Source organism: Scyliorhinus torazame, chromosome 20 (genome assembly GCF_047496885.1).
Source record: "Scyliorhinus torazame isolate Kashiwa2021f chromosome 20, sScyTor2.1, whole genome shotgun sequence".
NCBI lineage: Eukaryota > Metazoa > Chordata > Chondrichthyes > Carcharhiniformes > Scyliorhinidae > Scyliorhinus > Scyliorhinus torazame.
The window spans coordinates 31,447,059-31,508,671 of NC_092726.1; the positions used below are offsets into that span (position 1 = coordinate 31,447,059).

Below are 61,613 nucleotides of genomic sequence, written 5' to 3' on the forward strand. Positions count from 1 at the left end.
ATCCTTTTATGCCGGACTGTATGACCTGAAGCCAACAGATAGCACTGTTTCCCAGACCTTCCTGTCGACTATCACGGAGGTCATAGGCGACAGCGAGCTGGAAAACCTGGACAAACCACTAACTCTGGACGAGCTGACAAAGGCCGCCAAGTCCTTCGAGACGAGTAAAACTCCCGGAAGCGACGGCTTACCGGTTGAGTTGTATTCTGCTCTGTGGGACTGGATGGGCCCAGACCTGCTGGAAGTGTACGAGAGTATGCTTCTGGAAGGCAGCATGTCAGAGTCCATGAGGAAAGGCATCATCACCCTCATCTACAAACAGAAGGGGGAAAGGGAAGAAATTCGAAATTGGCGACCCATTTCACTGTTGAATGTGGACTACAAAATTCTAGCAAAGGTCATCGCCAATCGGGTCAGGTCTGCTCTTGGGTCGGTGATCCACCCTGACCAGACCTGTGCTGTACCCGGTAGGAAGATCTCTGATAGCCTCGCGCTACTCAGGGATACGATCGCCTACGTGCAGGACAGGGGGGTGGACACTTGCCTCATCAGCCTTGACCAGGAGAAGGCTTTTGACAGAATATCGCACACCTACATGATGGATGTGCTCTCCAAAATGGGGTTTGGGGAGGGAATTCGCAATTGGATCAAACTGCTCTACACAAACATCTATAGCGCAGTCTCAATCAATGGGTGGGAATCAGAAAAGTTCCAGATCAGATCTGGAGTCAGGCAGGGCTGCCCTCTCTCCTCTGCCCTTTTTGTGTGCTGCATAGAACCTTTTGCCGAGTCCATCAGGAGGGATCCGGGTATAAGAGGAGTGACGATCCCAGGCAGTGGAGGCATGCAAGTCAAGGCCTCCCTGTACATGGACGACGTTGCCGTCTTCTGCTCGGATCCTGCGTCTGTACGCAGGCTCTTAACCACCTGCGACCAGTTTGAACTGGCCTCTGGAGCCAAGGTAAACCGGGGCAAGAGCGAGGCCATGTTCTTTGGGAACTGGGCCGACCGGTCCTTTGTCCCCTTCACTGTCAGGTCAGATTACCTGAAGGGGCTGGGGATATGGTTCGGAGCTGCTGGGGCGTGCACCAAAAACTGGGAGGAGCGCATAGGAAAGGTAAGACAGAAACTGGGCTGGTGGGAGCAACGCTCCCTCTCCATTGCGGGCAAAACCCTGGTCATCAGGTGTGAGGTACTCTCTGTGCTACTGTACGTGGCGCAGGTCTGGCCCATAACCCGACCCTACGCCACAGCAGTCACCCGGGCCATCTTCAAATTTATCTGGCGATCCAAGATGGACCGTGTCCGAAGGGACACCATGTACCAACCTCTGGAGAAGGGAGGGCGGAACGTACCCAACGCCTCCCTCATCCTGTTGGCCACCTTTGTGTCCAGCTGCATCAAGCTGTGCGTGGACCCCCAGTATGCAAACACCAAGTGTCACTACATACTGAGGTTCTACCTGTCCCCGGTGTTGCGAAGGATGGGCCTGGCCTCATTGCCGCGGAACGCTCCAAGTAGTTGGACCGTACCGTACCACCTGTCCTTTGTGGAAAAGTTTTTGAAGGAAAACACCTTTGACCACAAGGAAATGAAGTAGTGGTCAGCACGTAATGTCCTCGAGGCCCTCAGGGAAAAGGAGACCGTGGAGGACGTTGGATGGTTCCCTGAGCAGACTGCCAGAGTCATCTGGCAGAACGCCTCATCACCAGAACTTTCAAACAAGCACCAAGACCTAGCTTGGCTGGTGGTGAGAAGGGCCCTCCCTGTCAGATTCTTCATGCACACCCGAAGGCTCTGCACCAATGCACGCTGCCCTCGGAGTGGCTGTGGGGGAAATGAGACGGTCACACACCTCCTTGTGGAATGTGCCTTTGCAAAGAAGGTCTGGAGAGAGATGCAGTGGTATTTGTCAAGGTTTATCCCAAACAGATCTGTGACACAGGACTCTGTGCTCTACGGACTGTTTCCAGGGACACACACCGAGACAAATGTCAACTGCTGCTGGAAGGTCATCAACTCGGTAAAAGACGCTCTTTGGTCTACCCGAAACTTGCTGATCTTCCAGTGCAAAGAATTGTCCTCGACCGAGTGTTGCAGACTGGCACATTCCAAGGTCCAGGACTACGTGCTGAGGGACGCACTCAAGCTTGGGACAGCTGCCGCCAAGGCGCAATGGGGAAAGACCACTGTGTAAAGTCTTTCCAGCAAATGTACACCGAGGGGCGCGTAACAGTGTAAAGCCCCTCGGTCTGGGCAACCAACACTCCAAAGTACAAAAAAAACTGGCACTGTAAATATTTAAGAAGGAATTGTAATGTAAAGAGTGATATGTGTATGACAATATCAAAATTGAATGAAAGAAAGTCAAGGCAACATGTAACCCTGCCGGAAATGTACAGTCAAGACAATTTGAAATGTTTCTGTAATGCTCATGATAAATTTTTATGAATAAAGTATATTTTTTTGAAAAAAAAAAAAAAAAAAAAATCTGTTCTTATCAGTTTAATATCTGATATGTCCTCAATCTGGGGACCGAATATTAAATTGATTTTTAGGACTCGGAGATGGTTCAGGGGCTTGCTCCTTCCGCTCCACGCATCAACCTGGGCTTGCAGTGCTTCCAGGAATGGTGCCCTCTCCCCGCTTTGGGGCGCTAAAAGCATAAAATGCCGCAAAACGTGGCTTCCGTTTGTCTCTCTTGTCCAGTTGTCTCATCCTGACCAATTTAAGGCCTTTCAGGCTCCAAAGCATTGCTAGCTTTTCTGCTGGCGGGAGCTTCGTGCACGAATGTTGCGAGCCGATGGACTCGCGGACTTGCGGCAGCCAGGCTCCGTTTTCAGCTGATATGCCACACAGATTTCCTGCTGCTTTTTACAGGCCACTCACCTTCACACTCGGATGCCGACTTGCCTTCTCCTCACTTCAGTTACCACATCCCTTCATCCTGCACAACGGGGAAGTGTGGCGACAGACTGAACGGCATCCTGTTTGGATGTAGGTACACCTTCACGGCGTCTCTTTTCGTTCTCCTGACTCCATGACCAACACGCCAGGGTGGAGCTCAGGGAGACTAGACATTGCCCTCTGTTGGATTCCGCCAGTACTTGCTGCTTGCACGGATTGCCCTTTGTTCGGCAAAGGTGGAGATTACTTCGACTCCCTCCGTTGGGTGTCACTGGGACTTCGCAGCGTCTCCATTTCATCTGGTGACGACAGGGGACGGCTTGCCAGACGATGTCTTCGTGTTGTGTTTACTGGTTCTGCATGCACAGACTCCACCGTGCTCGGCCAAGCTGGATGTCTCTTGACCAACAGTGAGCGTAGACTAAAAGTTCCAAAGCACAGTCGAGCGCAGCAAGGTGCACCTGAATGTCGGTGGACGAGGAGGACAAGAGCCATTGCCGGAAAATATGGGCTATCGCTTCTCGGCCTTTTGGTTCAGATCAAGTGTAGTATTTGTTCTTATCAGTTTAATATCTGATATGTCCTCAATCTGGGGACCGAGTATTAAATTGATTTTTACCACTCGGCGATGGTTCAGGGGCTTGCTCCTTCCGCTCCACGCATCAACCTGGTCTTGCAGTGCTTCCAGGAATGATGCCCTCTCCCAGCTTTCGGGCGCAAAATGTATAAAAGCAGACAATGCCGCAAAACCTGGCTTCCCCTTTTCTCTCTTGTCCAGTTGTCTCATCCTGACCAATTTAAGGCCTTTCAGGCTCCAAAGCATTGCTAGCTTTTCTGCTGGCGGGAGCTTCGTGCACGAATGTTGCGAGCCGATGGACTCGCGGACTTGCGGCAGCCAGGCTCCGTTTTCAGCTGAAATGCCACTCAGATTTCCTGCTGCTTTTTACAGGCCACTCACCTTCACACTCGGATGCCGACTTGCCTACTCCTCACTTCAGTTACCACATCCCTTCATCCTGCACAACGGGGAAGTGTGGCGACAGACTGAACGGCATCCTGTTTGGATGTAGGTATACCTTCACGGCGTCTCTTTTAGTTCTCCTGACTCCACGACCAACACGCCAGGGTGGAGCTCAGGGAGACTAGACATTGCCCTCTGTTGGATTCCGCCAGTAGTTTCTGTTTGCACGGATTGCCCTTTGTTCGGCAAAGGTGGAGATGACTTCGACTCCCTCTGGTGGGTGTCACTGGGCCTTCACAGCGTCTCCATTTCATCTGGTGACGACAGGGGACGGCTTGCCAGATGATGTCTTCGTGTTGTGTTTTACTGGTTCTGCATGCACAGACTCCACCATGCTCGGCCAAGCTGGAGGTTTCTTGACCAACAGTGAGCATAGACTAAAAGTTCCAAAGCACAGTCGAGCGCAGCAAGGTGCACCTGAATGTCGGTGGAAGAGGAGGACAAGAGCCATTGCCGGAAAATATGGGCTATCGCTTCTCGGCCTTTTGGCTAAGATCAAGTGTAGTCTCATTTGATCGAGGGAAGCTGAGGATTTCGATGACGATCGTGGATTGGAGAACTCGGAGGGATTGAAGTCGCCAAAGAAAAAACGTTTGGAGCTTGGCTGCTATTGGTGGATCTACATGCTGGCCTAAACCTCGGGTTTAGGCCTAACGCCGATACAGTTTCACACCCAACGTACGAGCTATGGATGCAGCTGCATCCCGACCACCAGGCTGGGGCGTGCGAAACACTGTCCGAGTCACAGTGAAGAAAACGGATGGAGAGTCACCTTTGGACCGGAAACACTTCGTGAAGAAGGTGCTGCTCGAGTGCTGTGGGTTTAAAGCAACAGAGATCTTCTGCTTGCAAAACTTCCCCAAGAATGGTTTCTTTGATGTCACCTTCAAGAGCGTCGCAGCGTGCATCAAATTCTTGAACGTCTTCAAGGAAAAAGGTAACCAGAGTCCCTTGTCGATCCTGACTGCGGAACCTCTGTTTACGCTACCGGCACAGCGAAATCGGGTTGTTACACTGCACACGTACAACCCCCACGTCCCTGTATCTGATGTGCTCACGTTCCTCGCCAGGTACGCTGAGCTGAAAAGTGACAGCGTGCAAGTGAAAGACACCTTCGGCATCTGGACAAGTGAGCACCAGGTCAAGGTGACCCTAAGAACGGACAGCAACGGAGCCATCCTGCATCCCCCCTCCAATTTCGCTATTGGAGTAAATCGTGGCTACCTCTACTACGTGGGACAGCCACGAGTATGCCACACCTGTGGCAAAACGGGGCATGTTGCCGCAAACTGCAGTGTGACCTTCTGCAAGAACTGCAGGCAGGAGGGACACATGACTAAGGACTGCAAAGAAGACAAGTGCTGCAACCTGTGTGGGGAGGCCGGCCATCTTTACAGGGCCTGCCCGAAACGCGGGGCGACATACGCTGAAATCATCAGCAGCGGAGTCAAAAAGGCGACCAGAGAGGAGGTGCATACACCCTCCACCGAAAAAGACACCATGGTTCAGAATGAGGAAAAGCAACAGAAGGGCCCCCAACAAAAAGAGGAGGCCCCAGCACCTCCTGACAACCCAACCCCAGCCCCATCTGATGAGGAACACTCAATGGAAGAGGAAGAGGATGGGACAAAGAATAAAGAGCCCTGGGAAACCGTGAACAGGGACAAACGTAAGAGGAAACAAAAAAACAAACTGAAGAACCCCCTGAGGGGTAGTGGCAAAAAGCGACACCTCTCAGCCGGCGCACTTAGTGCCGACACCTCATCCGATGAGGGAAAACAGGACAAGAATCGGCCTCAAATAAAGAGGCAAAGCACCGACGTGGAACGGAAGGCACAGACCCCCCAGACCACCGACCGGGAAGAAAACAAGGTCACAGACCAACCCCCGATAGCAACGAGCAGCAATAACCCAGGTGAAGACCGGCCTGCAACCCCAACACCTACTGACTGCCACGACGAACCCCAGGGCTACACCACGCCCCCCAATGCATCTGCATCAAAATCACGGGGCCAGTACGGACCAGAACAGTTTTCTCAGCCCTGCAACTGTGCTAAAGTTTGCGAGCACCACCGGCATGCTGGGGAACATTCAACAGCTGGAACAGCCAACTGTATAGACTCTGGACTCTTGAGATTGGTAAATCTATCTTTTCATAATGGGTTTAAAAATTGCATCCATAAATGTGCGAAGCATCAAAGATACTTCGCGGTGTGTAGCCACACTCAACTATTTGGCAAATGTAAAAGCTGACCTACTGTTCCTGCAGGAGTGCGGAATTCCGCACCTCAGCAACTACAGGCGCTGGTCGAGCTGGTGGTCCCACGGGCCATCCATCTGGTCAGGAGGAAACGACTGCCGCTCCTCCGGCCTGGGTATTCTGCTGCGGGGAGGCAACTTCACCATCTCCGACGTTAAGGAGGTGGTGGGCGGGCGCCTCCTCGTAGCAGACGTGAAATACAAAAACACCCCTCTCAGACTTATTAATGTGTACGCCCCGGCCGTAAAAAGTGAGCGGCTGGCAGTTCTTCAGCAACTCCCACTGCTGTTGGCCACCTCCAAGCCGGTCATCCTGGGTGGTGACTTCAACTGCATCATCGATGCGGCTGGACGATCCAGCAAAGCCGACAGCAAACTAGACGCTACGTCCAGACTCCTGATGGAAACGGTAAAAGACGCCAAGCTGCTCGACGTCTGCAGCAACCCTGCAGACGGCGCGCAGCGTAGATATACATGGTCACGGCCGGATGGGTCCGTCCGCTCCAGGATAGACTTCTTTTTTGTGTCCCGAGCTTTCACGGTCAGGTCCACCGACGTAACGCCGGTGTTCTTCTCTGACCACTGCCTCCTACTGGCCGACTGCCACCTGCAGGAAGACCAGGGGGTAGGCAGGGGGACGTGGAAGCTAAATGTAAAACTGCTGACCCCTGAGAACATCGAGGAACTCAGGAGGGATTACAAAGGTTGGAGAACCGTGAAACCCCTCTTTGAGGCCCCACATCTCTGGTGGGAAGCAATCAAGGGGAATATCAAGAGGTTTTTCATCCTCAAGGGCGTTCAAAAGGTGAGAGAGAGACGAGGGGTCATGTCCAGGCTCCAGAAAAGTATGCAAAATTTGCTCCAGCTGCAGTCGATGGGGGTGGATGTCAAGGAGGATCTCCAAGAGGTGAAGAGCCAGCAAGCCTCGCTCTACACCTCGGAGGCCTCCAAGGTTATCTTCCGTTCCAGAGTCCGCTCTGTGGAGCAGGACGAAAAGTGCTCACGCTTCTTCTTCCAAAAGGTGCACAGAGAGACCTCTGTGATCAGCAGCCTGAAGGAAGAAGATGGCTCTGAAAAGTCATCGCAATCTGACATCCTGAGGATCAGCCAATCCTTTTATGCCGGACTGTATGACCTGAAGCCAACAGATAGCACTGTTTCCCAGACCTTCCTGTCGACTATCACGGAGGTCAGAGGCGACAGCGAGCTGGAAAACCTGGACAAACCACTAACTCTGGACGAGCTGACAAAGGCCGCCAAGTCCTTCGAGACGAGTAAAACTCCCGGAAGCGACGGCTTACCGGTTGAGTTGTATTCGGCTCTGTGGGACTGGATGGGCCCAGACCTGCTGGAAGTGTACGAGAGTATGCTTCTGGAAGGCAGCATGTCAGAGTCCATGAGGAAAGGCATCATCACCCTCATCTACAAGCAGAAGGGGGAAAGGGAAGAAATTCGAAATTGGCGACCCATTTCACTGTTGAATGTGGACTACAAAATTCTAGCCAAGGTCATCGCCAATCGGGTCAGGTCTGCTCTGGAGTCGGTGATCCACCCTGACCAGACCTGTGCTGTACCCGGCAGGAAGATCTCTGATAGCCTCGCGCTACTCAGGGATACGATCGCCTACGTGCAGGACAGGGGGGTGGACATTTGCCTCATCAGCCTTGACCAGGAGAAGGCTTTTGACAGAATATCGCACACCTACATGATGGATGTGCTCTCCAAAATGGGGTTTGGGGAGGGAATTCGCAATTGAATCAAACTGCTCTACACAAACATCTATAGCGCAGTCTCAATCAATGGGTGGGAATCAGAAAAGTTCCAGATCAGATCTGGAGTCAGGCAGGGCTGCCCTCTCTCCTCTGCCCTTTTTGTGTGCTGCATAGAACCTTTTGCCGAGTCCATCAGGAGGGATCCGGGTATAAGAGGAGTGACGATCCCAGGCAGTGGAGGCATGCAAGTCAAGGCCTCCCTGTACATGGACGATGTTGCCGTCTTCTGCTCGGATCCTGCGTCTGTACGCAGGCTCTTGACCACCTGCGACCAGTTTGAACTGGCCTCTGGAGCCAAGGTAAACCGGGGCAAGAGCGAGGCCATGTTCTTTGGGAACTGGGCCGACCGGTCCTTTGTCCCCTTCACTGTCAGGTCAGATTACCTGAAGGTGCTGGGGATATGGTTCGGAGCTGCTGGGGCGTGCACCAAAAACTGGGAGGAGCGCATAGGAAAGGTAAGACAGAAACTGGGCTGGTGGGAGCAACGCTCCCTCTCCATTGCGGGCAAAACCCTGGTCATCAGGTGTGAGGTACTCTCGGTGCTACTGTACGTGGCGCAGGTCTGGCCCATAACCCGACCCTACGCCACAGCAGTCACCCAGGCCATCTTCAAATTTATCTGGCGATCCAAGATGGACCGTGTCCGAAGGGACACCATGTACAAACCTCTGGAGAAGGGAGGGCGGAACGTACCCAACGCCTCCCTCATCCTGTTGGCCACCTTTGTGTCCAGCTGCATCAAGCTGAGCGTGGACCCCCAGTACGCAAACACCAAGTGTCACTACATACTGAGGTTCTACCTGTCCCCGGTGTTGCGAAGGATGGGCGTGGCCTCATTGCCGCGGAACGCTCCAAGTAGTTGGACCGTACCGTACCACCTGTCCTTTGTGGAAAAGTTTTTGAAGGAAAACACCTTTGACCACAAGGCAATGAAGCAGTGGTCAGCACGTCATGTCCTCGAGGCCCTCAGGGAAAAAGACCGTGGAGGACGTTGGATGGTTCCCTGAGCAGACTGCCAGAGTCATCTGGCAGAACGCCTCATCACCAGAACTTTCAAACAAGCACCAAGACCTAGCTTGGCTGGTGGTGAGAAGGGCCCTCCCTGTCAGATTCTTCATGCACACCCGAAGGCTCTGTGCCAATGCACGCTGCTCTCGGAGTGGCTGTGGGGGAAATGAGACGGTCACACACCTCCTTGTGGAATGTGCCTTTGCAAAGAAGGTCTGGAGAGAGATGCAGTGGTATTTGTCAAGGTTTATCCCAAACAGATCTGTGACACAGGACTCTGTGCTCTACGGACTGTTTCCAGGGACACACACCGAGACAAATATCAACTGCTGCTGGAAGGTCATCAACTCGGTAAAAGACGCTCTTTGGTCTGCCCGAAACTTGCTGATCTTCCAGTGCAAAGAATTGTCCTCGACCGAGTGTTGCAGACTGGCACATTCCAAGGTCCAGGACTACGTGCTGAGGGACGCACTCAAGCTTGGGGCAGCTGCCGCCAAGGCGCAATGGGGAAACACCACTGTGTAAAGTCTTTCCAGCAAATGTATACCGAGGGGCGGGTAACAGTGTAAAGCCCCCTCGGTCTGGGCAACCAACACTCCAATGTATAAAATCAACATGCCACTGTAAATATTTCAGAAGGAATTGTAATGTAAAGAGTGATATGTGTACGACAATATCAAAAGTGAATGAAAGAAAGTCAAGGCAGCATGTAACCCTGCCGGAAATGTACAGTCAAGACAATTTGAAATGTTTCTGTAATGCTCATGATAAATTTTTATGAATAAAGTATATTTTTTGAAAAAAAAAAAAAAAATCTGTTCTTATCAGTTTAATATCTGATATGTCCTCAATATGGAGACCGAATATTAAATTGATTTTTAGGACTCGGAGATGGTTCAGGGGCTTGCTCCTTCCGCTCCACGCATCAACCTGGGCTTGCAGTGCTTCCAGGAATGGTGCCTTCACCCCGCTTTGGGGCGGAAATATATAAAAGCAGAAAATGCCGCAAAACCTGCCTACCCCTTTTCTCTGTTGTCCAGTTGCTTCATCTTGACCAATTTAAGGCATTTCAAGCTCCAAAGCATTGCTAGCTTTTCTGCTGGCGGGAGCTTCGTGCACTAATGTTGCGAGTCGATGGACTCGAGGACTTTCGGCAGCCAGGCTCCGTTTTCAGCTGATATGCCGCACAGATTTCCTGCTGCTTTTTACAGGCCACTCACCCTCACCCTCGGATGCCGACTTGCCTTCTCCTCACTTCAGTTACCACATCCCTTCATCCTGCACAACGGGATACTGTTGCGACAGACTGAACGGTATCCTGTTTGGATGTAGGTATACCTTCACGGCGTCTCTTTTCGTTCTCCTGACTCCACGACCAACACGCCAGGGTGGAGCTCAGGGAGACTAGACATTGCCCTCTGTTGGATTCCGCCAGTACTTGCTGTTTGCACGGATTGCCCTTTGTTCGGCAAAGGTGGAGATGACTTCGACTCCCTCTGTTGGGTGTCACTGGGCCTTCACAGCGTCTCCATTTCATCTGGTGACGACAGGGGACGGCTTGCCAGACGATGTCTTCCTGTTGTGTTTTACTGGTTCTGCATGCTCAGACTCCACCGTGCTCGGCCAAGCTGGATGTCTCTTGTCCAAGAGTGAGCGTAGACTAAAAGTTCCAAAGCACAGTCGAGCGCAGCAAGGTGCACCTGAATGTCGGTGGACGAGGAGGACAAGAGCCATTGCCGGAAAATATGGGCCATCGCTTCTCGGCCTTTTGGCTCAGATCAAGTGTAATATCTGTTCTTATCAGTTTAATATCTGATATGTCCTCCATCTGGGGACCGAATATTAAATTGATTTTTAGGACTCGGAGATGGTTCAGGGGCTTGCTCCTTTCGCTCCACGCATCAACCTGGTCTTGCAGTGCTTCCAGGAATGGTGCCCTCTCCCCGCTTTGGGGCGCAAAATATATAAAAGCAGAAAATGCCGCAAAACCTGGCTTCCCCTTTTCTCTCTTGTCCAGTTGTCTCATCCTGACCAATTTAAGGCCTTTCAGGCTCCAAAGCATTGCTAGCTTTTCTGCTGGCGGGAGCTTCGTGCACGAATGTTGCGAGCCGATGGACTCGCGGACTTGCGGCAGCCAGGCTCCGTTTTCAGCTGATATGCCACACAGATTTCCTGCTGCTTTTTACAGGCCACTCACCTTCACACTCGGATGCCGACTTGCCTTCTCCTCACTTCAGTTACCACATCCCTTCATCCTGCACAACGGGGAAGTGTGGCGACAGACTGAACGACATCCTGTTTGGATGTAGGTACACCTTCACGGCGTCTCTTTTCGTTCTCCTGACTCCACGACCAACACGCCAGGGTGGAGCTCAGGGAGACTAGACATTGCCCTCTGTTGGATTCCGCCAGTACTTGCTGCTTGCACGGATTGCCCTTTGTTCGGCAAAGGTGGAGATTACTTCGACTCCCTCCGTTGGGTGTCACTGGGCCTTCACAGCGTCTCCATTTCATCTGGTGACGACAGGGGACGGCTTGCCAGACGATGTCTTCGTGTTGTGTTTACTGGTTCTGCATGCACAGACTCCACCGTGCTCGGCGAAGCTGGATGTATCTTGACCAACAGTGAGCGTAGACTAAAAGTTCCAAAGCACAGTCGAGCGCAGCAAGGTGCACCTGAATGTTGGTGGACGAGGAGGACAAGAGCCATTGCCGGAAAATATGGGCTATCGCTTCTCGGCCTTTTGGCTCAGATCAAGTGTAGTATCTGTTCTTATCAGTTTAATATCTGATATGTCCTCAATCTGGGGACCAAATATTAAATTGATTTTTAGGACTCGGAGATGGTTCAGGGGCTTGCTCCTTCCGCTCCACGCATCAACCTGGTCTTGCAGTGCTTCCAGGAATGGTGCCCTCTCCCAGCTTTCGGGCGCAAAATGTATAAAAGCAGAAAATGCCGCAAAAACCTGGCTTCCCCTTTTCTCTCTTGTCCAGTTGTCTCATCCTGACCAATTTAAGGCCTTTCAGGCTCCAAAGCATTGCTAGCTTTTCTGCTGGCGGGAGCTTCGTGCACGAATGTTGCGAGCCGATGGACTCGTGGACTTGCGGCAGCCAGGCTCCGTTTTCAGCTGATATGCCACACAGATTTCCGGCTGCTTTTTACAGGCCACTCACCTTCACACTCGGATGCCGACTTGCCTACTCCTCACTTCAGTTACCACATCCCTTCATCCTGCACAACGGGGAAGTGTGGCGACAGACTGAACGGCATCCTGTTTGGATGTAGGTATACCTTCACGGCGTCTCTTTTAGTTCTCCTGACTCCACGACCAACACGCCAGGGTGGAGCTCAGGGAGACTAGACATTGCCCTCTGTTGGATTCCGCCAGTAGTTGCTGTTTGCACGGATTGCCCTTTGTTCGGCAAAGGTGGAGATGACTTCGACTCCCTCTGTTGGGTTTCACTGGGCCTTCACAGCGTCTCCATTTCATCTGGTGACGACAGGGGACGGCTTGCCAGATGATGTCTTCGTGTTGTGTTTTACTGGTTCTGCATGCACAGACTCCACCGTGCTCGGCCAAGCTGGAGGTTTCTTGACCAACAGTGAGCGTAGACTAAAAGTTCCAAAGCACAGTCGAGCGCAGCAAGGTGCACCTGAATGTCGGTGGAACAGGAGGACAAGAGCCATTGCCGGAAAATATGGGCTATCGCTTCTCGGCCTTTTGGCTCAGATCAAGTGTAGTATCTGTTCTTATCAGTTTAATATCTGATATGTCCTCAATCTGAGGACCGAATATTAAATTGATTTTTAGGACTCGGAGATGGTTCAGGGGCTTGCTCCTTCCGCTCCACGCATCAACCTGGTCTTGCAGTGCTTCCAGGAATGGTGCCCTCTCCCCCCTTTGGGGCGCCAAATGTATAAAAGCAGAAAATGCCGCAAAACCTGGCTTACCCATTTCTCTCTTGTCCAGTTGTCTCATCCTGACCAATTTAAGGCCTTTCAGGCTCCAAAGCATTGCTAGCTTTTCTGCTGTCGGGAGCTCCGTGCACGAATGTTGTGAGCCGATGGACTCGCGGACTTGCGGCAGCCAGGCTCCGTTTTCAGCTGATATGCCACACAGATTTCCTGCTGCTCTTTACAGGCCACTCACCTTCACACTCGGATGCCGACTTGCCTTCTCCTCACTTCAGTTACCACATCCCTTCATCCTGCACAACGGGGAAGTGTGGCGACAGACTGAACGGCATTCTCTTTGGATGTAGGTATACCTTCACGGCGTCTCTTTTCGTTCTCCTGACTCCGCGACCAACACGCTAGGGTGGAGCTCAGGGAGACTAGACATTGCCCCCTGTTGGATACCGCCAGTACTTGCTGCTTGCACGGATTGTCCCTTTTTCGGCAAAGGTGGAGATTTCTTCCACTTCCTCCGTTGGGTGTCACTGGCCTTCACAGCGTCTCCATTTCATCTGGTGACGACAGGGGACGGCTTGCCAGACGATGTCTTCGTGTTGTGTTTTACTGGTTCTGCATGCACAGACTCCACCGTGCTCGGCCAAGCTGGAGGTTTCTTGACCAACAGTGAGCGTAGACTAAAATTTCCAAAGCACAGTCGAGCGCAGCAAGGTGCACCTGAATGTCGGTGGACGAGGAGGACAAGAGCCATTGCCGGAAAATATGGGCTATCGCTTCTCGGCCTTTTGGTTCAGATCAAGTGTAGTATCTGTTCTTATCAGTTTAATATCTGATATGTCCTCAATATGGAGACCGAATATTAAATTGATTTTTAGGACTCGGAGATGGTTCAGGGGCTTGCTCCTTCCGCTCCACGCATCAACCTGGTCTTGCAGTGCTTCCAGGTATCGTGCCTTCAGCCCGCTTTGGGGCGGAAATGTATAAAAGCAGAAAATGCCGCAAAACCTGCCTACCCCTTTTCTCTGTTGTCCAGTTGCCTCATCTTGACCAATTTAAGGCATTTCAAGCTCCAAAGCATTGCTAGCTTTTTTGCTGGCGGGAGCTTCGTGCACTAATGTTGCGAGCCGATGGACTCGCGGACTTGCGGCAGCCAGGCTCCGTTTTCAGCTGATATGCCGCACAGATTTCCTGCTGCTTTTTACAGGCCACTCACCCTCACCCTCGGATGCCGACTTGCCTTCTCCTCACTTCAGTTACCACATCCCGTCATCCTGCACAACGGGGAAGTGTGGCGACAGACTGAACGGCATTCTCTTTGGATGTAGGTATACCTTCACGGCGTCTCTTTTCGTTCTCCTGACTCCACGACCAACACGCTAGGGTGGAGCTCAGGGAGACTAGACATTGCCCCCTGTTGGATACCGCCAGTACTTGCTGCTTGCACGGATTGTCCTTTGTTCGGCAAAGGTGGAGATTTCTTCGACTCTCTCCGTTGGGTGTAACTGGGCCTTCACAGCGTCTCGATTTCATCTGGTGACGACAGGTGACGGCTTGCCAGACGATGTCTTCCTGTTGTGTTTTACTGTTTCTGCATGCTCAGACTCCACCGTGCTCGGCCAAGCTGGATGTCTCTTGACCAACAGTGAGCGTAGACTAAAAGTTCCAAAGCACAGTCGAGCGCAGCAAGGTGCACATGAATGTCGGTGGACGAGGAGGACAAGAGCCATTGCCGGAAAATATGGGCTATCGCTTCTCGGCCTTTTGGCTAAGATCAAGTGTAGTCTCATTTGATCGAGGGAAGCTGAGGATTTCGATGACGATCGTGGATTGGAGAACTCGGAGGGATTGAACTCGCCAAAGAAGAAACGTTTGGAGCTTGGCTGCTATTGGTGGATCTACATGCTGGCCTAAACCTCGGGTTTAGGCCTAACGCCGATACAGTTTCACACCCAACGTACGAGCTATGGATGCAGCTGCATCCCGACCACCAGGCTGGGGCGTGCGAAACACTGTCCGAGTCACAGTGAAGAAAACGGATGGAGAGTCACCTTTGGACCGGAAACACTTCGTGAAGAAGGTGCTGCTCGAGTGCTGTGGGTTTAAAGCAACAGAGATCTTCTGCTTGCAAAACTTCCCCAAGAATGGTTTCTTTGATGTCACCTTCAAGAGCGTCGCAGCGTGCATCAAATTCTTGAACGTCTTCAAGGAAAAAGGTAACCAGAGTCCCTTGTCGATCCTGACTGCGGAACCTCTGTTTACGCTACCGGCACAGCGAAATCGGGTTGTTACACTGCACACGTACAACCCCCACGTCCCTGTATCTGATGTGCTCACGTTCCTCGCCAGGTACGCTGAGCTGAAAAGTGACAGCGTGCAAGTGAAAGACACCTTCGGCATCTGGACAAGTGAGCACCAGGTCAAGGTGACCCTAAGAACGGACAGCAACGGAGCCATCCTGCATCCCCCCTCCAATTTCGCTATTGGAGTAAATCGTGGCTACCTCTACTACGTGGGACAGCCACGAGTATGCCACACCTGTGGCAAAACGGGGCACGTTGCCGCAAACTGCAGTGTGACCTTCTGCAAGAACTGCAGGCAGGAGGGACACATGACTAAGGACTGCAAAGAAGACAAGTGCTGCAACCTGTGTGGGGAGGCCGGCCATCTTTACAGGGCCTGCCCGAAACGCGGGGCAACATACGCTGAAATCATCAGCAGCGGAGTTAAAAAGGCGACCAGAGAGGAGGTGCATACACCCTCCACCGAAAAAGACACCACGGCTCAGAATGAGAAAAAGCAACAAAAGGGCCCCCAACAAAAAGAAGAGGCCCCAGCACCTCCTGACAACCCAACCCCAGCCCCATCTGATGAGGAACACTCAATGGAAGAGGAAGAGGATGGGACAAAGAATAAAGAGCCCTGGGAAACAGTGAACAGGGACAAACGAAAGCGGAAACAAAAAAACAAACTGAAGAACCCCCCGAGGTTGTAGTGGCAAAAAGCGACACCTCTCAGCCGGCGCACTTAGCGCCGACACCTCATCCGATGAGGGAAAACAGGACAAGAATCGGCCTCAAATAAAGAGGCAAAGCACCAACGTAGAACGGAAGGCACAGACCCCCCCAGACCACCGACCGGGAAGGAAACAAGGTCACAGACCAACCCCCGATAGTAACGAGCAGCAACAACCCAGGTGAAGACCGGCCTGCAACCCCAACACCTACTGACTGCCATGACGAACGCCAGGGCTACATCACCCCCCCAATGCATCTGCATCAAAATCACGGGGCCAGTACGGACCAGAACAGCTTTCTCAGCCCTGCAACTGTGCTAAAGTTTGCGAGCACCACCGGCATGCTGGGGAACATCGAACAGCTGGAACAGCCAACTGTATAGACTCTAGACTCTTGAGACTGGTAAATCTACCTTTTTTATAATGGGTTTAAAAATTGCATCCATAAATGTGCGAAGCATCAAAGATACTTCGCGGTGTGTAGCCACACTCAACTATTTGGCAAATGTAAAAGCTGACCTACTGTTCCTGCAGGAGTGCGGAATTCCGCACCTCAGCAACTACAGGCGCTGGTCGAGCTGGTGGTCCCACGGGCCATCCATCTGGTCAGGAGGAAACGACTGCCGTTCCTCCGGCCTGGGTATTCTGCTGCGGGGAGGCAACTTCACCATCTCCGACGTTAAGGAGGTGGTGGGCGGGCGCCTCCTCGTAGCAGACGTGAAATACAAAAACACCCCTCTCAGACTTATTAATGTGTACGCCCCGGCCGTAAAAAGTGAGCGGCTGGCAGTCCTTCAGCAACTCCCACTGCTGTTGGCCACCTCCAAGCCGGTCATCCTGGGTGGTGACTTCAACTGCATCATCGATGCGGCTGGACGATCCAGCAAAGCCGATAGCAAACTAGACGCTACGTCCAGACTCCTGATGGAAACGGTAAAAGACGCCAAGCTGCTCGACGTCTGCAGCAACCCTGCAGACGGCGCGCAGCGTAGATACACATGGTCACGGCCAGACGGGTCCGTCCGCTCCAGGATAGACTTCTTTTTTGTGTCCCGAGCTTTCACGGTCAGGTCCACCGACGTAACGCCGGTGTTCTTCTCTGACCACTGCCTCCTACTGGCCGACTGCCACCTGCAGGAAGACCAGGGGGTAGGCAGGGGGACGTGGAAGCTAAATGTAAAACTGCTGACCCCTGAGAACATCGAGGAACTCAGGAGGGATTACAAAGGTTGGAGAACCGTGAAACCCCTCTTTGAGGCCCCACATCTCTGGTGGGAAGCAATCAAGGGGAATATCAAGAGGTTTTTCATCCTCAAGGGCGTTCAAAAGGTGAGAGAGAGACGAGGGGTCATGTCCAGGCTCCAGAAAAGTATGCAAAATTTGCTCCAGCTGCAGTCGATGGGGGTGGATGTCAAGGAGGATCTCCAAGAGGTGAAGAGCCAGCAAGCCTCGCTCTACACCTCGGAGGCCTCCAAGGTTATCTTCCGTTCCGGAGTCCGCTCCGTGGAGCAGGACGAAAAGTGCTCACGCTTCTTCTTCCAAAAGGTGCACAGAGACACCTCTGTAATCAGCAGCCTGAAGGAAGAAGATGGCTCTGAAAAGTCATCGCAGTCTGACATCCTGAGGATCAGCCAATCCTTTTATGCCGGACTGTATGACCTGAAGCCAACAGATAGCACTGTTTCCCAGACCTTCCTGTCGACTATCACGGAGGTCATAGGCGACAGCGAGCTGGAAAACCTGGACAAACCACTAACTCTGGACGAGCTGACAAAGGCCGCCAAGTCCTTCGAGACGAGTAGAACTCCCGGAAGCGACGGCTTACCGGTTGAGTTGTATTCGGCTCTGTGGGACTGGATGGGCCCAGACCTGCTGGAAGTGTACGAGAGTATGCTTCTGGAAGGCAGCATGTCAGAGTCCATGAGGAAAGGCATCATCACCCTAATCTACAAGCAGAAGGGGGAAAGGGAAGAAATTCGAAATTGGCGACCCATTTCACTGTTGAATGTGGACTACAAAATTCTAGCAAAGGTCATCGCCAATCGGGTCAGGTCTGCTCTGGAGTCGGTGATCCACCCTGACCAGACCTGTGCTGTACCCGGCAGGAAGCTCTCTGATAGCCTCGCGCTACTCAGGGATACGATCGCCTACGTGCAGGACAGCGGGGTGGACACTTGCCTCATCAGCCTTGACCAGGAGAAGGCTTTTGACAGAATATCGCACACCTACATGATGGATGTGCTCTCCAAAATGGTGTTTGGGGAGGGAATTCGCAATTGGATCAAACTGCTCTACACAAACATCTATAGCGCAGTCTCAATCAATGGGTGGGAATCAGAAAAGTTCCAGATCAGATCTGGAGTCAGGCAGGGCTGCCCTCTCTCCTCTGCCCTTTTTGTGTGCTGCATAGAACCTTTTGCCGAGTCCATCAGGAGGGATCCGGGCATAAGAGGAGTGACGATCCCAGGCAGTGGAGGCATGCAAGTCAAGGCCTCCCTGTACATGGACGACGTTGCCGTCTTCTGCTCGGATCCTGCGTCTGTACGCAGGCTCTTGACCACCTGCGACCAGTTTGAACTGGCCTCTGGAGCCAAGGTAAACCGGGGCAAGAGCGAGGCCATGTTCTTTGGGAACTGGGCCGACCGGTCCTTTGTCCCCTTCACTGTCAGGTCAGATTACCTGAAGGTGCTGGGGATATGGTTCGGAGCTGCTGGGGCGTGCACCAAAAACTGGGAGGAGCGCATAGGAAAGGTAAGACAGAAACTGGGCTGGTGGGAGCAACGCTCCCTCTCCATTGCGGGCAAAACCCTGGTCATCAGGTGTGAGGTACTCTCGGTGCTACTGTACGTGGCGCAGGTCTGGCCCATAACCCGACCCTACGCCACAGCAGTCACCCGGGCCATCTTCAAATTTATCTGGCAATCCAAGATGGACCGTGTCCGAAGGGACACCATGTACAAACCTCTGGAGAAGGGAGCGCGGAACGTACCCAACGCCTCCCTCATCCTGTTGGCCACCTTTGTGTCCAGCTGCATCAAGCTGTGCGTGGACCCCCAGTATGCAAACACCAAGTGTCACTACATACTGAGGTTCTACCTGTCCCCGGTGTTGCGAAGGATGGGCCTGGCCTCATTGCCGCGGAACGCTCCAAGTAGTTGGACCGTACCGTACCACCTGTCCTTTGTGGAAAAGTTTTTGAAGGAAAACACCTTTGACCACAAGGCAATGAAGCAGTGGTCAGCACGTAATGTCCTCGAGGCCCTCAGGGAAAAGGAGACCGTGGAGGACGTTGGATGGTTCCCTGAGCAGACTGCCAGAGTCATCTGGCAGAACGCCTCATCACCAGAACTTTCAAACAAGCACCAAGACCTAGCTTGGCTGGTGGTGAGAAGGGCCCTCCCTGTCAGATTCTTCATGCACACCCGAAGGCTCTGCACCAATGCACGCTGCCCTCGGAGTGGCTGTGGGGGAAATGAGACGGTCACACACCTCCTTGTGGAATGTGCCTTTGCAAAGAAGGTCTGGAGAGAGATGCAGTGGTATTTGTCAAGATTTATCCCAAACAGATCTGTGACACAGGACTCTGTGCTCTACGGACTGTTTCCAGGGACACACACCGAGACAAATATCAACTGCTGCTGGAAGGTCATCAACTCGGTAAAAGACGCTCTTTGGTCTGCCCGAAACTTGCTGATCTTCCAGTGCAAAGAATTGTCCTCGACCGAGTGTTGCAGACTGGCACATTCCAAGGTCCAGGACTACGTGCTGAGGGAAGCACTCAAGCTTGGGGCAGCTGCCGCCAAGGCGCAATGGGGAAAGACCACTGTGTAAAGTCTTTCCAGCAAATGTACACCGAGGGGCGCGTAACAGTGTAAAGCCCCTCGGTCTGGGCAACCAACACTCCAATGTATAAAACAAACATGACAATGTAAATATTTAAGAAGGAATTGTAATGTAAAGAGTGATATGTGTATGACAATATCAAAATTGAATGAAAGAAAGTCAAGGCAACATGTAACCCTGCCGGAAATGTACAGTCAAGACAATTTGAAAGGTTTCTGTAATGCTCATGATAAATTTTTATGAATAAAGTATATTTTTTTGAATAAAAAAAAAAAAAAATCTGTTCTTATCAGTTTAATATCTGATATGTCCTCAATCTGGGGACCGAATGTTAAATTGATTTTTAGGAATCGGAGATGGTTCAGGGGCATGCTCCATCCGCTCCACGCATCAACCTGGTCTTGCCGTGCTTCCAGGAATGGTGCCCTCTCCCCGCTTTGGGGCGCAAAATGTATAAAAGCAGGAAATGCCGCAAAACCTGGCTTCCCCTTTTCTCTCTTGTCCAGTTGTCTCATCCTGACCAATTTAAGGCCTTTCAGGCTCCAAAGCATTGCTAGCTTTTCTGCTGGCGGGAGCTTCGTGCACGAATGTTGCGAGCCGATGGACTCGCGGACTTGCGGCAGCCAGGCTCCGTTTTCAGCTGATATGCCACGCAGATTTCCTGCTGCTTTTTACAGGCCACTCACCTTCACACTCGGATGCCGACTTGCCTTCTCCTCACTTCAGTTACCACTTCCCTTCATCCTGCACAACGGGGAAGTGTGGCGACAGACTGAACGGCATCCTGTTTGGATGTAGGTACACCTTCACGGCGTCTCTTTTCGTTCTCCTGACTCCACGACCAACACGCCAGGGTGGAGCTCAGGGAGACTAGACATTGCCCTCTGTTGGATTCCGCCAGTACTTGCTGTTTGCACGGATTGCCCTTTGTTCGGCAAAGGTGGAGATGACTTCGACTCCCTCTGTTGGGTGTCACTGGGCCTTCACAGCGTCTCCATTTCATCTGGTGACGACAGGGGACGGCTTGCCAGACGATGTCTTCCTGTTGTGTTTTACTGGTTCTGCATGCTCAGACTCCACCGTGCTCGGCCAAGCTGGATGTCTCTTGTCCAACAGTGAGCGTAGACTAAAAGTTCCAAAGCACAGTCGAGCGCAGCAAGGTGCACCTGAATGTCGGTGGACGAGGAGGACAAGAGCCATTGCCGGAAAATATGGGCTATCGCTTCTCGGCCTTTTGGCTCAGATGAAGTGTAGTATCTGTTCTTATCAGTTTAATATCTGATATGTCCTCAATCTGGGGACCGAATATTAAATTGATTTTTAGGACTCGGAGATGGTTCAGGGGCTTGCTCTTTCCGCTCCACGCATCAACCTGGTCTTGCAGTGCTTCCAGGAATGGTGCCCTCTCCCAGCTTTCGGCCGCAAAATGTATAAAAGCAGCAAATACCGCAAAACCTGGCTTCCCCTTTTCTCTCTTGTCCAGTTGTCTCATCCTGACCAATTTAAGGCCTTTCAGGCTCCAAAGCATTGCTAGCTTTTCTGCTGGCGGGAGCTTCGTGCACGAATGTTGTGAGCCGATGGACTCGCGGACTTGCGGCAGCCAGGCTCCGTTTTCAGCTGATATGCCACACAGATTTCCTGCTGCTTTTTACAGGCCACTCACCTTCACACTCGGATGCCGACTTGCCTTCTCCTCACTTCAGTTACCACATCCCTTCATCCTGCACAACGGGATACTGTTGCGACAGACTGAACGGCATCCTGTTTGGATGTAGGTATACCTTCACGGCGACTCTTTTAGTACTCCTGACTCCACGACCAACACGCCAGGGTGGAGCTCAGGGAGACTAGACATTGCCCTCTGTTGGATTCCGCCAGTACTTGCTGTTTGCACGGATTGCCCTTTGTTCGGCAAAGGTGGAGATGACTTCGACTCCCTCTGTTGGGTGTCACTGGGCCTTCACAGCGTCTCCATTTCATCTGGTGACGACAGGGGACGGCTTGCCAGACGATGTCTTCCTGTTGTGTTTTACTGGTTCTGCATGCTCAGACTCCACCGTGCTCGGCCAAGCTGGATGTCTCTTGTCCAACAGTGAGCGTAGACTAAAAGTTCCAAAGCACAGTCGAGCGCAGCAAGGTGCACCTGAATGTCGGTGGACGAGGAGGACAAGAGCCATTGCCGGAAAATATGGGCTATCGCTTTTCGGCCTTTTGGCTCAGATCAAGTGTAGTATCTGTTCTTATCAGTTTAATATCTGATATGTCCTCAATCTGGGGACCGAATATTAAATTGATTTTTAGGACTCGGAGATGGTTCAGGGGCTTGCTCCTTCCGCTCCACGCATCAACCTGGTCTTGCAGTGCTTCCAGGAATGGTGCCCTCTCCCCGCTTTGGGGCGCCAAATGTATAAAAGCAGAAAATGCCGCAAAACCTGGCTTACCCTTTTCTCTCTTGTCCAGTTGTCTCATCCTGACCAATTTAAGGCTTTTCAGGCTCCAAAGCATTGCTAGCTTTTCTGCTGTCGGGAGCTCCGTGCACGAATGTTGTGAGCCGATGGACTCGCGGACTTGCGGCAGCCAGGCTCCGTTTTCAGCTGATATGCCACACAGATTTCCTGCTGCTCTTTACAGGCCACTCACCTTCACACTCGGATGCCGACTTGCCTTCTCCTCACTTCAGTTACCACATCCCTTCATCCTGCACAACGGGGAAGTGTGGCGACAGACTGAACGGCATTCTCTTTGGATGTAGGTATACCTTCACGGCGTCTCTTTTCGTTCTCCTGACTCCACGACCAACACGCTAGGGTGGAGCTCAGGGAGACTAGACATTGCCCCCTGTTGGATACCGCCAGTACTTGCTGCTTGCACGGATTGTCCTTTTTTCGGCAAAGGTGGAGATTTCTTCCACTCCCTCCGTTGGGTGTCACTGGCCTTCACAGCGTCTCCATTTCATCTGGTGACGACAGGGGACGGCTTGCCAGACGATGTCTTCGTGTTGTGTTTTACTGGTTCTGCATGCACAGACTCCACCGTGCTCGGCCAAGCTGGAGGTTTCTTGACCAACAGTGAGCGTAGACTAAAAGTTCCAAAGCACAGTCGAGCGCAGCAAGGTGCACCTGAATGTCGGTGGATGAGGAGGACAAGAGCCATTGCCGGAAAATATGGGCTATCGCTTCTCGGCCTTTTGGCTCAGATCAAGTGTAGTATCTGTTCTTATCAGTTTAATATCTGATATGTTCTCAATATGGAGACCGAATATTAAATTGATTTTTAGGACTCGGAGATGGTTCAGGGCCTTGCTCCTTCCGCTCCACGCATCAACCTGGTCTTGCAGTGCTTCCAGGAATGGTGCCTTCACCCCGCTTTGGGGCGCTAAAAGCATAAAATGCCGCAAAACGTGGCTTCCGTTTTTCTCTCTTGTCCAGTTGTTTCATCCTGACCAAATTAAGGCCTTTCAGGCTCCAAAGCATTGCTAGCTTTTCTGCTGGCGGGAGCTTCGTGCACGAATGTTGCGAGTCGAAGGACTCGAGGACTTTCGGCAGCCAGGCTCCGTTTTCAGCTGATATGCCGCACAGATTTCCTGCTGCTTTTTACAGGCCACTCACCCTCACCCTCGGATGCCGACTTGCCTTCTCCTCACTTCAGTTACCACATCCCTTCATCCTGCACAACGGGATACTGTTGCGACAGACTGAACGGCATCCTGTTTGGATGTAGGTATACCTTCACGGCGTCTCTTTTCGTTCTCCTGACTCCACGACCAACACGCCAGGGTGGAGCTCAGGGAGACTAGACATTGCCCTCTGTTGGATTCCGCCAGTACTTGCTGTTTGCACGGATTGCCCTTTGTTCGGCAAAGGTGGAGATGACTTCGACTCCCTCTGTTGGGTGTCACTGGGCCTTCACAGCGTCTCCATTCCATCTGGTGACGACAGGGGACGGCTTGCCAGACGATGTCTTCGTGTTGTGTTTACTGGTTCTGCATGCACAGACTCCACCGTGCTCGGCCAAGCTGGATGTCTCTTGACCAACAGTGAGCGTAGACTAAAAGTTCCAAAGCACAGTCGAGCGCAGCAAGGTGCACCTGAATGTCGGTGGATGAGGAGGACACGAGCCATTGCCGGAAAATATGGGTTATCGCTTCTCGGCCTTTTGGCTCAGATCAAGTGTAGTATCTGTTCTTATCAGTTTAATATCTGATATGTCCTCAATCTGGGGACCGAATGTTAAATTGATTTTTAGGACTCGGAGATGGTTCAGGGGCTTGTTCCATCCGCTCCACGCATCAACCTGGTCTTGCTGTGCTTCCAGGAATGGTGCCCTCTCCCCGCTTTGGGGCGCTAAAAGCATAAAATGCCGCAAAACGTGGCTTCCGTTTTTCTCCCTTGTCCAGATGTTTCATCCTGACCAATTTAAGGCCTTTCAGGCTCCAAAGCAGTGCTAGCTTTTCTGCTGGCGGGAGCTTCGTGCACGAATGTTGCGAGCCGATGGACTCGCGGACTTGCGGCAGCCAGGCTCCGTTTTCAGCTGATATGCCACACAGATTTCCTGCTGCTTTTTACAGGCCATTCACCCTCACCCTCGGATGCCGACTTGCCTTCTCCTCACTTCAGTTACCACATCCCTTCATCCTGCACAACGGGGAAGTGTGGCGACAGACTGAACGGCATCCTGTTTGGATGTAGGTACACCTTCACGGCGTCTCTTTTCGTTCTCCTGACTCCACGACCAACACGCCAGGGTGGAGCTCAGGGAGACTAGACATTGCCCTCTGTTGGATTCCGCCAGTACTTGCTGCTTGCACGGATTGCCCTTTGTTCGGCAAAGGTGGAGATGACTTCGACTCCCTCCGTTGGGTGTCACTGGGCCTTCACAGCGTCTCCATTTCATCTGGTGACGACAGGGGACGGCTTGCCAGACGATGTCTTCGTGTTGTGTTTACTGGTTCTGCATGCACAGACTCCACCGTGCTCGGCCAAGCTGGATGTCTCTTGACCAACAGTGAGCGTAGACTAAAAGTTCCAAAGCACAGTCGAGCGCAGTAAGGTGCACCTGAATGTCGGTGGATGAGGAGGACAAGAGCCATTGCCGGAAAATATGGGTTATCGCTTCACGGCCTTTTGGCTCAGATCAAGTGTAGTATCTGTTCTTATCAGTTTAATATCTGTTATGTCCTCAATCTGGGGACCGAATATTAAATTGATTTTTAGGATTCGGAGATGGTTCAGGGGCTTGCTCCTTCCGCTCCACGCATCAACCTGGTCTTGCAGTGCTTCCAGGAATGGTGCTCTCTCCCCGCTTTGGGGCGCAAAATGTATAAAAGCAGAAAATGCCGCAAAATCTGGCTTCCCCTTTTCTCTCTTGTCCAGTTGTCTCATCCTGACCAATTTAAGGCCTTTCAGGCTCCAAAGCATTGCTAGCTTTTCTGCTGGCGGGAGCTTCGTGCACGAATGTTGCGAGCCGATGGACTCGCGGACTTGCGGCAGCCAGGCTCCGTTTTCAGCTGATATGCCACACAGATTTCCTGCTGCTTTTTACAGGCCACTCACCTTCACACTCGGATGCCGACTTGCCTACTCCTCACTTCAGTTACCACATCCCTTCATCCTGCACAACGGGGAAGTGTGGCGACAGACTGAACGGCATCCTGTTTGGATGTAGGTATATCTTCACGGCGTCTCTTTTCGTTCTCCTGACTCCACGACCAACACGCTAGGGTGGAGCTCAGGGAGACTAGACATTGCCCCCTGTTGGATACCGCCAGTACTTGCTGCTTGCACGGATTGTCCTTTGTTCGGCAAAGGTGGAGATTTCTTCCACTCCCTCCGTTGGGTGTCACTGGCCTTCACAGCGTCTCCATTTCATCTGGTGACGACAGGGGACGGCTTGCCAGATGATGTCTTCGTGTTGTGTTTTACTGGTTCTGCATGCACAGACTCCACCGTGCTCGGCCAAGCTGGAGGTTTCTTGACCAACAGTGAGCGTAGACTAAAAGTTCCAAAGCACAGTCGAGCGCAGCAAGGTGCACCTGAATGTCGGTGGATGAGGAGGACAAGAGCCATTGCCGGAAAATATGGGCTATCGCTTCTCGGCCTTTTGGCTCAGATCAAGTGTAGTATCTGCTCTTATCAGTTTAATATCTGATATGTCCTCAATATGGAGACCGAATATTAAATTGATTTTTAGGACTCGGAGATGGTTCAGGGGCTTGCTCCTTCCGCTCCACGCATCAACCTGGGGTTGCAGTGCTTCCAGGAATGGTGCCTTCACCCCGCTTTGGGGCGGAAATGTATAAAAGCAGAAAATGCCGCAAAACCTGCCTACCCCTTTTCTCTGTTGTCCAGTTGCCTCATCTTGACCAATTTAAGGCATTTCAAGCTCCAAAGCATTGCTAGCTTTTCTGCTGGCTGGAGCTTCGTGCACTAATGTTGCGAGTCGATGGACTCGAGGACTTTCGGCAGCCAGGCTCCGCTTTCAGCTGATATGCCGCACAGATTTCCTGCTGCTTTTTACAGGCCACTCACCCTCACCCTCGGATGCCGACTTGCCTTCTCCTCACTTCAGTTACCACATCCCTTCATCCTGCACAACGGGATACTGTTGCGACAGACTGAACGGCATCCTGTTTGGATGTAGGTATACCTTCACGGCGACTCTTTTAGTTCTCCTGACTCCACGACCAACACGCCAGGGTGGAGCTCAGGGAGACTAGACATTGCCCTCTGTTGCATTCCGCCAGTACTTGCTGTTTGCACGGATTGCCCTTTATTCGGCAAAGGTGGAGATGACTTCGACTCCCTCTGTTGGGTGTCACTGGGCCTTCACAGCGTCTCCATTTCATCTGGTGACGACAGGGGACGGCCTGCCAGACGATGTCTTCCTGTTGTGTTTTACTGGTTCTGCATGCTCAGACTCCACCGTGCTCGGCCAAGCTGGATGTCTCTTGTCCAACAGTGAGCGTAGACTAAAAGTTCCAAAGCACAGTCGAGCGCAGCAAGGTGCACCTGAATGTCGGTGGACGAGGAGGACAAGAGCCATTGCCGGAAAATATGGGCTATCGCTTCTCGGCCTTTTGGCTCAGATCAAGTGTAGTATCTGTTCTTATCAGTTTAATATCTGATATGTTCTCAATCTGGGGACCGAATATTAAACTGATTTTTAGGACTCGGAGATGGTTCAGGGGCTTGCTCCTTCCGCTCCACGCATCAACCTGGTCTTGCAGTGCTTCCAGGAATGGTGCCCTCTCCCCGCTTTGGGGCGCCAAATGTATAAAACCAGAAAATGCCGCAAAACCTGGCTTACCCTTTTCTCTCTTGTCCAGTTGTCTCATCCTGACCAATTTATGGCCTTTCAGGCTCCAAAGCATTGCTAGCTTTTCTGCTGTCGGGAGCTCCGTGCACGAATGTTGTGAGCCGATGGACTCGCGGACTTGCGGCAGCCAGGCTCCGTTTTCAGCTGATATGCCACACAGATTTCCTGCTGCTCTTTACAGGCCACTCACCTTCACACTCGGATGCCGACTTGCCTTCTCCTCACTTCAGTTACCACATCCCTTCATCCTGCACAACGGGGAAGTGTGGCGACAGACTGAACGGCATTCTCTTTGGATGTAGGTATACCTTCACGGCGTCTCTTTTCGTTCTCCTGACTCCACGACCAACACGCTAGGATGGAGCTCAGGGAGACTAGATATTGCCCCCTGTTGGATACCGCCAGTACTTGCTGCTTGCACGGATTGTCCTTTTTTCGGCAAAGGTGGAGATTTCTTCCACTCCCTCCGTTGGGTGTCACTGGCCTTCACAGCGTCTCCATTTCATCTGCTGACGACAGGGGACGGCTTGCCAGACGATGTCTTCGTGTTGTGTTTTACTGGTTCTGCATGCACAGACTCCAGCGTGCTCGGCCAAGCTGGAGGTTTCTTGACCAACAGTGAGCGTAGACTAAAAGTTCCAAAGCACAGTCGAGCGCAGCAAGGTGCACCTGAATGTCGGTGGATGAGGAGGACAAGAGCCATTGCCGGAAAATATGGGGTATTGCTTCTCGGCCTTTTGGCTCAGATCAAGTGTAGTATCTGTTCTTATCAGTTTAATATCTGATATTTCCTCAATATGGAGACCGAATATTAAATTGATTTTTAGGACTCGGAGATGGTTCAGGGGCTTGCTCCTTCCGCTCCACGCATCAACCTGGGCTTGCAGTGCTTCCAGGAATGGTGCCTTCACCCCGCTTTGGGGCGGAAATGTATAAAAGCAGAAAATGCCGCAAAACCTGCCTACCCCTTTTCTCTGTTGTCCAGTTGCCTCATCTTGACCAATTTAAAGCATTTCAAGCTCCAAAGCATTGCTAGCTTTTTTGCTGGCGGGAGCTTCGTGCACTAATGTTGCGAGTCGATGGACTCGAGGACTTTCGGCAGCCAGGCTCCGTTTTCAGCTGATATGCCGCACAGATTTCCTGCTGCTTTTTACAGGCCACTCACCCTCACCCTCGGATGCCGACTTGCCTTCTCCTCACTTCAGTTACCACATCCCTTCATCCTGCACAACGGGATACTGTTGCGACAGACTGAACGGCATCCTGTTTGGATGTAGGTATACCTTCACGGCGTCTCTTTTAGTTCTCCTGACTCCACGACCAACACGCCAGGGTGGAGCTCAGGGAGACTAGACATTGCCCTCTGTTGGATTCCGCCAGTACTTGCTGTTTGCACGGATTGCCCTTTGTTCGGCAAAGGTGGAGATGACTTCGACTCCCTCTGTTGGGTGTCACTGGGCCTTCACAGTGTCTCCATTTCATCTGGTGACGACAGGGGACGGCTTGCCAGACGATGTCTTCCTGTTGTGTTTTACTGGTTCTGCATGCTCAGACTCCACCGTGCTCGGCCAAGCTGGATGTCTCTTGTCCAAGAGTGAGCGTAGACTAAAAGTTCCAAAGCACAGTCGAGCGCAGCAAGGTGCACCTGAATGTCGGTGGACGAGGAGGACAAGAGCCATTGCCGGAAAATATGGGCTATCGCTTCTCGGCCTTATGGCTCAGATCAAGTGTAGTATCTGTTCTTATCAGTTTAATATCTGATATGCCCTCAATCTGGGGACCGAATATTAAATTGATTTTTAGGACTCGGAGATGGTTCAGGGGCTTGCTCCTTCCGCTCCACGCATCAACCTGGTCTTGCAGTGCTTCCAGGAATGGTGCCCTCTCCCCGCTTTGGGGTGCAAAACGTATAAAAGCAGAAAATGCCGCAAAACCTGGCTTCCCCTTTTCTCTCTTGTCCAGTTGTCTCATCCTGACCAATTTAAGGCCTTTCAGGCTCCTAAGCATTGCTAGCTTTTCTGCTGGCGGTAGCTTCGTGCACGAATGTTGCGAGCCGATGGACTCGCGGACTTGCGGCAGCCAGGCTCCGTTTTCAGCTGATATGCCACACAGATTTCCTGCTGCTTTTTACAGGCCACTCACCCACACCCTCGGATGCCGACTTGCCTTCTCCTCACTTCAGTTACCACATCCCTTCATCCTGCACAACGGGGAAGTGTGGCGACAGACTGAACGGCATCCTGTTTGGATGTAGGTACACCTTCACGGCGTCTCTTTTCGTTCTCCTGACTCCACGACCAACACGCCAGGGTGGAGCTCAGGGAGACTAGACTTTGCCCTCTGTTGGATTCCGCCAGTACTTGCTGCTTGCACGGATTGCCCTTTGTTCGGCAAAGTTGGAGATTACTTCGACTTCCTCCGTTGGGTGTCAGTGGGCCTTCACAGCGTCTCCATTTCATCTGGTGACGACAGGGGACGGCTTGCCAGACGATGTCTTCGTGTTGTGTTTACTGGTTCTGCATGCACAGACTCCACCGTGCTCGGCCAAGCTGGATGTCTCTTGACCAACAGTGAGCGTAGACTAAAAGTTCCAAAGCACAGTCGAGCGCAGCAAGGTGCACCTGAATGTCGGTGGACGAGGAGGACAAGAGCCATTGCCGGAAAATATGGGCTATCGCTTCTCGGCCTTTTGACTCAGATCAAGTGTAGTATCTGTTCTTATCAGTTTAATATCTGATATGTCCTCAATCTGGGGACCGAATATTAAATTGATTTTTAGGACTCGGAGATGGTTCAGGGGCTTGCTCTTTCCGCTCCACGCATCAACCTGGTCTTGCAGTGCTTCCAGGAATGGTGCCCTCTCCCAGCTTTCGGGCGCAAAATGTATAAAAGCAGAAAATGCCGCAAAAACTGGCTTCCCTTTTTCTCTCTTGTCCAGTTGTCTCATCCTGACCAATTTAAGGCCTTTCAGGCTCCAAAGCATTGCTAGCTTTTCTGCTGGCGGGAGCTTCGTGCACGAATGTTGTGAGCCGATGGACTCGCGGACTTGCGGCAGCCAGGCTCCGTTTTCAGCTGATATGCCACACAGATTTCCTGCTGCTCTTTACAGGCCACTCACCTTCACACTCGGATGCCGACTTGCCTTCTCCTCACTTCAGTTACCACATCCCTTCATCCTGCACAACGGGGAAGTGTGGCGACAGACTGAACGGCATTCTCTTTGGATGTAGGTATACCTTCACGGCGTCTCTTTTCGTTCTCCTGACTCCACGACCAACACGCTAGGGTGGAGCTCAGGGAGACTAGACATTGCCCCCTGTTGGATACCGCCAGTACTTGCTGCTTGCACGGATTGTCCTTTTTTCGGCAAAGGTGGAGATTTCTTCCACTCCCTCCGTTGGGTGTCACTGGCCTTCACAGCGTCTCCATTTCATCTGGTGACGACAGGGGACGGCTTGCCAGACGATGTCTTCGTGTTGTGTTTTACTGGTTCTGCATGCACAGACTCCACCGTGCTCGGCCAAGCTGGAGGTTTCTTGACCAACAGTGAGCGTAGACTAAAATTTCCAAAGCACAGTCGAGCGCAGCAAGGTGCACCTGAATGTCGGTGGATGAGGAGGACAAGAGCCATTGCCGGAAAATATGGGCTATCGCTTCTCGGCCTTTTGGCTCAGATCAAGTGTAGTATCTGTTTTTATCAGTTTAATATCTGATATGTCCTCAATATGGAGACCGAATATTAAATTGATTTTTAGGACTCGGAGATGGTTCAGGGGCTTGCTCCTTCCGCTCCACGCATCAACCTGGGCTTGCAGTGCTTCCAGGAATGGTGCCTTCACCCCGCTTTGGGGCGGAAATGTATAAAAGCAGAAAATGCCTACCCCTTTTCTCTGTTGTCCAGTTGCCTCATCTTGACCAATATAAGGCATTTCAAGCTCCAAAGCATTGCTAGCTTTTTTGCTGGCGTGAGCTTCGTGCAGTAATGTTGCGAGTCGATGGACTCGAGGACTTTCGGCAGCCAGGCTCCGTTTTCAGCTGATATGCCGCACAGATTTCCTGCTGCTTTTTACAGGCCACTCACCCTCACCCTCGGATGCCGACTTGCCTTCTCCTCACTTCAGTTACCACATCCCTTCATCCTGCACAACGGGATACTGTTGCGACAGACTGAACGGCATCCTGTTTGGATGTAGGTATACCTTCACAGCGTCTCTTTTAGTTCTCCTGACTCCACGACCAACACGCCAGGGTGGAGCTCAGGGAGACTAGACATTGCCCTCTGTTGGATTCCGCCAGTACTTGCTGTTTGCACGGATTGCGCTTTGTTCGGCAAAGGTGGAGATGACTTCGACTCCCTCTGTTGGGTGTCACTGGGCCTTCACAGCGTCTCCATTTCATCTGGTGACGACAGGGGACGGCTTGCCAGACGATGTCTTCCTGTTGTGTTTACTGGTTCTGCATGCACAGACTCCACCGTGCTCGGCCAAGCTGGATGTCTCTTGACCAACAGTGAGCGTAGACTAAAAGTTCCAAAGCACAGTCGAGCGCAGCAAGGTGCACCTGAATGTCGGTGGATGAGGAGGACAAGAGCCATTGCCGGAAAATATGGGTTATCGCTTCTCGGCCTTTTGGCTCAGATCAAGTGTAGTGTCTGTTCTTATCAGTTTAATATCTGATGTGTCCTCAATCTGGGGACCGAATATTAAATTGATTTTTAGGACTTGGAGATGGTTCAGGGGCTTGCTCTTCCCGCTCCACGCATCAACCTGGTCTTGCAGTGATTCCAGGGATGGTGCCCTCACCCCGCTTTGGGGCGCAAAGTGTATAAAAGCAGAAAATGCCGCAAAACCTGGCTTCCCCTTTTCTCTCTTGTCCAGTTGTCTCATCCTGACCAATTTAAGGCCTTTCAGGCTCCAAAGCATTGCTAGCTTTTCTGCTGGCGGGAGCTTCGTGCACGAATGTTGCGAGCCGATGGACTCGCGGACTTGCGGCAGCCAGGTTCCGTTTTCAGCTGATATGCCACGCAGATTTCCTGCTGCTTTTTACAGGCCACTCACCTTCACACTCGGATGCCGACTTGCCTTCTCCTCACTTCAGTTACCACATCCCTTCATCCTGCACAACGGGGAAGTGTGGCGACAGACTGAACGGCATCCTGTTTGGATGTAGGTACACCTTCACGGCGTCTCTTTTCGTTCTCCTGACTCCACGACCAACACGCCAGGGTGGAGCTCAGGGAGACTAGACATTGCCCTCTGTTGGATTCCGCCTGTACTTGCTGCTTGCACGGATTGCCCTTTGTTCGACAAAGGTGGAGATTACTTCGACTCCCTCCGTTGGGTGTCACTGGGCCTTCACAGCGTCTCCATTTCATCTGGTGACGACAGGGGACGGCTTGCCAGACGATGTCTTTGTGTTGTGTTTACTGGTTCTGCATGCACAGACTCCACCGTGCTCGGCCAAGCTGGATGTCTCTTGACCAACAGTGAGCGTAGACTAAAAGTTTCAAAGCACAGTCGAGCGCAGCAAGGTGCACCTGAATGTCGGTGGAAGAGGAGGACAAGAGCCATTGCCGGAAAATATGGGCTATCGCTTCTCGGCCTTTTGACTCAGATCAAGTGTAGTATCTGTTCTTATCAGTTTAATATCTGATATGTCCTCAATCTGGGGACCGAATATTAAATTGATTTTTAGGACTCGGAGATGGTTCAGGGGCTTGCTCCTTCCGCTCCACGCATGAACCTGGTCTTGCAGTGCATCCAGGAATGGTGCCCTCTCCCCGCTTTGGGGCGCAAAATGTATAAAAGCAGAAAATGCCGCAAAACCTGGCTTACCCTTTCCTCTCTTGTCCAGTTGTCTCATCCTGACCAATTTAAGGCCTTTCAGGCTCCAAAGCATTGCTAGCTTTTCTGCTGGCGGGGGCTTCGTGCACGAATGTTGTGAGCCGATGGACTCGCGGACTTGCGGCAGCCAGGCTCCGTTTTCAGCTGATATGCCACACAGATTTCCTGCTGCTCTTTACAGGCCACTCACCTTCACACTCGGATGCCGACTTGCCTTCTCCTCACTTCAGTTACCACATCCCTTCATCCTGCACAACGGGGAAGTGTGGCGACAGACTGAACGGCATTCTCTTTGGATGTAGGTATACCTTCACGGCGTCTCTTTTCGTTCTCCTGACTCCACGACCAACACGCTAGGGTGGAGCTCAGGGAGACTAGACATTGCCCCCTGTTGGATACCGCCAGTACTTGCTGCTTGCACGGATTGTCCTTTGTTCGGCAAAGGTGGAGATTTCTTCCACTCCCTCCGTTGGGTGTCACTGGGCCTTCACAGCGTCTCCATTTCATCTGGTGACGACAGGGGACGGCTTGCCAGACGATGTCTTCGTGTTGTGTTTTACTGGTTCTGCATGCACAGACTCCACCGTGCTCGGCCAAGCTGGAGGTTTCTTGACCAACAGTGAGCGTAGACTAAAAGTTCCAAAGCACAGTCGAGCGCAGCAAGGTGCACCTGAATATCGGTGGATGAGGAGGACAAGAGCCATTGCCGGAAAATATGGGCTATCGCTTCTCGGCCTTTTAGCTCAGATCAAGTGTAGTATCTGTTCTTATCAGTTTAATATCTGATATTTCCTCAATATGGAGACCGAATATTAAATTGATTTTTAGGACTCGGAGATGGTTCAGGGGCTTGCTCCTTCCGCTCCACGCATCAACCTGGGCTTGCAGTGCTTCCAGGAATGGTGCCTTCACCCCGCTTTGGGGCGGAAATGTATAAAAGCAGAAAATGCCGCAAAACCTGCCTACCCCTTTTCTCTGTTGTCCAGTTGCCTCATCTTGACCAATTTAAGGCATTTCAAGCTCCAAAGCATTGCTAGCTTTTCTGCTGGCGGGAGCTTCGTGCACTAATGTTGCGAGTCGATGGACTCGAGGACCTTCGGCAGCCAGGCTCCGTTTTCAGCTGATATGCCGCACAGATTTCCTGCTGCTTTTTACAGGCCACTCACCCTCACCCTCGGATGCCGACTTGCCTTCTCCTCACTTCAGTTACCACATCCCTTCATCCTGCACAACGGGATACTGTTGCGACAGACTGAACGGCATCCTGTTTGGATGTAGGTATACCTTCACGGCGTCTCTTTTAGTTCTCCTGACTCCACGACCAACACGCCAGGGTGGAGCTCAGGGAGACTAGACATTGCCCTCTGTTGGATTCCGCCAGTACTTGCTGCTTGCACGGATTGACCTTTGTTCGGCAAAGGTGGAGATGACTTCGACTCCCTCCGTTGGGTGTCACTGGGCCTTCACAGCGTCTCCATTTCATCTGGTTACGACAGGGGATGGCTTGCCAGACGATGTCTTCGTGTTGTGTTTACTGGTTCTGCATGCACAGACTCCACCGTGCTCGGCCAAGCTGGATGTCTCTTGACCAACAGTGAGCGTAGACTAAAAGTTCCAAAGCACAGTCGAGCGCAGCAAGGTGCACCTGAATGTCGGTGGATGAGGAGGACAAGAGCCATTGCCGGAAAATATGGGTTATCGCTTCTCGGCCTTTTGACTCAGATCAAGTGTAGTCTCATTTGATCGAGAGAAGCTGAGGATTTCGTTGTGGATTGGAGAACTCGGAGGGATTGAAGTCCTCAAAGAGGAAACGTTTGGAGCTTGGCTGCTATTGGTGGATCTACATGCTGGCCTAAACGTCGGGTTTAGGCCTAACACCGATACAGTTTCACACCCAACGTACGAGCTATGGATGCAGCTGCATCCCGACCACCAGGCTGGGGAATGCGAAACACTGTCCGAGTCACAGTAAAGAAAACGGAGGGAGAGTCACCTTTGGACCGGAAACACTTCGTGAAGAGGGTGCTGCTCGAGTGTTGTGGGTTTAAAGCAACAGATATCTTCTGCTTGCAAAACTTCCCCAAGAATGGTTTCTTTGATGTCACCTTCAAGAGCGTCGCAGCGTGCATCAAATTCTTGAATGTCTTCAAGGAAAAAGGTAACCAGAGTCCCCTGTCGATCCTGACTGCGGAGCCTCTGTTTACGCTACCGGCAGAGCGAAATCGGGTTGTTACACTGCACACGTACAAACCCCACGTCCCTGTGTCTGATGTGCTCACGTTCCTCGCCAGGTACGCTGAGCTGAAAAGTGACAGCGTGCAAGTGAAAGACACCTTCGGCATCTGGACAAGTGAGCACCAGGTCAAGGTGACCCTAAGAACGGACAGCAACGGAGCCATCCTGCATCCCCCCTCCAATTTCGCTATTGGAGTAAATCGTGGCTACCTCTACTACGTGGGACAGCCACGAGTATGCCACATCTGTGGCAAAACGGGGCATGTTGCCGCAAACTGCAGTGTGACCTTCTGCAGGAACTGCAGGCAGGAGGGACACATGACTAAGGACTGCAAGGAAGACAAGTGCTGCAACCTGTGTGGGGAGGCCGGCCATCTTTACAGGGCCTGCCCGAAACGCGGGGCGACATATGCACAGATCATCAGCAGCGGAGTCAAAAAGGCGACCAGAGAGGAGGTGCATACACCCTCCACCGAAAAAGACACCACGGTTCAGAATGAGGAAAAGCAAAAGAAGGGCCCCCAACAAAAAGAGGAGGCCCCAGCACCTCCTGACAACCCAACCCCAGCCCCATCTGATGAGGAACACTCAATGGAAGAGGAAGAGGATGGGACAAAGAATAAAGAGCCCTGGGAAACCGTGAACAGGGACAAACGAAAGAGAAAACAAAAAAACAAACTGAAGAACCCCCTGAGGGGTAGTGGCAAAAAGCGACACCTCTCAGCCGGCGCACTTAGTGCCGACACCTCATCCGATGAGGGAAAACAGGACAAGAATCGACCTCAGATAAAGAGGCAAAGCACCAACGTGGAACGGGAGGCACAGACCCCCCAGACCACCGACCGGGAAGAAAACAAGGTCACAGACCAACCCCCGATAGCAACGAGCAGAAACAACCCAGGTGAAGACCGGCCTGCAACCCCAACACCTACTGACTGCCACGACGAACCCCAGGGCTACACCCCCCCCCCCCCAATGCATCTGCATCAAAATCACGGGGCCAGTACGGACCAGAACAGTTTTCTCAGCCCTGCAACTGTGCTAAAGTTTGCGAGCACCACCGGCATGCTGGGGAACATTCAACAGCTGGAACAGCCAACTGTATAGACTCTGGACTCTTGAGACTGGTAAATCTATCTTTTTATAATGGGTTTAAAAATTGCATCCATAAATGTGCGAAGCATCAAAGATACTTCGCGGTGTGTAGCCACACTCAACTATTTGGCAAATGTAAAAGCTGACCTACTGTTCCTGCAGGAGTGCGGAATTCCGCACCTCAGCAACTACAGACGCTGGTCGAGCTGGTGGTCCCACGGGCCATCCATCTGGTCAGGAGGAAACGACTGCCGCTCCTCCGGCCTGGGTATTCTGCGGCGGGGAGGCAACTTCACCATCTCCGACGTTAAGGAGGAGGTGGGCGGGCGCCTCCTCGTAGCAGACGTGAAATACAAAAACACCCCTCTCAGACTTATTAATGTGTACGCCCCGGCCGTAAAAAGTGAGCGGCTGGCAGTTCTTCAGCAACTCCTACTGCTGTTGGCCACCTCCAAGCCGGTCATCCTGGGTGGTGACTTCAACTGCATCATCGATGCGGCTGGACGATCCAGCAAAGCCGACAGCAAACTAGACGCTACGTCCAGACTCCTGATGGAAACGGTAAAAGACGCCAAGCTGCTCGACGTCTGCAGCAACCCTGCAGACGGCGCGCAGCGTAGATACACATGGTCACGGCCAGACGGGTCCGTCCGCTCCAGGATAGACTTCTTTTTTGTGTCCCGAGCTTTCACGGTCAGGTCCACCGACGTAACGCCGGTGTTCTTCTCTGACCACTGTCTCCTACTGGCCGACTGCCACCTGCAGGAAGACCAGGGGGTAGGCAGGGGGACGTGGAAGCTAAATGTAAAACTGCTGACCCCTGAGAACATCGAGGAACTCAGGAGGGATTACAAAGGTTGGAGAACCGTGAAACCCCTCTTTGAGGCCCCACATCTCTGGTGGGAAGCAATCAAGGGGAATATCAAGAGGTTTTTCATCCTCAAAGGCGTTCAAAAGGTGAGAGAGAGACGAGGGGTCATGTCCAGGCTCCAGAAAAGTATGCAAAATTTGCTCCAGCTGCAGTCGATGGGGGTGGATGTCAAGGAGGATCTCCAAGAGGTGAAGAGCCAGCAAGCCTCGCTCTACACCTCGGAGGCCTCCAAGGTTATCTTCCGTTCCAGAGTCCGCTCCGTGGAGCAGGACAAAAAGTGCTCACGCTTCTTCTTCCAAAAGGTGCACAGAGAGACCTCTGTGATCAGCAGCCTGAAGGAAGAAGATGGCTCTGAAAAGTCATCGCAGTCTGACATCCTGAGGATCAGCCAATCCTTTTATGCCGGACTGTATGACCTGAAGCCAACAGATAGCACTGTTTCCCAGACCTTCCTGTCGACTATCACGGTGGTCATAGGCGACAGCGAGCTGGAAAACCTGGACAAACCACTAACTCTGGACGAGCTGACAAAGGCCGCCAAGTCCTTCGAGACGAGTAAAACTCCCGGAAGCGACGGCTTACCGGTTGAGTTGTATTCTGCTCTGTGGGACTGGATGGGCCCAGACCTGCTGGAAGTGTACGAGAGTATGCTTCTGGAAGGCAGCATGTCAGAGTCCATGAGGAAAGGCATCATCACCCTCATCTACAAGCAGAAGGGGGAAAGGGAAGAAATTCGAAATTGGCGACCCATTTCACTGTTGAATGTGGACTACAAAATTCTAGCAAAGGTCATCGCCAATCGGGTCAGGTCTGCTCTGGAGTCGGTGATCCACCCTGACCAGACCTGTGCTGTACACGGCAGGAAGATCTCTGATAGCCTCGCGCTACTCAGGGATACGATCGCCTACGTGCAGGACAGGGGGGTGGACACTTGCCTCATCAGCCTTGACCAGGAGAAGGCTTTTGACAGAATATCGCACACCTACATGATGGATGTGCTCTCCAAAATGGGGTTTGGGGAGGGAATTCGCAATTGGATCAAACTGCTCTACACAAACATCTATAGCGCAGTCTCAATCAATGGGTGGGAATCAGAAAAGTTCCAGATCAGATCTGGAGTCAGGCAGGGCTGCCCTCTCTCCTCTGCCCTTTTTGTGTGCTGCATAGAACCTTTTGCCGAGTCCATCAGGAGGGATCCGGGTATAAGAGGAGTGACGATCCCAGGCAGTGGAGGCATGCAAGTCAAGGCCTCCCTGTACATGGACGACGTTGCCGTCTTCTGCTCGGATCCTGCGTCTGTACGCAGGCTCTTGACCACCTGCGACCAGTTTGAACTGGCCTCTGGAGCCAAGGTAAACCGGGGCAAGAGCGAGGCCATGTTCTTTGGGAACTGGGCCGACCGGTCCTTTGTCCCCTTCACTGTCAGGTCCGATTACCTGAAGGTGCTGGGGATATGGTTCGGAGCTGCTGGGGCGTGCACCAAAAACTGGGAGGAGCGCATAGGAAAGGTAAGACAGAAACTGGGCTGGTGGGAGCAACGCTCCCTCTCCATTGCGGGCAAAACCCTGGTCATCAGGTGTGAGGTACTCTCGGTGCTACTGTACGTCGCGCAGGTCTGGCCCATAACCCGACCCTACGCCACAGCAGTCACCCGGGCCATCTTCAAATTTATCTGGCGATCCAAGATGGACCGTGTCCGAAGGGACACCATGTACAAACCTCTGGAGAAGGGAGGGCGGAACGTACCCAACGCCTCCCTCATCCTGTTGGCCACCTTTGTGTCCAGCTGCATCAAGCTGAGCGTGGACCCCCAGTACGCAAACACCAAGTGTCACTACATACTGAGGTTCTACCTGTTCCCGGTGTTGCGAAGGATGGGCCTGGCCTCATTGCCGCGGAACGCTCCAAGTAGTTGGACCGTACCGTACCACCTGTCCTTTGTGGAAAAGTTTTTGAAGGAAAACACCTTTGACCACAAGGCAATGAAGCAGTGGTCAGCACGTAATGTCCTCGAGGCCCTCAGGGAAAAAGAGACCGTGGAGGACGTTGGATGGTTCCCTGAGCAGACTGCCAGAGTCATCTGGCAGAACGCCTCATCACCAGAACATTCAAACAAGCACCAAGACCTAGCTTGGCTGGTGGTGAGAAGGGCCCTCCCTGTCAGATTCTTCATGCACACCCGAAGGCTCTGCACCAATGCACGCTGCCCTCGGAGTGGCTGTGGGGGAAATGAGACGGTCACACACCTCCTTGTGGAATGTGCCTTTGCAAAGAAGGTCTGGAGAGAGATGCAGTGGTATTTGTCAAGGTTTATCCCAAACAGATCTGTGACACAGGACTCTGTGCTCTACGGACTGTTTCCAGGGACACACACCGAGACAAATATCAACTGCTGCTGGAAGGTCATCAACTCGGTAAAAGACGCTCTTTGGTCTGCCCGAAACTTGCTGATCTTCCAGTGCAAAGAATTGTCCTCGACCGAGTGTTGCAGACTGGCACATTCCAAGGTCCAGGACTACGTGCTGAGGGACGCACTCAAGCTTGGGGCAGCTGCCGCCAAGGCGCAATGGGGAAAGACCACTGTGTAAAGTCTTTCCAGCAAATGTACACCGAGGGGCGCGTAACAGTGTAAAGCCCGTCGGTCTGGGCAACCAACACTCCAATGTATAAAACAAACATGCCACTGTAAATATTTAAGAAGGAATTGTAATGTAAAGAGTGATATGTGTACGACAATATCAAAATTGAATGAACGAAAGTCAAGGCAACATGTAACCCTGCCGGAAATGTACAGTCAAGACAATTTGAAATGTTTCTGTAATACTCATGATAAATTTTTATGAATAAAGTATATTTTTTTTTGATAAAAAAAAAAAAAAAAAAAATCTGTTCTTATCAGTTTACATCAACTGGGTAAAAGACGCTCTTCGGTCTGCCCGAAACTTGCTGATCTTCCAGTGCAAAAAATTGTCCTCGACCGAGTGTTGCAGACTGGCACATTCCAAGGTCCAGGACTACGTGCTGAGGGACGCACTCAAGCTTGGGGCAGCTGCCGCCAAGGCGCAATGGGGAAAGACCACTGTGTAAAGTCTTTCCAGCAAATGTACACCGAGGGGCGGGTAACAGTGTAAAGCCCCTCGGTCGGGGCAACCAACACTCCAATGTATAAAACAAACATGCCACTGTAAATATTTCAGAAGGAATTGTAATGTAAAGAGTGATATGTGTACGACAATATCAAAAGTGAATGAAAGAAAGTCAAGGCAACATGTAACCCTGCCGGAAATGTACAGTCAAGACAATTTGAAATGTTTCTGTAATGCTCATGATAAATTTTTATGAATAAAGTATATTTTTTTGAAAAAAAAAAAAAAAAATTTGTTCTTATCAGTTTAATATCTGATATGTCCTCAATCTGGGGACCGAATATTAAATTGATTTTTAGGACTCGGAGATGGTTCAGGGGCTTGCTCCTTCCGCTCCACGCGTCAACCTGGTCTTGCAGTGCTTCCAGGAATGGTGCCCTCTCCCCGCTTTGGGGCGCAAAATGTATAAAAGCAGAAAATGCCGCAAAACCTTGCTTCCCCTTTTCTCTCTTGTCCAGTTGTCTCATCCTGACCAATTTAAGGCCTTTCAGGCTCCAAAGCATTGCTAGCTTTTCTGCTGGCGGGAGCTTCGTGCACGAATGTTGCGAGCCGATGGACTCGCGGACTTGCGGCAGCCAGGCTCCGTTTTCAGCTGATATGCCACACAGATTTCCTGCTGCTTTTTACAGGCCACTCACCTTCACACTCGGATGCCGACTTGCCTTCTCCTCACTTCAGTTACCACATCCCTTCATCCTGCACAACGGGGAAGTGTGGCGACAGACTGAACGGCATCCTGTTTGGATGTAGGTACACCTTCACGGCGTCTCTTTTCGTTCTCCTGACTCCACGACCAACACGCCAGGGTGGAGCTCAGGGAGACTAGACATTGCCCTCTGTTGGATTCCGCTAGTACTTGCTGCTTGCACGGATTGCCCTTTGTTCGGCAAAGGTGGAGATTACTTCGACTCCCTCCGTTGGGTGTCACTGGGCCTTCACAGCGTCTCCATTTCATCTGGTGACGACAGGGGACGGCTTGCCAGACGATGTCTTCGTGTTGTGTTTACTGGTTCTGCATGCACAGACTCCACCGTGCTCGGCCAAGCTGGATGTCTCTTGACCAACAGTGAGCGTAGACTAAAAGTTCCAAAGCACAGTCGAGCGCAGCAAGGTGCACCTGAATGTCGGTGGATGAGGAGGACAAGAGCCATTGCCGGAAAATATGGGCTATCGCTTCTCGGCCTTTTGGCTCAGATCAAGTGTAGTATCTGTTCTTATCAGTTTAATATATGATATGTCCTCAATCTGGGGACCGAATATTAAATTGATTTTTAGGACTCGGAGATGGTTCAGGGGCTTGCTCCTTCCGCTCCACTCATCAACCTGGTCTTGCAGTGCTTCCAGGAATGGTGCTCTCTCTCTCCGCTTTGGGGTGCAAAATGTATAAAAGCAGAAAATGCCGCAAAACCTGGCTTACCCTTTTCTCTCTTGTCTAGTTGTCTCATCCTGACCAATTTAAGGCCTTTCAGGCTCCAAAGCATTGCTAGCTTTTCTGCTGGCGGGAGCTTCGTGCACGAATGTTGCGAGCCGATGGACTCGCGGACTTGCGGCAGCCAGGCTCCGTTTTCAGCTGATATGCCACACCGATTTCCTGCTGCTTTTTACAGGCCACTCACCTTCACACTCGGATGCCGACTTGCCTACTCCTCACCTCAGTAACCACATCCCTTCATCCTGCACAACGGGGAAGTGTGGCGACAGACTGAACGGCATCCTGTTTGGATGTAGGTATACATTCACGGCGTCTCTTTTAGTTCACCTGACTCCACGACCAACACGCCAGCGTGGAGCTCAGGGAGACTAGACATTGCCCTCTGTTGGATTCCGCCAGTAGTTGCTGTTTGCACGGATTGCCCTTTGTTCGGCAAAGGTGGAGATGACTTCGACTCCCTCTGTTGGGTGTCACTGGGCCTTCACAGCGTCTCCATTTCATCTGGTGACGTCAGGGGACGGCTTGCCAGATGATGTCTTCGTGTTGTGTTTTACTGGTTCTGCATGCACAGACTCCACCGTGCTCGGCCAAGCTGGAGGTTTCTTGACCAACAGTGAGCGTAGACTAAAAGTTCCAAAGCACAGTCGAGCGCAGCAAGGTGCACCTGAATGTCGGTGGAAGAGGAGGACAAGAGCCATTGCCGGAAAATATGGGCGATCGCTTCTCGGCTTTTTGGCTCAGATCAAGGGTAGTATCTGTTCTTATCAGTTTAATATCTGATGGGTCCTCAATCTGGGGACCGAATATTAAATTGATTTTTAGGACTCGGAGATGGTTCAGGGGTTTGCTCCTTCCGCTCCACGCATCAACCTGATCTTGCAGTGCTTTCAGGAATGGTGCCCTCTCCCAGCTTTGGGGCGCAACATGTATAAAAGCAGAAAATGCCGCAAAACCTGGCTTCCCCTTTTCGCTCTTGTCCAGTTGTCTCATCCTGACCAATTTAAGGCTTTTCAGGCTCCAAAGCATTGCTAGCTTTTCTGCTGGCGGGAGCTTCGTGCACGAATGTTGCGAGCCGATGGAGTCGCGGACTTGCGGCAGCCAGGCTCCGTTTTCAGCTGATATGCCACACAGTTTTCCTGCTGCTTTTTACAGGCCACTCACCTTCACACTTGGATGCCGACTTGCCTACTCCGCACTTCAGTTACCACATCCCTTCATCCTGCACAACGGGGAAGTGTGGCGACAGACTGAACGGCATCCTGTTTGGATGTAGGTACACCTTCACGGCGTCTCTTTTCGTTCTCCTGACTCCACGACCAACACGCCAGGGTGGAGTTCAGGGAGACTAGACATTGCCCTCTGTTGGATTCCGCCAGTACTTGCTGCTTGCACGGATTGCCCTTTGTTCGGCAAAGGTGGAGATTACTTCGACTCCCTCCGTTGGGTGTCACTGTGCCTACACAGCGTCTCCATTTCATCTGGTGACGACAGGGGGCGGCTTGCCAGACGATGTCTTCGTGTTGTGTTTTACTGTTTCTGCATGCACAGACTCCACCGTGCTCGGCCAAGCTGGAGGTTTCTTGACCAACAGTGAGCGTAGACTAAAAGTTCCAAAGCACAGTCGAGCGCAGCAAGGTGCACCTGAATGTCGGTGGATGAGGAGGACAAGAGCCATTTCCGGAAAATATGGGCTATCGCTTCTCGGCCTTTTGGCTCAGATCAAGTGTAGTATCTGTTCTTATCAGTTTAATATCTGATATGTCCTCAATCTGGGGACCGAATATTAAATTGATTTTTAGAACTCGGAGATGGTTCAGGGGCTTGCTCCTTCCGCTCCACGCATCAACCTGGTCTTGCAGTGCTTCCAGGAATGGTGCCTTCACCCCGCTTTGGGGCGAAAATGTATAAAAGCTGAAAATGCCGCAAAACCTTCCTATCCCTTTTCTCTGTTGTCCAGTTGCCTCATCCTGACCAATTTAAGGCATTTCAAGCTCCAAAGCATTGCTAGCTTTTCTGCTGGCGGGAGCTTCGTGCACTAATGTTGCGAGCCGATGGACTCGAGGACTTTCGGCAGCCAGGCTCCGTTTTAAGCTGATATGCCGCACAGATTTCCTGCTGCTTTTTACAGGCCACTCACCCTCACCCTCGGATGCCGACTTGCCTTCTCCGCACTTCAGTTACCACATCCCTTCATCCTGCACAACGGGGAAGTATGGCGACAGACTGAACGGCATCCTCTTTGGATGTAGGTATACCTTCACGGCGTCTCTTTTCGTTCTCCTGAGTCCACGACCAACACGCTAGGGTGGAGCTCAGGGAGACTAGACATTGCCCCCTGTTGGATACCGCCAGTACTTGCTGCTTGCACGGATTGCCCTTTGTTCGGCAAAGGTGGAGATTTCTTCGACTCCCTCCGTTGGGTGTCACTGGCCTTCACAGCGTCTCCATTTCATCTGGTGGCGACAGGGGACGGCTTGCCAGACGATGTCTTCCTGTTGTGTTTTACTTGGTTCTGCACGCTCAGACTCCACCGTGCTCGGCCAAGCTGGATGTCTCTTGACCAACAGTGAGCGTAGACTGAAAGTTCCAAAGCACAGTCGAGCGCAGCAATAGCGCACAACAGTCCATCAATTGTATTTAAACAGTGCCCTCGAGTCAATTAAATGCATTTCAACAGTGCCCGATTGTGAATCAAGTGCATTTAAACAGTGCCCTAAGTTAAATCAAATGCATTCAAACAATGCCCTACAGTAAACCAAACGTTTTTGAACAGTGCTTTCTAGTAAATCAAATGTATTTAAATAGTGCCGTACAGTAAATGAAATGCATTTAAACAGTGACACAGTAAATCAAATGTATTTAAACAGGCGCTGCAATAAATCAAATGCGTTTAAACAGTGCCCTACCGGAAACTAAATGCATTTAAAAAGTGCCATGAAGTAAATCAAATGCATTCAAACAGTGCCCTCCAGTGAGCCAAATATATTAAATCGTGATTTATAGTAAATTAATTGCATTTAAACAGTGCCTGACAGTAAATCAAAAGTATTTAAATTTGCGCCTTGGAATAAATTAAATGCGTTTACACAGTGTCCGACACGAAATCAAACGCATTGAAACAATGCCCTCCAGTAAGTCAAGTGCATTTAAACAGTGCCCGGCAGCAAACTAAAGGCATTTAAACAGTGCCCTGCAGTAAATCAAATGCATTTAAACTGCCCGACAGTAAATCAAATGTATTTAAACAGTGCCCCAGAATACATCCAAAGTATTTAAACAGTGTACTGCAGTGAATAAAATATAATTAAATAGCGCACAACAGTCCATCAAATGTATTTAAACAGTGCCCCAGAATAAATCCTAAGCATTTAAACAGTGTACTGCAGTAAATCAAATATAATTAAAAAGCGCACAACAGTCCATCAAATGCATTTAAACATTGCCCTCGAGTCAATTAAATGCATTTAAACAGTGCCCTACAGTAAATCAAATGCATTTGAACAGTGGCCTAAAATAAATCAATTATATCTAAACGGTGCCAAATGTATTTAAACAGTTCTTTATAGTAAATTAAATGCATTTAAACAGTGCCGACAATGAATCAAATGTATTTAAACAGTGCCCCGACAGTCAATCAAATGCGTTTAAACACTGCGCAAGAGTAAAACAAATACTTTTAAACAGTGCACCACAGTAAATCAAATGCATTTAAACAGTGCCCTACAGTAAATCAAATGCATTTAAACAGTGCCCTACAGTAAATCAAATGCATTTAAACAGTGCCCAACAGTAAATCAAATGCATTTTGTTCCCTACAGTAAACTAATTGCATTTAAATAGTGCCCGATACTCAAATGCATTTAAACATTGCCCTCCTGTGAATCAAAAGCATTTAAACATTGTTCTACGTTAAATCAAATGCATTTATACAGTGCCCTACAGTAAACCAAATGCATTGAAACAGTGCCCTATAGTCAATCAAATGTATTTAAACAGTGCCCTACAGTCAAACGGACCTTATTTAAACAGAGCCTTACAGTAACACACCAATTAAAAGTGCCCTACTGTAATCGGACTTAAAATGTGCCCGATAATAAATCATGTTTTTAAACATTAAACATGTTTATGTAAAGCGAATTGCTTTGGAGACCTAAAACACACCTTTCCCGAGGCCAGTATATGCCCTTCCAGAAACTGAACGGGATCCAGCCAAAATAATACTGTTCCATATTTCTATCCAGCATATTAATTCTGCTCCATTTTAATATGCAGCCATATTAAAACGGCTCCATATTAATACTGTTCCATATTAATACTCTTCCACATTAATACTGTTCCATATTAATACTGTTCCATATTCGTGCTGCTTCATTTTAAGACCATTGCAAATGAGTACTGTTATATATTTATGTCCAGCATATAAACATTGTTCCATTTTAATACTCGCTCATATTATAACTTTTCAATATTAGTAGTGTTCCATATTAATACTGTTCTATATGATTACTGTTCCATATTAATATCCAGCCATGTTAACACTGTTCCATATTAGTACTGTTCCATATTAATATCTGGCCATTTTAAAAGCCGGCTATATTAACACTGTTCCACAGTAATACAGTTCCATATTAACATCCAGCCACATTCCATATTAATAATAATTATCTTTGTCACAAGTAGTCTTACATTAACACAACAACGAAGTTACTGTGAAAAGCCCTTCGTCGCCACATTCTGGCGCCTGTTCGGGTACACAGAGGGAGAATTCAGAATGTCCAATTCACCTAACAAGCACGTCTTTCGCGCCTTGTGGGAGGAAACCGGAGCACCCGCAGGAAATGCACGCAGACACCGGGAGAACATGCAGGCTCCGCAAAGAGAGTGACCCAAGCTCGGAATCAAATCTGGGACCCTGGAGCTGTGAAGATATGGTTCCATATTAATACTGTTCCATAATAGTGCTGTTCCATATTGATATTCAGCCATATTAATACTATTCCATATTAATACGGTTCCAAGTTAATATGCAGCCATATTAATACTGCTCCATATGAATAATGTTCCATATTAATATCCAGCCACATTAATGCTGTTCCATATCAATATGGTTCCATATTAATATGCAGCCAGATTAATACGTTTTTGCTCAATGCCTGCTACCCCGCCCCCCACATGGAGGTTGGACATGGCCCGACATGCCCATAAGGCTTTGTGCAAGAAAATATCACAGGCCACAGATGACTATATTGTTAATAACTAGAATGGGGAAGTCCCGCCCTTCACGCACTGGGAGGCCACGAAGGCTGTGATCAGGGGTGATATCATGGCCAAGAACGCACGTAGAGACAAGGTAGAGAGGGCGGCTAGGCGACAGTTGTGGACTCCATACTGGAGGTAGACAGGCGATACTCTGAGATCCCGACAAAGGAACTCCTGGCGGAGGGGAAAAAGCTACAAATGGTCTTTGATCTGCTCTCCACGAGGGAAGCATTGCAGCAACTCCGCCAGGTACGGGAGACCCTTTACGAACACGGAGATAAAGCCAACCACTGCTGGTTCGCCAGCTGAGAAAGCAGGCAGCCACGGGGGTAATAGCTCAGATTAGAAGCAGCAGACCGAACCCAGTGGCAGAGCCAAAAAGTGTCTACGAGGCATTTGAGACCTTCTACCGGGGGCTATTTACCTACAAGCCCTCAGCTTAGGGATGAAACAGTTCATCGATGGACGGGACACGCCAGTTGTGAGACAGGCTGAAAATGGGACTGGAAGCACCAGTAAAACTGGGAGAAGGATAGCGCAGTGGTGAGCCCTCGTTCCCCATGGTCCCGCCCGCCCCACACATCGCTGTGACGATGGATGTGGCTGTCCTGCAACCCAGTTGTGTGTAGAAGCTGGGATTCGTCTTTCTGGAGCGCAGGAGGTTATGGGGAATTTAAACAAGTCTTCAACGTCATAAAGATTTTTTTTTAATGATAGAAATGGATAGATCCTCTGCCCCCAATTGCTCGACTGCATAAATCCCACCTTAGTTAGTGTCCCGATCCACCGGACTTTCCACAATACCATATCCAGCAAGACTCAGGAAGAATAATTGTTTTCCTATCCAGCAGACTGTCCTATATTGAAGAAGCTGGTGAACTTTAGAAGGACAATTCTGCCTTCCTATCCACACTGGTAATTAGGAGAGCAAAAACGGTACATGAAAGCATACAGGCAGGTAAAATGAACGAACGTCCTAATTAATTTTACCAGCTCATTAAGGGTAAAAGGATAACTAGGGAAATAGCCGGAAAACATGGGCTATCGCTTCTCGGCCTTTTGGTTCAGATCAAGTGTAGTATCTGTTCTTATCAGTTTAATATCTGGTATGTCCCTTATCGGGGGACCGAATATTAAATTGATTTTTGGGACACGGAGATGGTTCAGGGGCTTTCTTGCTCCGCTCCAGGCATCAACCTGGTCTTGCAATGTTTCCAGCAATGGTGCCTTCACCCCGCTTTGGGTACAAATAGTGCAAAAGCAGAAAATGGCGCAAAACCTGGCTTCCCCTCTTCTCTCTTGTCCAGTTGTCTCATCCTACCCCTGGTCTTCCTGCAGGTGGCAGTCGGCCAGTAGGAGGCAGTGGTCAGAGAAGAACACCGGCGTTACGTCGGTGGACCTGACCGTGAAAGCTCGGGACACAAAAAAGAAGTCTATCCTGGAGCGGACGGACCCGTCTGGCCGTGACCATGTGTATCTACGCTGCGCGCCGTCTGCAGGGTTGCTGCAGACGTCGAGCAGCTTGGCGTCTTTTACCGTTTCCATCAGGAGTCTGGACGTAGCGTCTAGTTTGCTGTCGGCTTTGCTGGATCGTCCAGCCGCATCGATGATGCAGTTGAAGTCAGCACCCAGGATGACCGGCTTGGAGGTGGCCAACAGCAGTGGGAGTTGCTGAAGAACTGCCAGCCGCTCACTTTTTACGGCCGGGGCGTACACATTAATAAGTCTGAGAGGGGTGTTTTTGTATTTCACGTCTGCTACGAGGAGGCGCCCGCCCACCACCTCCTTAACGTCGGAGATGGTGAAGTTGCCTCCCCGCAGCAGAATACCCAGGCCGGAGGAGCGGCAGTCGTTTCCTCCTGACCAGACGGATGGCCCGTGGGACCACCAGCTCGACCAGCGTCTGTAGTTGCTGAGGTGCGGAATTCCGCACTCCTGCAGGAACAGTAGGTCAGCTTTTACATTTGCCAAATAGTTGAGTGTGGCTACACACCGCGAAGTATCTTTGATGCTTCGCACATTTATGGATGCAATTTTTAAACCCATTATAAAAAGATAGATTTACCCGTCTCAAGAGTCCAGAGTCTATACAGTTGGCTGTTCCAGCTGTTAAATGTTCCCCAGCATGCCGGTGGTGCTCGCAAACTTTAGCACAGTTGCAGGGCTGAGAAAACTGTTCTGGTCCGTACTGGCCGCGTGATTTTGATGCAGATGCATTGGGGACGGGGGGGTGGTGTAGCCCTGGGGTTCGTCGTGGCAGTCAGTAGGTGTTGGGGTTGCAGGCCGGTCTTCACCTGGGTTGTTGCTGCTCGTTACTATCGGGGGTTGGTCTGTGACCTTGTTTTCTTCCCGGTCGGTGGTCTGGGGGGTCTGTGCCTTCCGTTCCACGTTGGTGCTTTGCCTCTTTATCTAAGGCCGATTCTTGTCCTGTTTTCCCTCATCGGATGAGGTGTCGGCACGAAGTGCGCCGGCTGAGAGGTGTCGCTTTTTGCCACTACCCCTCAGGGGGTTCTTCAGTTTGTTTTTTTGTTTCCTCTTACGTTTGTCCCTGTTCACGGTTTCCCAGGGCTCTTTATTCTTTGTCCCATCCTCTTCCTCTTCCATTGAGTGTTCCTCATCAGATGGGGCTGGGGTTGGGTTGTCAGGAGGTGCTGGGGCCTCCTCTTTTTGTTGGGGGCCCTTCTGTTGCTTTTCCTCATTCTGAACCGTGGTGTCTTTTTCGGTGGAGGGTGTATGCACCTCCTCTCTGGTCGCCTTTTTGACTCCGCTGCTGATGATCTGTGCATATGTCGCCCCGCGTTTCGGGCAGGCCCTGTAAAGATGGCCGGCCTCCCCACACAGGTTGCAGCACTTGTCTTCCTTGCAGTCCTTAGTCATGTGTCCCTCCTGCCTGCAGTTCTTGCAGAAGGTCACACTGCAGTTTGCGGCAACATGCCCCGTTTTGCCACAGGCGTGGCATACTCGTGGCTGTCCCACGTAGTAGAGGTAGCCACGATTTACTCCAATGGCGAAATTTGAGGGGGGATGCAGGATGGCTCCGTTGCTGTCCGTTCTTAGGGTCACCTTGACCTGGTGCTCACTTGTCCAGATGCCGAAGGTGTCTTTCACTTGCACGCTGTCACTTTCAGTTCAGCGTACCTGGCGAGGAACGTGAGCACATCAGACACAGGGACGTGGGGTTTGTACGTGTGCAGTGTAACAACCCGATTTCGCTGTGCCGGTAGCGTAAACAGAGGCTCCGCAGTCAGGATCGACAGGGGACTCTGGTTACCTTTTTCCTAGAAGACGTTCAAGAATTTGATGCACGCTGCGACGCTCTTGAAGGTGACATCAAAGAAACCATTCTTGGGGAAGTTTTGCAAGCAGAATATTTCTGTTGCTTTAAACCCACAACACTCGAGCAGCACCCGCTTCACGAAGAGTATCCGATCCAAAGGTGACTCTCCTTCCGTTTTCTACACTGTGACTCGGACAGTGTTTCGCACTCCCCAGCCTGGTGGTCGGGATGCAGCTGCATCCATAGCTCGTACGTTGGGTCTGAACTGTTTCGGCGTAGATCCACCAATAGCAGCCGGGCTCCAAACGTTTCCTCTTTGACGACTTCAATTCCTCCGAGTTCTCCAATCCACGATCGTCATCGAGATCCTCAGCTTCCAACGATTAAATGAGACTACACTTGATCTCAGGCAAAAGGCCGAGAAGCGATCGCCAATATTTTCCGGCTATGGCTCTTGTCCACCGACTTTCAGGAGCACCTTGCTGCGCTCGACTGTGCTTTGGAACTTTTAGTCTACGGTCACTGTTGGTCAAGAGACCTCCAGCTTGGCCGAGCACGGTGCAGTCTGTGCATGCAGAACCAGTAAAACACAACAGGAAGACATCGTCTGGCAAGCCGCCCCCTGTCGTCACCAGATTAAATGGAGACGCTGTGAAGTCCCAGTGACACCCAACGGAGGGAGTCGAAGAAATCTCCACCTTTGCCGAACAAAGGGCAATCCGTGCAAGCAGCGAGTACTGGCGGAATCCAACAGGGGGCAATGTCTAGTCTCCCTGAGCTCCACCCTGGCGTGTTGGTCGTGGAGTCACGAGAACGAAAAGAGACGCCGTGAAGGTATACCTACATCCAAATCAGGATGCCGCTCAGTCTGTCGCCACACTTCCCCGTTGTGCAGGATGAAGGGATGTGGTAACTGAAGTGAGGAGAAGGCAAGTCGGCATCCGAGGGTGAGGGTGAGTGGCCTGTAAAAAGCAGCAGGATATCTGTTTGGCATATCAGCTGAAAACGGAGCCTGGCTGCCGCAAGTCCGCGAGCCCTTAGGCTCACGACATTAGTGCGCGAAGCACCCGCCAGCAGAAAAGCTAGCAATGCTCTGGAGCCTGAAATTTTTTTAATTGGTCAGGATGAGACAACTGGACAAGACAGAAGAGGGGAAGCCAGGTTTTGCGCCATTTTCTGCTTTTGCACTATTTGTGCCCAGAGCGGGGTGAAGGCACCATTCCTGGAAACATTGCAAGACCAGGTTGATGCCTGGAGCGGAGCAAGAAAGCCCCTGAACCATCTCCGTGTCCCAAAAATCAATTTAATATTCGGTCCCCCGAAGGGGACATACCAGATATTAAACTGATAAGAACAGATACTACACTTGATCTGAACCAAAAGGCCGAGAAGCGATAGCCCATGTTTTCCGGCTATTTCCCGAGTTATCCTTTTACCCTTAATGAGCTGGTAAAATTACTTAGGACGTTCGTTCATTTTACCTGCCTGTATACTTTCATGTACCGTTTTTGCTCTCCTAATTTCCTGAAGTTCCCAGTCCACATTGCGACCCCGGCCCCGGGTCACTGGCCGCGTGGAGTTTGCACATTCTCCCCGGTTCTGCGTGAGTCTCACCCCACAACTCAAAGATGTGAGAGGTAGGTGGATTAGCCACCATAAATTGGAAAAATTATTGACTACTCTAAATTTTAAGAACTGTGTATTTCATTGTAAAACAAAAAAGAGGCTGTCAGAGACCCCAGAGATTGTTCTACACGGTGAATCTGTGCAGTGCAGAGTCCAGGAGGCTGCAATCCGGTGTCACAGTAGTTTGCACGCTTGCCTCAGCGCGCCAGCAACCCAGGTTCAATTCCAGCCTCGGATGTCTGTCCATGTGGAGTTTGCACTTTCTCTGACACGGTTTCCTCTGGGTTCTCTGTTTTCCTCCCACAGTCCAAATATGTGCTTGGTTTACTGCAGGGCATTGTTTAAATACATTTGATTTAACTTAGGGCACTGATTAAATGCATTTGATTTACAGTCGGGCACTGTTGAAATGCATTTAATTGACTCGAGGGCACTGTTTAAATACAATTGATGGACTGTTGTGCGCTATTTAATTATATTTGATTTACTGCAGTGCACTGTTTAAATACTTTGGATTTATTCTGGGCACTGTTTCTGTACATTTGATTTACTGTAGGGCACTGATTAAATGCCTTTAGTTTGCTGTAGGAAAAAGAAAGGGAGAAAGAAAGAGATAGAGAGGAATAAGAAAGGGAGAGAGACGGAAATGAATGAGAGAGAGAGAAGAAATAGAAAAAGCGAGAGAATAAAGTAGAAAAGGAAGAATAGCCCCAGCAGAACAAAGAGAAAGGGAGATACAGATCAGGGGGAAAAATAAAGAGAGAGAGTTTGAACTTCAGAAAAGAGCCATGAAACATGACAGTCAGTTAAAATTGGTAGACGCAAAGGGAAACGTACAGTTGGATGATAGTGATGAGGATAGTGAGAAAGAGCGTCAAAGTTGAAGGCTTGGTGGAATAGTTTTTTAATATGTCCAAGCATTGCCAAGGTTTGACGAGAAGGAGGTAGAAGCCTTTTTCATTTAATTTGAGAAGGTGGCAAAACAAATAAAATGGCCACAGGACATGTGGGTATTACTGATTCAAACAAAGCTGGAAGGTAGAGCCAGTGAAGTGTTTGCATCACTACCGCAGGAGGTATCTGGGACGTATGAGGAGGTGACAAAATCCATCGTAGGTGCATATGAACTCGGGCACGAAGCTCACTGACAAAGGTTTAGAAAATTAAAGAAAGAATTTGGTCATACATACATGGAGTTTGAAAGGCTCAAACAAATTAATTTTGATAGGTGGATAAGGGATTTGAAAATAGACCAAACGTACAAAGCTCTCAGAGAAATTATACTTTTGGAGGAGTTTAAAATTGAATTCCTGATGCAGTAAGCACTCATGTGCAAGAACAGAGGGTTAAAATTGCGAGATTAGCAGCAAAATGGCAGATGATTATGAATTAGTTCATAAATCAAAGCTTGGTTTCCGACATCAGTTTCAGCCTGTGAGGGATAGAAACTGGGGACATGAGAAATACTCAAGTGGTAAAAGTAAAGGTGATGTGATGGGATATAATAAGGAGAGTGTACCTCAGAGTAAAAATCCAGGAGGGTGGAAGAGACTTGAAAAGGTTCAAATGTTTTCACTGTAATAAACTAGGCCATGTAAAGTCACAGTGTTGGTGCTTGAAGAAAAGCGCTGGGAAGGCTGATGTGGTAAAACAGGGGTAAGATGTGGTAAGACAGTGGGGGTCGTTAAAGTGGTAAAGGAAAGCCCAAATGAAGCGAAGGAGGTGCAAACGATTGTACACCTGATCAAGAGGTAATTGATCAAATGGTGCCAGATCTATTTAAAGAATTTACTTGTGTTGGTAAAGGTTACTCATGTGTATCATGAGGAGTAGGTAAAGAAGTCACAATTTTAAGAGATACGGGAGCTAATCAATCTTTAATGGTAGGAGATGAGGAGTTATGTAGTTTGGGAAGAATGCTGCCAGAAAAGGTGGTAATATGTGGAATTCAGGGTGAGAGGAGTAGTGTTCAATTATATAAGGTAAGGTTGGAAAGTCCAGTGAAGAGGCGTGAGGTGGTAGTAGGAGTAATAGAGAAACTATCTTGTCCAGGAATACAGTTTATCTTGGGTAATGATATAGCTGAATCGCAGGTGGGAGTGATGCCCACGGTGGTTGATAATCCAGTGGAAAATCAGACAACTGAAGTGTCGAAGTATTTTTCCGGATTCTGTCGTTACAAGGTCGCAAAGTCACAGGTTAAGACAGGAGGGGAATTCAGAGAGTGAAGATGAAGTTGAAGTGCAATTATCAGAAAGGATTTTTGATCAGATGGTTGACAAAGGTGGAGGATGAGGCGGATATTTTTAGTTCAGGAAAATTGGCAGAGTTACAACAGAAAGGTGTAGAAATAAAACGGATGTATCAGAAACATACACGCAAGAGTGTATAACAGAGTGTTATGACCGTTAAAGTAATGGCTTGATGAGAAAATGGAGACCTGTACATATGCAGGCGGATGAAAAGTGGGCAGAAGTTCATCAAGTAGTATTGCCGTTGGGTATGGAAAGGAGGTGTTGCGAGTTTCACATGAGGTACCAGTGGGAGGTCATTTGGGAATAAGGAAAACTTAAGCTAAAATACAAAAACAATTTTATTGGCCTGTACGCCAGAAAGATGTAATTAAATGTTGTCAGTCATGTCACACATGTCAAATGATAGGGAAACCTCAAGCAGTGATAAAAGCAGCGCCCTTAATACCCGTTGCAGCATTTGAGGAACCTTTTCCAAGGGTCCTAATTGATTGCGTAGGACAACTTCCTAAAACAAAATGTTGGAATCAATATCTTTTGGCGATAATGGAGGTGTCTACTAGGTTTCCGGAGGCCATTCCAGTAACATTACAGCTAAAAAGATTCTGGAGGAATTACTTAAATTATTTACTAGCAATAGACGACCCACAGAAATACAACCGGATCAAGGGTCAAATTTTACCTCCTGATTATTCAAAGAAGTTATGGATAGTTTAGGAATAAAACAATTTAAATCAACTGCGTACCACCCAGAATCGCAGGGTGTATTAGAAAGGTGATGTCAGAAATTAAAGACACTGTTGAGGGCTTAGTGTCACGATTATTGAGAGGATTTTGAGAAAGAAATTCCATTTGTACTGTTTGCAATTATGGATGCACCTACTGAGTCAACCAAATTTAGTCTTTTGAACTAATCTTTCGTCATGAGGTACGAGGGTCACTTAAATTGAGTAAGGAAAAATTGGTGAGTGAGTAATCAGAAATTACATTATTGGATTACGTGGCAAATTTTAGGGAACTATTAAATAGAGCAGGTCAATTGGCTAGACAACATTTAAAAGTTGCACAAAATGCGATGAAACGGGTAGCGGACAAGAAATCCAAAGTTTGTAGTTTCGCCTGTGGAGATCAAGCTTTAGTATTGTTCCAAGTGGGAGGTGAACTTTTAAAAGCTAGGTTTTGTGAACCATATCAGATTGAAAGGAAATTAAGTGAAATGAATTGCGTGGTAACAATACCAGATAAAAGGAAGACTCACCGAGTGTGTCATGTGAATATGCTTAAAAGGTGCTTGGAAAGGGAAGGAGAGAAAAAGGTTTTAATGATTCTAACTCAAAATGACCAACCAAATCCAGATGACTGTGAATTTGACACACCTCAAATTATATTGGAAAACGGGGATGTTCTTAAAAATTGGGATAAATTGTAGAGTTACCTTCCAGAGGAAAAACGGACTGACCTGAAAGTTATCACATGGGCAAGTTTGTGGACATAAATTGGGAAGTACTAAAATGGCTATACATGATGTAGATGTGGGAAATGCTGTTCCAATCAAACGACATCCATGTAGACTTAATCCTTTAAAATTGGCACAGGTTAACAAAGAGATGGTGATTATGCTTTAAAATGGCATAATTGAAGTGGGTTGCAGCCAATGGAGCTCGCCCATAGTGATGATACCAATACCAGACGGTACCCAACAGTTGTGTGTAGACAATAGAAAGGTTAATGCAGTTACAAGAACGGGCTCTTAACCTATCCCACGTTTGGAGAATTGCATTGAGAAAGTGGGACAATCAGCTTTTATTTCCAAACTGGATTTACTTAAGAGTTACTGGCAGGTACCTTTATCCGAAAGGGCGAAGGAGATTTCAGCTTTTGTGACTCCAGATGGTATATAACAATTCAAAGTTATGCCATTTGGCATGAAAAACGCCCAACCACATTTAAATGGTTAACTAACAAAGTTGTTTCAGGATTACCCAATTGTGTGGTATACATCGACGATCTGATAGTTTTCAGCCAGACATGGAAAGAACAGTTGAAACGTCTGATGGAATTATTCGATCGACTTCTGGAGGCGGGTTTGGTGATAAACCTAGCCAAAAGTGAATTTGGAAAAACCCAAGTCACTTTCATTGCGAAGTTTCCGCTACCCTCAAACGTAGGGAAATAATGCGATTTCTTGGCATGAGTGAATTTCATTAAACATTTAAGTAAAATTTCATGTTGAAAGTGACTGTCAATCGAGAAGGGCTTCAGTTGAAGGAAGAAGAACAAAAATGGACTATATTATTATCCCTGTTAGCGTGTGTTGTTTTTAGAAACGCAAAAGTGTGTTTACTTCGTGCATTTCTTAAAGGATAGTGACAAGGTGAAAAATGAAACCATCTTGAAGTTGATGGTTTATATTTTTTCTTGGGCGGAGGTATCATGTGAGAGTACCTTTAAGAAATGGGTGTTTAAGAAATGTACCTTTAAGAAACGGGTGTTTATCAGTGATGTCAGAGTATGGGTGGAGCTGGGCTGTCTGGCAGCTTTTTACTTTCGTTTTCGGCTGTTTGCTGCAGGGTGTGTTTTAGTTTCAGTGTTGGAGCGGAAGCCAGACAGAGCAGGTGTACTCTTGAGCTCTCGGCCATGAAGCGTCTATCTCTTGATTATTTGGTGAAGTCAGAATTATAAACGTTTTCAGGAGTGACGTTAACCAGATGTGCTTCTGTTAAAGGTTCTGTTTTTTGTAAGTCTTCTGGATGTTAAAAGGACAGCGTAAGCATTACTTAGTGTTGTATTCTTTGGGGGTTGTAGTTGAATTAATGGTTGCTAAGAAGTTCACTGTATGTTTTAAAAAGGTTAACTTAAATTCATAGAATAAACATCGATTTGTTTTTTAAAATATATTTTCCATTTCTGCTGTACCTCCTGTAGAGTGGGGCGTGTGCTCCCATACCACAGGCTATTAAAAGTTCTGGGTCAGGTGCGTGAGGTGAACTTCATGATACACTTTGGAAATCTCTAAACCCTGGCCAATAATAAATAAGATTGATGTACTGTAGGCACTATTTAAGTGCATTTGGTATATTGTAGGACACTGTTTAAATGCGATTGATGTACAGTAGGGCACTGATTAAATGCATTTGGTTTACTGTAAAGTACTGTTTAAGTGCCTTTGATTTACTGTAGTACACTGTTTAAATACATTTGATTTAATGTCGGCCACTGTTTAATTGCCTTCAGTTAACTGTCGGGCACTGTTTAAATGTATTTGATTTACTGTAGGGCACTGTTTAAATGCATTTGATTTACTGTAGGGCACTGTTTAAATGCATTTGATTTACTGTAGGGCACAGTTTAATTCCAAATGATTTTGCATCAGGGCACTGGTTAAATACGTTTGGTTTGCTGTAGGGCACTGATTAAATGCATTTGATTTTCTTCAGAGCACAATTTAAATGCATTTGCTTTAGTGTCGGGCACTTTTTAAATAAATTTGATTTACTGTGGTGCACTGTATAAATGCATTTGATTTACTGTAGTGCACTGGATAAACGTATTTGGTTTATTGTAGGCCGCTGTTTTCATGCATTTTATTTACTCTGGCGCGCTGTTTAAATGCATTTGGTTTACTGCAGAGCACTTTCCAAATGCATTTGATTGAGTGTGGGCCACTGTTCAACTGCATTTGTGTTGTGCATGGCAGTATTTAAGCACATTCAATTTACTGTAGGACACAGTTGAAATGCATTTGGTTTACTGCAGGCACTGTAAATGCATTTGATTTACTATAAAGCACTGTTTAAAAACATTTGGTTCACTGCATGGAACTGTTTAAATGTGATTTATTTACTTAGAGGCACGGTTTATATGCGATTGAAAAACTGTAGGGCACTATTTAAGAGCTTTTGGTTTACTGGAGGGCACTTTGTAAAAGCGATTGATTTACTGAGGGCACTGTTTAAATGCGATTGATATACTGTAGGGCACTGTTTAAATGCATTTTATTTGCTATAGGGCGCTGTTTAAATGCATTTGACTTACCGCAGGGCAGTGTTTAAATACATTTGATTTTCTGCATGGCGCTGTTTAAATGCATTTGACTTACTGTAGGGCACTGTTTAAATGCATTTGACTTACCGTAGGGCACTGTTTAAATCCTAGGGCACTGTTTAAATACATTAGATTTTTTGTTGTGCACTGTTGAAATGTATTTGGTTTACTTCAGGGCACTGTTTCCCGTATTTCCCGTACCGACTCCCCGAACAGGCATCGGAATGTGGCGACGAGGGGCTTTTCACAGTAACTTCCTTTGAAGCCTACTTGTGACAATAAGCGGTTTTCATTTCATTCCACTGTTTAAATTTGTTTGATTTACTGTAAGACACTTTAAGGGCATTTGGTTTTTGTCGGACACTATTTAAAAGCATTTGAGTTACTGTAGGGCACTGTTTAAATGCATTTGATTTACTCGGGGGCACTGTCCAAATGCATTTGATTTTCTGCAGGGCCCTGTTTAACTATCTTTGAATTACTGTCGGGCACTGTTTAAATGTGTCTGATTTACTGTAGGGCACTGTTTAAATGCATTTGGTTTACCGTAGGGCACTGTTTAAATGTGTTTGACTTACTGTAGGGCACTGTTTAAATGCATTTGATTTACCGTCGGGCACTGTTTAAATACATTGGATTTACTCGGGGGCACTGTTCAAATGCATTTGATTTTCTGCAGGGCCCTTTTTCACTATCTTTGATTTACTGTCGGGCACTGTTTAAATACATTTTATTTACTGGAGGGTCCAGTTTAAATGCATTTGATTTAACGTAGGGCACTGTTCAAACGCATTTGGGTTACGGTAGGACACGGTTTGAATGCATTTGATTTACTGTAGGGCACTGCTTCAATGCATTTTCTTTACTCTAGGGTTCTGTTTAAATGCATTTGACTTAACGTAGGGCACTGTTTAAATGCATTTGGGTTACGGTAGGGCACTGTTTAAATGCATCTGATTTGCTGTAGGACACTGTTTAAATACGTTTGATTTACTGGAGGGCACTGTTTAAATAAATTTGATTTACAGTAGAGCACTGTTTCAAGTCATTTGATTTAGAGTCGAGCACTGTTTAAATGCATTTAATTTACTCCAGGACCCTCTTTAAGTACATTTGAATTCCTGTAATGCGCTGTTAATGCTATTTGTTTACTGTCAGGCACTGTTTGAAGGCATTTGGTTCACTGTAGCGCACTATTTTAAAGCATTTGATTTTCTGTAGCGCACTGTTTAAATACCTTTGATTTACTGTCGAGCACTGTTTAAAAGCATTTTCTTTAATGTAGCGCATTGTTCAAATTCATTTGGTTTCCATTTGGGCACTGTTTAAATGCACTTGATTTCCTGTAGGACACTGTTTAAATACATTAGATTTAGTGACGGGCACTGTTTAACTGCCTTTAGTTTACTTTTGGACACTGTTTAAATGCATTTGATTTTCAGTCGGGCACTTTTATTTACTGTAGGGCACTGTTTAAATGCATTTGCTTTAGTGTCGGGCACTTTTGAAATACATTTGATTGACTGTAGGGCACTGTTTAAATGCATTTGGTTTACTGCTGCACACTTTCTTAATGCATTTGATTTAGTGCAGGGCACTGTTCAACTGCATTTGTATTGCCTAGGGCAATATTTAAGAACATTTGATTTACTGTGGGGCACAGTTGAAATGCATTTGATTTACTGTAGCGCACTGTTTAAATGCATTTGATTTACTATACAGCACTGTTTAAATGCATTTGGTTTACTGTCGGGAACTGTTTAAATGTGATTGATTTACTTTAGGGTACGGTATAAATACATTTGAGTTACTCTAGGGCACAGTTTAAATACATTTGATTCACTGTAGGTGCACTGTTTAAATGCACTTGTTTTATGTCGGGTACTGTTTAAATACATTTTGATTGCTGGAGGACACGGTTTAAATGTAATGATTTACTGGAGGGCCCTGTTCAAAAGCCTTTCGTTTACTTTAGGGCACTGTTTATAAGGAAGAAGAATAAAGACACGTACAGCACAGGAACAGTCCCTTCGGCCTCCAATCCCGTGCCGACCATCCTGCCCGGCTAAACTACAATCTTCTACACTTCCTGGGTCCGTATCCATATATTCCCAACCTATTCACGTATTTGTCAAGATGCCCCTTAAATATCACCTCCTCCGGCAGCGAGTTCCAGGCACCCACTACCCTCTGCGTAAAAAACATGCCTCGTACATCTACTCTGTACCTTGCCGCTCGCACCTTAAACCTATGCCCCTAGTAATTGACCCCTCTACCCTGGGAAAAAGCTCTGTCTAGCCACTGTCTTTGACCCTCCTCATAGCTAATGCCCTCCATAGCAGGCAACATTCTGGTAAATCTCTTCTGCACCCTCTCTAAAACCTCCACATCCTTCTGGTAGTGTGACGACCAGAATTGGACACTATACTCCAAGTGTGGCCTAACTAAGGTTCTATACAGCTGCAACATGACTTGCCAATTCTTATACTCAATGCCCCGGCCAATGAAGGCAAGCATGCCGTATGCCGCCTTGACTACCTTCTTCGCCTGTGTTGCCCCTTTCAGTGACCTGTGTACCTGTACACCTAGATCTCTCTGACTTTCAATACTTTTGAGGGTTCTACCATTCACTGTATATTCACTACCTGCATTAGACCCTCCAAAATGCCTTACCTCACATTTGTCCGGATTAAACTCCATCTGCCATCTCTCCGCCCAATCTCCAAACAATCTAAATCCTGCTGTATCCTCTGACAGTCCTCATCGCTATCCGCAATTCCACCAACCTTTGTGTCGTCTGAAAACTTACTAATCAGACCAGTTACATTTTCCTCCAAATCATTTATATATACTACAAACAGCAAAGGTCCCAGCACTGATCCCTGCGGAACACCACTAGTCACAGCCCTCCAATTAGAAAAGCATCCTCCCATTGCTATTCTCTGCCTTCTATGATCTAGCCAGTTCTATATCGACCTTGCCAGCTCAGCCGTGTGACTTCACCTTTTGTACTAGTCTGCCATGAGGGACCTTGTCAAAGGCCTTACTGAAGTCCATATAGACAACATCCACTGCCCTACCTTCATCAATCATCTTTGTGACCTCCTCGAAAAACTATCAATTTAGTGAGATACGACCTCTCCTTCACAAAACCATGCTGCCTCTCGCTAACACGTCCATTTGCTTTCAAATGGGCAGCACGGTAGCATTGTGGATAGCACAATTGCGTCACAGCTCCAGGGTCCCAGGTTCGATTCCGGCTTGGGTCACTGTCTGTTCGGAGTCTGCACATCCTCCCCGTGTGTGCGCGGGTTTTCTCCAGGTGCTCTGGTTTGCTCCCACAGTCCAAAGATGTGCAGGTTAGGTGGATTGGCCATGATAAATTGCCGTTAGTGTCCAAAATTGCCCTTAGTGTTGGGTGGGGTTACTGGGTTATGGGGAAACGGTGGAGGTGTTGACCTTGGGTAGGGCGCTCTTTCCAAG

At 49.4% G+C, this 61,613-nt stretch overlaps 26 non-coding genes and 2 pseudogenes across 26 annotated transcripts; 27 read left to right on the forward strand and 1 right to left on the reverse strand.

The window, feature by feature from the left end:
- The first annotated feature begins 2,458 nt into the window (after positions 1-2,458).
- LOC140397166 (U2 spliceosomal RNA) lies at positions 2,459-2,643 on the forward strand. The gene has a single exon (XR_011936737.1). It is a non-coding gene; the product is annotated as a U2 spliceosomal RNA (small nuclear RNA).
- Positions 2,644-3,420: 777 nt separating this feature from the next.
- On the forward strand, positions 3,421-3,611 carry LOC140397761 (U2 spliceosomal RNA). Its single transcript, XR_011937189.1, has one exon. It is a non-coding gene; the product is annotated as a U2 spliceosomal RNA (small nuclear RNA).
- A 6,144-nt stretch (positions 3,612-9,755) lies between these two features.
- LOC140397280 (U2 spliceosomal RNA) lies at positions 9,756-9,934 on the forward strand (annotated as a pseudogene).
- A 785-nt stretch (positions 9,935-10,719) lies between these two features.
- On the forward strand, positions 10,720-10,910 carry LOC140397575 (U2 spliceosomal RNA). The gene has a single exon (XR_011937009.1). It is a non-coding gene; the product is annotated as a U2 spliceosomal RNA (small nuclear RNA).
- A 785-nt stretch (positions 10,911-11,695) lies between these two features.
- LOC140397500 (U2 spliceosomal RNA) lies at positions 11,696-11,886 on the forward strand. The gene has a single exon (XR_011936935.1). It is a non-coding gene; the product is annotated as a U2 spliceosomal RNA (small nuclear RNA).
- Positions 11,887-12,673: 787 nt separating this feature from the next.
- Positions 12,674-12,864, forward strand: LOC140397270 (U2 spliceosomal RNA). The gene has a single exon (XR_011936795.1). It is a non-coding gene; the product is annotated as a U2 spliceosomal RNA (small nuclear RNA).
- Positions 12,865-13,649: 785 nt separating this feature from the next.
- On the forward strand, positions 13,650-13,840 carry LOC140397786 (U2 spliceosomal RNA). Its single transcript, XR_011937214.1, has one exon. It is a non-coding gene; the product is annotated as a U2 spliceosomal RNA (small nuclear RNA).
- A 6,146-nt stretch (positions 13,841-19,986) lies between these two features.
- Positions 19,987-20,168, forward strand: LOC140397260 (U2 spliceosomal RNA). Its single transcript, XR_011936789.1, has one exon. It is a non-coding gene; the product is annotated as a U2 spliceosomal RNA (small nuclear RNA).
- A 786-nt stretch (positions 20,169-20,954) lies between these two features.
- LOC140397552 (U2 spliceosomal RNA) lies at positions 20,955-21,145 on the forward strand. Its single transcript, XR_011936987.1, has one exon. It is a non-coding gene; the product is annotated as a U2 spliceosomal RNA (small nuclear RNA).
- Positions 21,146-21,931: 786 nt separating this feature from the next.
- LOC140397472 (U2 spliceosomal RNA) lies at positions 21,932-22,122 on the forward strand. Its single transcript, XR_011936908.1, has one exon. It is a non-coding gene; the product is annotated as a U2 spliceosomal RNA (small nuclear RNA).
- Positions 22,123-22,907: 785 nt separating this feature from the next.
- LOC140397768 (U2 spliceosomal RNA) lies at positions 22,908-23,098 on the forward strand. The gene has a single exon (XR_011937197.1). It is a non-coding gene; the product is annotated as a U2 spliceosomal RNA (small nuclear RNA).
- A 777-nt stretch (positions 23,099-23,875) lies between these two features.
- Positions 23,876-24,066, forward strand: LOC140397565 (U2 spliceosomal RNA). Its single transcript, XR_011936999.1, has one exon. It is a non-coding gene; the product is annotated as a U2 spliceosomal RNA (small nuclear RNA).
- Positions 24,067-24,843: 777 nt separating this feature from the next.
- Positions 24,844-25,034, forward strand: LOC140397614 (U2 spliceosomal RNA). Its single transcript, XR_011937047.1, has one exon. It is a non-coding gene; the product is annotated as a U2 spliceosomal RNA (small nuclear RNA).
- A 785-nt stretch (positions 25,035-25,819) lies between these two features.
- LOC140397667 (U2 spliceosomal RNA) lies at positions 25,820-26,010 on the forward strand. Its single transcript, XR_011937100.1, has one exon. It is a non-coding gene; the product is annotated as a U2 spliceosomal RNA (small nuclear RNA).
- Positions 26,011-26,795: 785 nt separating this feature from the next.
- LOC140397369 (U2 spliceosomal RNA) lies at positions 26,796-26,986 on the forward strand. Its single transcript, XR_011936833.1, has one exon. It is a non-coding gene; the product is annotated as a U2 spliceosomal RNA (small nuclear RNA).
- Positions 26,987-27,771: 785 nt separating this feature from the next.
- Positions 27,772-27,962, forward strand: LOC140397646 (U2 spliceosomal RNA). The gene has a single exon (XR_011937079.1). It is a non-coding gene; the product is annotated as a U2 spliceosomal RNA (small nuclear RNA).
- Positions 27,963-28,747: 785 nt separating this feature from the next.
- LOC140397527 (U2 spliceosomal RNA) lies at positions 28,748-28,938 on the forward strand. The gene has a single exon (XR_011936962.1). It is a non-coding gene; the product is annotated as a U2 spliceosomal RNA (small nuclear RNA).
- Positions 28,939-29,723: 785 nt separating this feature from the next.
- LOC140397604 (U2 spliceosomal RNA) lies at positions 29,724-29,914 on the forward strand. The gene has a single exon (XR_011937037.1). It is a non-coding gene; the product is annotated as a U2 spliceosomal RNA (small nuclear RNA).
- Positions 29,915-30,699: 785 nt separating this feature from the next.
- On the forward strand, positions 30,700-30,890 carry LOC140397670 (U2 spliceosomal RNA). Its single transcript, XR_011937103.1, has one exon. It is a non-coding gene; the product is annotated as a U2 spliceosomal RNA (small nuclear RNA).
- A 772-nt stretch (positions 30,891-31,662) lies between these two features.
- LOC140397655 (U2 spliceosomal RNA) lies at positions 31,663-31,853 on the forward strand. Its single transcript, XR_011937088.1, has one exon. It is a non-coding gene; the product is annotated as a U2 spliceosomal RNA (small nuclear RNA).
- Positions 31,854-32,638: 785 nt separating this feature from the next.
- Positions 32,639-32,829, forward strand: LOC140397706 (U2 spliceosomal RNA). The gene has a single exon (XR_011937137.1). It is a non-coding gene; the product is annotated as a U2 spliceosomal RNA (small nuclear RNA).
- A 786-nt stretch (positions 32,830-33,615) lies between these two features.
- LOC140397753 (U2 spliceosomal RNA) lies at positions 33,616-33,806 on the forward strand. Its single transcript, XR_011937182.1, has one exon. It is a non-coding gene; the product is annotated as a U2 spliceosomal RNA (small nuclear RNA).
- Positions 33,807-40,443: 6,637 nt separating this feature from the next.
- Positions 40,444-40,624, forward strand: LOC140397226 (U2 spliceosomal RNA; annotated as a pseudogene).
- A 785-nt stretch (positions 40,625-41,409) lies between these two features.
- Positions 41,410-41,600, forward strand: LOC140397622 (U2 spliceosomal RNA). The gene has a single exon (XR_011937055.1). It is a non-coding gene; the product is annotated as a U2 spliceosomal RNA (small nuclear RNA).
- Positions 41,601-42,388: 788 nt separating this feature from the next.
- LOC140397779 (U2 spliceosomal RNA) lies at positions 42,389-42,579 on the forward strand. Its single transcript, XR_011937208.1, has one exon. It is a non-coding gene; the product is annotated as a U2 spliceosomal RNA (small nuclear RNA).
- Positions 42,580-43,365: 786 nt separating this feature from the next.
- Positions 43,366-43,556, forward strand: LOC140397636 (U2 spliceosomal RNA). The gene has a single exon (XR_011937069.1). It is a non-coding gene; the product is annotated as a U2 spliceosomal RNA (small nuclear RNA).
- A 4,418-nt stretch (positions 43,557-47,974) lies between these two features.
- Positions 47,975-48,165, forward strand: LOC140397882 (U2 spliceosomal RNA). Its single transcript, XR_011937305.1, has one exon. It is a non-coding gene; the product is annotated as a U2 spliceosomal RNA (small nuclear RNA).
- A 3,249-nt stretch (positions 48,166-51,414) lies between these two features.
- LOC140397843 (U2 spliceosomal RNA) lies at positions 51,415-51,604 on the reverse strand. Its single transcript, XR_011937268.1, has one exon. It is a non-coding gene; the product is annotated as a U2 spliceosomal RNA (small nuclear RNA).
- Between the last annotated feature and the right edge of the window lie 10,009 nt (positions 51,605-61,613).